At 34.1% G+C, this 58,307-nt stretch overlaps 1 protein-coding gene and 1 pseudogene across 1 annotated transcript; one reads left to right on the top strand and one right to left on the bottom strand.

The window, feature by feature from the left end:
- The first annotated feature begins 26,606 nt into the window (after nt 1-26,606).
- Nucleotides 26,607-35,113, top strand: LOC115991908 (glyoxylate/succinic semialdehyde reductase 1). The gene is made up of 8 exons (XM_031115892.1): nt 26,607-26,764; nt 26,839-26,949; nt 27,058-27,159; nt 27,273-27,374; nt 28,368-28,483; nt 31,152-31,230; nt 31,300-31,470; nt 34,776-35,113. Exons 1-8 carry the CDS (start codon nt 26,654-26,656, stop codon nt 34,863-34,865), a joined length of 882 nt encoding a protein of 293 aa, XP_030971752.1. The 5' UTR covers nt 26,607-26,653; the 3' UTR covers nt 34,866-35,113.
- A 13,305-nt stretch (nt 35,114-48,418) lies between these two features.
- On the bottom strand, nt 48,419-51,486 carry LOC115991902 (annotated as a pseudogene).
- Nucleotides 51,487-58,307: the final 6,821 nt, after the last annotated feature.

Raw genomic sequence — 58,307 nt, 5'->3', positions numbered from 1 at the left:
TTACTAATAACTACTCACCACAATATCAATTTGTAAAAAAATTTGTAACTCTTAACATTTTCCTCTTTTTAAAACTATCGCAGTTAAGAATCAAAATAATATACACACACACACATAGGAGTGTAAATATATATATATACCATGCCACGTACCTAGGATGCCACATGACCTAAACTATATATATATATAGGGTTGAGTTCAAGTTACACCTAGTGTAACTCTAAGCAATGTTACGCCACCCAATAATTTGTTATTGAATTAATACTTTGAAAATCCAACCATTGAATTATATGTTCTTTACATGCATGCCAATTTTCATATCAATCGGATGTTATTTACCATTTGATTCATAAATTCATCTTTTATGTATTATTTTAAATTACAAAAACTTGAATTTTAACAATTGATTGATGACATGGCAATTAATCTTTGATTACCTTGAAATTTTGCAAGCATGAAGAATATGCAAAGATAATATAATCTAACGGTGAATTTGTCAATATTCGTATCCAATTAAAAAATATTGAATGGTGTAACATTGCTTAAATTTACACCAGGTGTAACTTAAATCTAACCCATATAAATATATATATATATATATATATATATATATTAAAAATGCTTATTTAAATTTTCTCATTGTTGAGCTTCTCTCTTTCTCTCCCTTTGAGTATTGGTATCTCTCTCGCCCTCTTTGCATTTAAGATATTTTAAATATTGTAAGTTCCAAAATATAATCATTATCATCTTAGAGTTTGAGAAATTCTTAAGATTATTTATTTTTCTATAAAGAAATTAAAGGGTAAATGGGTTAGAATAAGTTTTAAACTTAGGGTTTCACTATTTACTCATTAAATTTACCACTAAATTCTTCTATATGAAACTCTTTTGCAATTTTATATCAACTCTAAAGAGTCCTTTTTAATAAAAGGATTACTAGATTAGTCTTAATGAAGTCATTTCTGTCCTGCACATGGCCTACTCAGATTTTTGACAATTACCCATAACATCTAAGAGGGAAAATTTGATTCAATAGTTGTATAGAGAATCTAAAATGGCTTAAAAGTTAGAGAAGAAAAGCAACAAGAATAAATTGCAAATACTTTTTTATTATTGAATAATGAATACATCCACAATGGAGGATATGGACAACTATATTAGCCCAAAGAAGGATATGAAGTTTATGAACAACTCAACTTTATAAGATATTTGAAAATTCCAGCCAAATACAGGGAAAAAGTAGAAAGGAATGTCTGAAAAAAAAAAACTACAGCCAAATACTTCAGCTGCCAGCTTTTACATATGTGTTGGTTTCTTCTGCAAGTGTCTCCCACACATTTGCCATCTTCTCTACATATCATGCCTATAAACAAGCATATATTATTATCAGAGCAAGAAATTGCTCTTATTAAGTGTATAATGTAGCATTATTATTGTTCAGGACCACATATTGCCAATGTCAAAAGAAGGAACTTGATTTACAACAAATCCTCTCAACATGATAAGCTCTCATTATTGCCAATTTATGTTTCCACAAGTTTAACAATCAAGTAATAATAAGCTCTCATTATATGTACTTAATACATAAACAGAAGAGGCATCAGGCCTCCTAGTGATGATTTTCCAACAACAATACAACCCTTAGTTTTTAGCTAGCAAATCCAAAAGGAGGCCAAATTACCTCTATCTAAGTGGAAGTTTAATTTTTTTTTTATAGGTAATCTAAGCGGAAGTTTTAGATTACCTTTAAGTGCTTACTCGTTTCTTGATATTGTTGATGGTTCTTATCCATGTCCAGAAAAATTTCTCAGAGATGATAAGGGATTGCCTATCACACAAGAAAATCCAGATTTTCTTCAATGTTGCATAAAAAGATCGAGCTTTAATGTCAATGATCAGTGCTACGTTGTCTCACTTAGCTCTTGCTCTTGTTGTTGGGCAAACTACAGCTAAAGGTGTATGGGATACTTTGGAAAGGCGCTATACTTCTATGTCTAGATCTAACAATAATCTTGGTTTGAAGAGAGAACTAAATAGCATTAGGAAGAACAATGATTCTATTGATGTGTACTTGGCCAAAATCAAAGATTGCAAAACCAAATTGGAGGCAGTAGGAGTTTCATGTTGAAGATGAAGAGCTTCTACACATTGTATTCGATGGATTGCCACAAGGGTACTATTCCTCTAGTTCTGCTCTAAGAACCAGGGATGATCCTATAGGATATGAACAAGTTCATGTTCTTCTCATCTCTGAAGAAAAATCACTAAAGCATGCCTCTGAGCTAATCAAAGACCCTATTCATATGGCTATGATTGGTCAAGGACCTAGGCCAAATTCGTCTCCTCCAACCTTTAATGGTCAGTACCAAGCAAATAGAGGAAGAGGTAGATCAACCAATAATTGAGGCAGTGGAGGAAGATTCTATAGAGGTAGTTATCATAATCAAAATCATAATTTTTATCAAGGTAGTTATCAAGAAAATCTCTCTCTCTCTCTCTCTCTCTCTCTCTCTCTCTATTTTCCCCAATTCTTGTTTTAGGTTAAACTCTGTTACTTTAAACTATGCATACATAACTGCATTTTCACAAGACAACCTAATTTGATGAACTATTGTATTTCCTTATTAAGAAACTGTTATTGTTTCTATAACCCCCTTTTCATTACAGTTCTAAAAGTATCAGCCCCTTCTAAGAAAATTAATCTTCTTGGGCTACCAAAAATCTTAACAGCCGAGGAAGATACAATAATGTGCACATGCAATTTAAAGAAAAAAATTAGCGCAGCATTAATTGAGGAAAGCTACTACCTTTTTGAACATAGGATATAATTCAAACTTATATCATCTACTCTATGATAATTGTTCTCTATCATCGGGCTAAGACACCAATTCTTTTTTTGTGTAGGCGGGATTTGAACCTCATGTCTCTTATTTGAAGACAAGATACTAGTTCCCAATTCAAAAACAAACCAAGATCCTATGAGAATATCAATTATTGTCCAATGAGTGAATGTCATTGCAGACTAACATATATATATATATATATATATATATATTATATGTTATATTCATGGGAACCAAGGACCACAAAATAAACGAACAAGATCATATAAGGTAAGCCACGAAAATTTACTAATACAAAAAAGAAAAGGGGAACAAAATTGATGTGTTAAAAAAAAAAAAAAATTTATTTCCAAGAAATCTATGCTAAAAAACTATTAGGATCGGAAACTTAGATTCTAATTTAAGAAGAGGAGTTATCATCTAGACTCTGTAGATTAAGAGACTAAAATACATTACAAAATCAGTGATGTAATGGGTTGCTACAAAAATTGACAGTTTTTAGACTCTTTAAACAATTGATTAACCCTAGTTAATTAGCCAAGTTGTTACTTAGTCAGATTAACAAATTTAGGTTATCACAATAATAAAGATCAAATCATGCAAAGCAGCGGAAAATAAATAACACACGATATGATCGACCAGGAAACCAAACCGGTAAAAACCTGGGGAGGATTTAACCTAGCTATCCTCAAGGTAAACTTGAATCCACTATCAGAAAGAATCGAAGTTCATACAAAAGGACTTACAAGCACCCCTGCTCGACTTCCTAATGCTACCAACCAGTAGAACTTACTGACACGACCACGTGCAAGCTCCGAATCCACGGACTCCTTCTTTCTTTGGATTCCACCAGCTACAAGCACCCCCGCTTGTGTATTCTTTTAGCTTTAATGGCAGCAACTGTTTTGATCATCAAGGTTTAGAGAATATCTCTTCCTTGAAAACCCTAAGTTTGTGTAAAGGAAAGCTCCTTTAGATGTCACAAGAGATTTACAAAAACCGCAATATGAGCAACACTAAAACGTGGCTAGGGTTTGCCTTTTATACTTAGGACAAATAAGAAACCCTAAAAACGTTTTAAACACATAGGGCTGAGTTGGACGAATCTGCAGAAAAGCAATCTGCCCGACGTTCGATCGGTCGAGCCTAAGCTTCGATCGATCGAGCCAGGCCGAAAGCCATACTGCTTTCTGCTTTCCACTCGATTCCAACTTTACATTGACATACAACTTTGAGCTAGCTTTAAACACTTCTAAACACATTGTTTTGATCATGGTTTGCCAACATTACACATTAGAGTTCTAAAATACATAAAGTCCTAAACTTTAGAACCTAACAAACTCCCCCTTTGGCAATCCGTGACAAAACACAACTTAGAAACTCAAAGTTTACAACATGAAAAAGCCCTTTACAAAATAATGCTCATAAACAAAAATTCAATCCTAACTACTATCCATCAGTTGCAAGTGTAGACAGCAGCTCAATTGAATCAACCTGTATATTTCCTGAAACACTAAACAAAATGCATAACCGCATGTGTGGAAATAATACAAGTAAACAAAATAACTTCTTGAATTCAAACAACACACAAATAAAGACATATATCAATGAATAACTCATGAATATAAATCAATAAGCAGTTTGAAACAAGAAACAAATAAAGTACTAACAAAAAAACATAAAACTCCCCCTAACATGAATATCTATCAAAAACAAGGAAAGAGCTAAAAATGTTAAGTACAAAGTGAAGCACCTAGATACAATCTAAAAACTCCACAAGCTCCAACCAAAAACAAAAATCTCCCCCTGAAAGCAAACTCTACAAGTACTCCCCCTTTTTGTGACGGAATGCCAAAGGGCACACAAGAAATCCATCATCAAAAGGGAGGTGGTCCAAACTGCGCCAACTCCGCACGCAAGGCACGGATCTCATCAAGCACGTCCACCAAAATCTGTCCTTGAGCCGCTTGAACGGTCAAGAGATGATCCAACGTGCGACGAATGTCTGAATCATCCGTAGCAGTTGGTGGAGGAACAGCAGCATCAGCAGTACCTGAAGGCTCAGCAGCATCTGTACCTGTAGAAGAGGGAGGAGGGGGAACACTACTAGACGACGCACCTCTAGGACGAGAAGGAGGACCCTTCAACTGAGCAGCCCTCTGACGAAGAAAGGTGGCACCTATAGGAGCTATCACATGAACAGGCTCACCTGAAGGAAAACCATCTAAACCCAAATAGAGCAGAATCCTATGAATGAAAATAGGATGAATCAGCGCATGCCCTACGGCAGAACTCCTATGAACCTCGTTCAAAGAACGAAGGAACAAGTGAGGAAAACTGATAGACGCTCCAGAAGCTAAGGCATACAAAAACACACATCGCTCTAAAGGAATGGTGTGGAAGTGAGAGATAGGCCACACAGAATGACACGCAATCCTAAAAAGGAGATAAGCAGTCTCGGTAAGCTCAGCGGACGTGATCCGAGGATCAGAACCCCACTGGATAGATGACCCAGTGATGTAAGACATGACTACATCTAAAGAGGGTGACTCCTCATAGGGATAGACAGCATCCCGAACTACCGGCACCCCTAGAGCATCAGCCACCACCCGAGGGGTAATGGTGAACTCTACACCTCGTATCCAACTCCTAACAAGGGTGTTGGAATCATAGATGTGGCAAGAGAGATTCGCATAGAACTCTCTAATCAGGGCGGTCGGAGGTGGATGATCTATCTGTACGAGAGGCAACCAACCCCTAGACTCAAAGTTAGCCCTAATGGCCGGATCAAGCGCATCTAACACAACAGCTCGCTCAGACCAGATCTTACGCCTACAGATCAAGGTGTCATAGGCTTCTCTACACTTATCATTCTTAAACAGCTCTACTCTAGGTGGAGACTCAGAGGAAGTGGAAGTGGTCCTATTAGCTCTAGTTTTCCTAGGCATGGTGCTAAGAGAAGGATCAAAACACAGAGCGAAAGAACAAAAACCACAAAACAGAAACCAAGGGCAGACTGCAAGTTAGCACAAAAACAAAACAAATCAAAACCTATATGATGCATGAACAAGTTAAAATGTCATGATGCATGTGCTAATGCAGTGAATTGAGTCAAAAAGATTCAAATTATAAAAATGGCTTGCACATAAAGGTTTTTAACACAAAAACCCCAAATTAAAGAAACCACTTGATCAATTTTTAAAAAAATTGACGAATTGATCATTGCACATGATAGAATAACAATAATAATGACCAATTACATCAATTGGAGAAGCCAATTTCATCAATTTAAACCTAATTTGACAAAATCCCCAATTCGGATCAAATTCAAAACCCTAGAATTTTCAATTTTTCAAAAACCACCAAATTGATCAAATTAAATCATAGGGAACATTAATATAACATCATGGCATAAAAACCCATTGATCAATTACACAAGAATTGGCTTGAATCATCAAAAACCCCAATAATTTTGAAAGTGCCGAAAATAGACATGAGAATGCATGAAAAATGCATGAAATCAAGAAATAAACTTGAAAAAGATGGGCAAAAAGGTCTTACCGGCTTCTAAAGACAAAAACCCAGCAAGAATCTTGAAGGAAAACGACAAAAATTGATGGTGGAGCCAAGTGCCAACGCGGAGAGAGAGAGGAACTTTGAAAAAAAATTGAATAGTGACTTTGAAAAAGTCCTATTCTGCCTTTTTTAAAAACCAGAAACACGAGTTTCGATCGGTCGAAAATCAGCATCGACCGGTCGAAACAGACAGAGGCTCCCTCTCTTAAAAAAATTAAAAATTTTAAAAATTTCGATCGGTCGAAAAACAGGATGGACCGATCGAGTCAGGCAGAGGCTCACCAAATTTTCTGGAAAAACACAATTTTTGAAAAACAAAAAGATTTGACTCAAAGCATTAAAATTTAAGACCAAAAATGCATGAGTATGAGATGATATGTTTTTCCAATCAAGAATTTTAAACCCAATATCCCCAAAAACAAAATTTTGCATTCTTCACAAATTTTTAAGCAACAAATTTAGTTTGCACATAATTCAAAGTGATTGCAAAAACTTGGTTGGTCAGACCATAAACACACACAATAACATGTACAATGTTTAGCAACGAGTAACTCGTGTAGTGTGTGCGACTAGCAAAGACATGAGATACATGTGAGGTGATATGTGAATAGCAATCAATCACAAAGTCTACAAAATTCATCACACAGAATTTTAAAAGAGACTATCACCTAAAGAGTTACATCATATAACTCCCACATCTCCTAGATCATAAGCTTGCAATCATGTAATTTTCTTGTATTTATGCCTCATAATATACATTCCAATTTTAAGTTTATGTGAGTTTGGCATCAAGCCTAATAGTACACACCAATTAGATTTCAAGAATTAAGCACTTTTACCGAGGCTTCACCTTATGTTCTTTTTGTGCATGTGCTACACTTTCTCGAGCACAAAATCTTATGATATGCACTAAGGTGTTCATGATTGGCTAGTGAACAGTGGTGAGATGGTTATTTATGCCTTTCTCTAAAAGTTCAAGTCCAACATTTTAAAAACATGTGACTTCAAGATTAAGACATAGTAATCAAAAAACCATACACATCTTTCCCACACAACATGCACTACAAATCTTCAACTAGTAGAGTGCAATAAATAAGCTCATCAAAGCTAAACAAGGTACAAACAACATGTTATGTGAAAATAAATTGACCAACCTTGTTCTCAAAAACCAAGAAGAATAGTGCAAAATCAAAATGTGCTTCCTTTTCCCTTTTTTTTATTTTTTTTTTATGATTATTATAAATAAAAACACCTAGAATGAAATGCATGAATGTTATGCAATGCAAATCCTAGAGACAAAAAAAAAAAACAAATAACAATGGTCACAAAGGGTATAGCAATGAAGCACAAGGACCATGTCAGAAAGACTCAGTTAGGTCGAGTCTTTTGCATCCAAAACTTTTTAGATGCACCACGAGCATTGGAGTTCTTATTCACTTGAGAATGATTTCCAACTCCAGATTAGAATAAAGGTTTAAAACCTTTACCAAATCACCAATAAGTACCATAGGATCAAGTGCTTGAGGCACAGGTACTTTTGGTTTGTTTGCTCTCTTTGCAGCTTGCAGCTTGTAGCAATTTGGACGTATGTGTCCAGTCTTTCCACAAAAATGACATATCCATGCAGGTTTATCATGTGTCTTGTCCTTAGATAGGGTAGGCTTCTTAGGCTTAGATTCTTTTAGATCAACCCTAATCTTCCTAGATGGTGAACCTTCTAAGGGTTTAGCAACCTCACTCAGGGGTTTAGTATCACTCACTAGGGGTTTGACAGTATCACTCACTATCTCACTCGCAGAAGGTTCAGAGGAAGAAGATGAAAGAACAAACTTAGTGGAATGAGGAGCAGACACACAGATGCTATCAACATAACCTAAACCAATTTTGTCAGAAGATGACTTTTGAACACTTAGCATTTGATCAAGTTTAGAACTAGCAGATCTAGCAACAAATAAATCAAGTTCTAAGGATTTAACTTTATCAAGCAAAAGCATGTTTTCAGTTTTCACATTGTTCAAAAGGTCATTAGCATCAAATAATTTAACAAGCAAATTTTTCTTTTCAAGCTCAAGAGATTCAATTTTCTTTAGGCCAAGTTCAACATTCATAGCATCCTTTGTAGCAACTTTGCAAAGTTTGTTATAGGCCTCTTGAAGGTCTGCATCTTCAGAGAGTTCCCCATCAGAAGGGTTCTCTTCAACAGATATGCTCTCATTAACTACAGCAGTAGCAGTGAAAGCAATGAAGTTTCCATCCTCATCACAATCAGAATCATGATCAGAAACTTCACCATCACTAAGGGTTACAGCCATAGCTTTACCCATAGACTTCAAATAGGTTAGACACTCAGATTTTAAGTGTCCATACCCTTGACATCCAAAACATTGAGAGCCCATAGAATTATTGGAAGTTTGACCTACTCTTTCTCTAGGTTTATCATTGTTGTTAACCTTAGTGGGATCATACTTCCTAAAATTTCTAGGTTCAGCAGTGTTTGTGTCTCTTGCCTTTCTATTGTTATTCCTGAGAAAATTTCTAAAATTCTTGGCAAGATAGACAATCTCTGTAGCAGAGAGCTCATCATCAAATCCACCACCATCAACATCATCAACTGACTTAAGAGCCATTGATTTGAATTTGGAAGTTTTAGGTAGATCCAACTCATAGGATTGAAGAGATCCTACAAGCTCATCAACAGGGATGGAGTCCACATCATTGCTTTCAGTAATGGCAGTCACTTTGGGTCTAAAGTCTTCAATCAAAGATCTAAGAATCTTCCTAACAATTTTAGGTTGATCATAGATTTCACCCAAGTTAAAAGCAGAATTAACAATATCATTCAGTTTAGCATAGAATTCATCAAACGATTCATCATCAGACATCCTAATGCTTTCAAATTTTGAAGTCAATTGCTGCAGTTTATTTATTTTGATAGCCTTTGTGCCTTCATGCACGGTCTGGAGGATATTCCAAGCAGTATGAGCGATCTTAACATTCGAGATTCTCTTAAATTCCTCCATAGAAACAGCATTAAAAATCGCATTCATAGTCTTGCTATTAAACGAAGCTGCTTCTTTCTGAGAAGTTTGCCACTCACTAACAGGAGTAGTGGGCTTCTCCCATCCGTATTCAACGGAATTCCACACCCTCTCGTCAATGGATTTCAGAAAGGTTTTCATCCTTACTTTCCAGTAAGCATAATTATTCCCATCAAAGTAAGGAGGAATAACTAGAGAGTGTTCGTGTTCCATGACAACAGGGGTCAAGGATCAGCTCAAAGATCAAAAGATCAACAACAAAAAAGCTACCTGCTCTGATACCACTTGACAGTTTTTAGACCCTTTAAACAATTGATTAACCCTAGTTAATTAGCCAAGTTGTTACTTAGTCAGATTAACAAATTTAGGTTATCACAATAATAAAGATCAAATCATGCAAAGCAACGGAAAATAAATAACACACGATATGATCACCCAGGAAACCAAACCGGTAAAAACCTGGGGAGGATTTAACCTAGCTATCCTCAAGGTAAACTTGAATCCACTATCAGAAAGAATCGAAGTTCATACAAAAGGACTTACAAGCACCCCCGCTTGACTTCCTAATGCTACCAACCAGTAGAACTTACTGACACGACCACGTGCAACCTCCGAATCCACGGACTCCTTTTTTCTTTGGATTCCACCAGCTACAAGCACCCCCGCTTGTGTATTCTTTTAGCTTTAATGGCAGCAACTGTTTTGATCATCAAGGTTTAGAGAATATCTCTTCCTTGAAAACCCTAAGTTTGTGTAAAGGAAAGCTCCTCTAGATCTCACAAGAGATTTACACAAACCGCAATATGAGCAACACTAAAACGTGGCTAGGGTTTGCCTTTTATATTTAGGACAAATAAGAAACCCTAAAAACGTTTTAAACACATAGGGCTGAGTTGGACGAATTTGCAGAAAAGCAATCTGCCCGACGTTCGATCGGTCGAGCCTAAGCTTCGATCGATCGAGCCAGGCCGAAAGCCATACTGCTTTCTGCTTTCCACTCGATTCCAACTTTACATTGACATACAACTTTGAGCTAGCTTTAAACACTTCTAAACACATTGTTTTGATCATGGTTTGCCAACATTACACATTAGAGTTCTAAAATACATAAAGTCCTAAACTTTAGAACCTAACAAAAATCCAACAACAAAAAAAAAAAAAAAAAAAAAGGGAACAAAACAAACGAGTTTTATTTTGATCCTTACCTTCTTCACATACGTACAGGGATTTACGGAGGTTTATGTATGTATAGAACTATTAATATCACAATCCAGTGGTTAGAATTTAGGATTTGAATTCATTGATATCCAAATAGAAAATAAAGCAAAACCCAATCATAACTCAAGGAAATTTGCGATTTCAACTTGCCTATATCCAGAAAATAAAAAACTAAAGCTACATAATGCTGAAATATTGTGCTTCAGTAATGAATCCAAAGGATCTAAAATCATTGATATCCAAACACCAAAACCATATATTAGGGAGTTTAGGGTTCCAAATTCATTCAAATACACAAAACAAAAAACCGCAAATGAAAAGAAAGAAAGAAGACAACAAAGTTTGAAATTTCAAATGAAAAACAAGTTAGAGTTCACGCCTTGCCAATCTTGAACATCATGGAAGCAGTCTCGCGCATCGTCTTCGTTGACATCGCCTCTGAATTGAAAGAACGAGTGAGAGAACGATGGGTGCTGTGGAATGACCCCTTATTTTAATATTTACATCTTATATGAAAAGGTCGGTAGATACTGAAATTTAATGGCAAAATGAAAAGGCACAACTTTTTTTTTTTTTTTTTTTAAGTAGACATGGCATAAATTTGTGTAGTCACACAACGCAATAAAGAATAGTCAACAAAAAGTTAAAATGTTTCGATTATTAGTTATTATTAGTTATTAGTTATTAGTTATATGTTTCGACTTTTAGTTATTAGTTTTGACTATTAGTTTTACAAATATACCTTTTGTAACCTCTTTGGTCACATATTAAGATTCCAATCTTAAAAATTTGATATGAAACATTAAATTACTAACTTTCTTTTTGTTTTAGCATTAACGTTTTCTTGGAAAATATCAATCAAACAAAAAATTAAAAATAAAAATTAGTATTCAATAATCCAATAAATGTTGCGATGTAAGTTTTTTTTTTTTTGAAAATACCAAGTATTTTAACACACATACGGGAAGAGAGGAAGATGTCTTAAAGCAACTTACAGTGGTATATTCAAAATGGCTTAACTCTTGGATACACAGCATAATAGTCATATATCCAAAAGTCATATATATTACTTATATATGACTATTATTTAGCCAAATGATATAGTTTAATGAATTTTATTTATTACAATATTTCAAAAAAGAAAATCATAATAAAGTGATCGGAATGGTTATTGAGGAAAAAATAATTCACATTTTGGGTTTTCTTGTAAATAAACAAATATATTAGTATATTTATAATTTTATAAACCATGAAACTTCTCCACTCCTAAGTCCAACAACTACCCACGTGATACCACATTCCAATGCTTTTGCCTTTTTATATTTCCAAGTCTCATTTAGTCATCTCACTATACCAGTTTGAAAACTCTATAGACTTACAAAGTACAGATGCAAGCCTTCAAGAACCAAGAGGAATGCTTCTTCGTCCATCCCAACCCATGGCTGAATTCTTTCTTCTAATTTTTTTTTTCCTCACAAATCATTTAGTAGCAAATCTTAAGTTTTATGTTTGATCATTGATGTGAGGAAAAATAAACAAGGAACGAAATTAAGAACATTGATTTGAAAATACGGAGTGTCTCACTATTGCCACTACGGCATCAAGGTAGAGTTAAGGAAGAAGGAGACGATAGAGTTTGTGGAGTAAAGGAGTTGGACTTTCTTTTTAAAACAAATTGGAGGAATCTGATGTAGAGAATCGCGTTTAAAGGAAGAGAAGGGTAGAGAAGAGAGAGTAGAGAAGATTTTCAGAATTGAGGAAAAAATTTCGGGTTTTAGCTTTTTTTTTTTTTACTGAAATTTTTGGGTTAGAAATAGTTTTTTTGTGTGGGTATGGTAGGTTTTGATTCTTGGAGATCTTTGTTGGTTTGTGGGTATGGTGGGTATGGTGGGTTTTGATTGAGGAATCTGTGGGTATGATGGGTATGGTGTCTTCGTCGTGGGTTTGAGGAAGGAGATCTGCCTTGGGTCTAAACATTGGGGGAGTTGGTAGAGGAGGAGTGTTGGGTTGGAGGAGCTGGTAAAAGGAGCTTAGGGTCTGCATTTTGGAGAAAGAGAAGGCAGAGCGTATATCGGGGTCAGGTTTATGTTTATGTTTTTTTTTTTTTTTTAATATTGTGCTGATGTGGAAAATTGTGAGAGTTTCAGAGGTTTCAGTTATATATATATATATATATATTGACTAGCTTGTAACCCTATGCATATGCATTAATACATTTAAAGATATATAATAAGATGCATAATATAATTCCTATATATATAATTTAAATACTATTGATAGTCATTTTTATATTTTTTTAATTCTTTAAAAAAATTTCTAAGGATTTTATTAAGTATAAAATGTAAATTGTCCATTTTTTTAATTTTATTGTGAAGCACTTTTTTTTTTTTTTTCGATTCATTTATTCTAGACTCTTTGGTTTTTGTACTTAGTAACTCATTTGGATAAATATTTATGATGTGGTCTCACATTTGATTCTAAAATTAAGAAATAAAACTTGTAAGGACACAATTCTCTGGCGGCCCAATAAGGATGTTGGGCTCGCGTACGAAAGATCCCTCACAATATGATTTGTAGAGAGTGGGCTTGAAAAGCTAGCCACTGGTCACGGGGCGATGTCCGATCCTGGCTTTATAGGAATTCAGGTAGAAAAAGGAGTTGGGCCTGAACATTTAAGCCCTAAGACGTCGCACCCTATGGGATGGGACTCCTCGGAGTTGATCCGAGGACCATTGAGGCCTTCCCCCGGTTATCCAACGACGGACTTTCTTCAGTGAAATCCGGTGTTGTTGAGATGTTCTCCCCCATGTGATCTTTCTTTCTTTTGGAGGTCAGATTGGATCTCCCTTAGATTTATTTACTTTCTTCTCTTATACTCGTCCGTGTTCATTGTCCTTCGTCCACGTGTAGGGTCAATCTTTACAAGACTGATATTTGTCCCATCAGTCTAATCCCAGAATTGTTGGGTATGGTTGATAAGGCTGCAGAGTACGGCTCTGTCATGTGTTGGATCTTATCTGGAAGGGTAGTAAGGGTAACTTCTCCAAGATATTTTGGATCTCCTTACGAATTCGTCCCTATACCAGTTTTACCCCTTAATTCTGATGGGGTTCTGGATCTGCCAAGGACTAAACAGTCCTCGGCTGCCTTCCAAAGTTGTTTTGTACTCGGTACTGTAGAGCTTGGGCCACAGCTCTCCTCGGACTGGGCCTTCGGATTTTCCAAGAGCAATTGGGCTTGGTCCTTAAATTATTGGGCCCCACAAAACTCTTTAAGAATAAATAATTTAAGACACATAGCACAAAATTGGAACTCTAATTTGGAATTCTAATTTGAGTTTCTCTCAGCTTAACTTATTATTATATATATAGATTAGTCACTAATCCGTGCGATACACAGGAAAGTTCTTAGAAATGCTAAATTTTATTTTATCAAATTAAATGCATTTTTTGTTGGACTAAGAGAAATTTAGTTAAGGTAAATGAACCTTTTCGGTTTGCATTTTACGGAATAAGTCACACAAATGGTTAACTACGACACTAATATTCAAAGGAATGTAGAAAATTCATTATAATTGAAGTTAAGCAACCAGACATAATAGAAACCAAAGCAAATTGTTGTCCATTTGAAGCAATTTATATGTTAATTATAGGTAGAGGCTTATAACATTGTTAATTGCCTTCATAAAAGAAAGGGACTTTCAAAACTACGACATGGATGCTGGTGATGATACAATATAGGATATCTTTGAAAGACTATCCTCAGATGCCTCAGCCAAATGTAAATCTTCTTATTCATAAAGGAAATAGACTTAGGATATGTTTGGTACACTGAATGTGGATTACAACAAGAATGGTAATCTTTATTACCGGGAATAAAATATGTTGTAATTAAATAACTAAACTTATTCATTAGTTTGGTTGTGAGTTATAATATTAGAATAAAACTTATGATTTATTTTAGGAAATATCTCATTCATACAATTATATTTCCTAGAAAATAATATATTTTAAATTTTAGAGAGATGAGTTATTTTTTTATGATCTTTTATTTCCATAATTGTTAGGTGGATATGGAAAGTTTATTTATTTGGAAATATATTAATGTTAGAAATTATTACATCTACTAAGGAATAGCTATTACAATCCTTTTAGAGAGGAATAGTTATTCCTCATTTTAAAGAATAGCTATTCATAAGGAATGATCATTCCCTTTAATAAAAACATAACCAAATTATTGAATATAGGAATAACTATTACATTACAGTGACTATTATAGTCTACCAAACATGCCCTTATTGAAGAAGAAATGTCATATGATATAGGAAGTTTATAAAGAGAACATGAGATCATGATATCTGGCCTCAACAATGAACAAAGAACAATCTATAATTCTCTAATTGATGTTGTTTCTTCTGAGAGTGGGGTAATGCTTTTCGTCTATGGTCATGGTGGAATGGGAAGAACATATCTTTATAGAACAATTTTGGCTACTGTAAGATCAAAAGGAAAAATTGACCTTCCAATTGCTTCTTTAGGTATTGCTGCTTATGGGTGTATTCAGCTGTCATGAACATGATTTTGTAAGTGCTTGAAAGGATGATCCCAGAGGATAGGGTTAACCTGCATGGTGGAGTCGTGCCATGGCTGCTAGAGTTTGTTCATAAGGTTGGACTCGAAATTGTCAAAAAGGGAATTTTGAGCTTTTTAGGTGCCAATATTTTAGAGCATCTTGCTAGCTCTTTGATTGAGGCACTATGTCATTTGCGACAATAGAGTAACTATTATGAGAATTTGATGAGAGAATTCTATATTTCATTGAAAGAAAATGAAAGTATATTAGGTATTTATACAAAATCTGAGAGTAAACACTGTCGTTTTTACAATCACAACTACATTTCTTCCATTGTTTTGTTCTGATACTTTGCTTCTTTGCCTGAGTCAACACCTATAATCCAAACTTGATCTTGTCCTTTTGATAACTATGAAACATCATTGGTTTCTGTATGTTGTCTTAATGTAATTGTCTAGGTTGGTGTAAAGATTGATAAAAACACAAAGGCTTAAGAGAAAAAACTAACCTCTTTACATAGATATGGAGAGTGCCACCTAATTGAAAAATAAAAAAGTAACAAAACCCAGAAACTAAAAATTCCTAATAACAATTTAGGTAGAATTTGATCTTCTAGGTGTATACTTCTTTGACCCACATGAACTGCACTTGCACATAACTCTAAGATGGGGGAAAAATAAAATAATAAACAAGCATCTTAATGAATCCTTCAACAAAACAAACAGAAAATTGCTGTAAGGAGTGCAGAAGAAGAAAATGAATGTGGTAGTGAGAAAGGGATGCATAAAGGTCCTACAAGAATATTAAAGAAAAATATGTCAACATACATGTAATATTCAGAAATGAGTTCAAGGCTTACATATGAAGGTTTGGAATATATGTTCCTTCCGCACACCACAGCTACCTTCTCAGGTAGAGCATTTTGTCCACTATTTTCTAAAGACCTGCTTCAAAAATTGTCACAAAATTAGGCTTAAAACCCGATGATAAACTCCTTAGTCTATAGAGTCAAATATAAAATTGTCCCAAAAATCAACTGGAGGGAAAAGAATTACACACACACACACATAAATAGGGCAAACATACTTCACATTTGGCTGGCATTTTTCTGAAGTTGATAACTCATAATTAGACTTTGCTTTACAATATGGGCAATAGTAATCTACGTTCTCCAAATCCTTTAAACCATACACAAGTAAGTGAGTAAACACATGTATGACAGGAATAGAAATTGACATCACAATTCATAAATCAAGTATATTAAGCACACCTTGAAAAGCCTACTGGAAATATTCTCACACTTGGCATACACCCAAACATTACAACCATCACAACACACCTTATCAACATCTCTGAATTTATCGAATTGTTTTTTAAAAGGAAAAAAAAAAAAGGAAAAATTATAAACCTAATTCAGATTTACAGGTAATCTCACCCAATTATCGAAAAAGAATAGTTTGATATTGAGGCCGAGAAGGAGAATCTAAAAATTAGAAGAAGAGAGGTAGAGATTGAAATTCCAGTGTGTTCCAGAAATTTTATGCTAAAAATTCCAGAAATTTTCAATCAATGCAAACAAATAAAGAGAGGAATAAACTACAAATTTTTTACTGATATATTGCTATGGCAAAGTTTCTGAGAAATAGTTTGGTGCTAATCAGTTGATGAACGAAACAAAATCACTCACTATCTCTAAAAAATCGGAATTTTTCAACCGACACAAACAAACCCACATTGTTCCTTTTATAGAACTTGACATATGAAATAGAAAATTGGTTTACAGAAGGTTATTTAAAAACAATGCAATAAGTTATTCAAAATAGTGTGCAGTGCAGATTTTTGAGACATTTTATATAGCATCTCAAGAGAAGGGAAAACACTTGAGGATGGGATACTTAAGGGTTTTATGGTTGAATTGAGAAGTTTGTTGAATAGTTTTATGAAGTTAGTTGCCTCAGAGTGGTATCTTGTTTAGTCCATTGAGATATTTGGTAGGGGAGGCCTTGCTCAAGGGATGGGTGTCAGTTGGGATGCCTTTAGTGGATGATTTTGGTCTGCAGTTGTTTTGTTGACACAAATACATGCAGGGTTTCTCATATACTTGCTTAAAACTTTTCAGTTTGTCTTCTATAGATACAATAGCTGTTGAAGAAATGACCTTTAGTATGCAAAGGATCAATTCTACCTTGCTTGTATGTTTGACTGCTGGCCCAAGGGATAGGGTTATTGTGGAAAAGGCAATAAATGTTTTATTCCATATCCCTGTTCTAAAGTTCATTGATCTCTGTACTTGAAGTTTTCTCCACCTTGATAAGAGATTTAAACCATTTATGTGGGAATATAAAGAAGAGGACTACCTGGTTTTCAGTGAAACGTTGACTTTTCACTTCAGGAATAGATGGTTGTCTAAAAAGAAAAAGTTAAAATATGTGGGCCACAACAGTTTTGGAAATAAACCATTTAAAAAGGGTAGTGTTGGTCTGGATGCCATATATGAGGACGTAGACACATCAAATAAGAATAGTCAAGATTGTTCTTCTTTAATAGTAGAGTGGGCTCACCAGAGACTGCCACTCCCAATGCAATGGTTTCTTAGTCCAATCTCAACCATCTGTGATAGTAAGCACACTGGCCTGCAAAAAGAGCAGGGATGTTTATGAAGCTTTGCAAGATATCTGTGGGCAACTTCTTGACCAAGTGAGGACCAGTATAAGCATTGACCACATTTTGGAGACATTTAAAAGTAACAGTAACAAAAAGTAAAAATATATGACATGAAAGAATATTGTTGTAGACTCTAAACTGTATCTCAAAGAGTCTCTCTTGGATTGCTTCATTCTCCTTTCTGCTCTACAACTAAAGTTTCCCTATCATAACCTTCCTGCCTTGCAAAACTTTGTAGTCAAAAGTAGAATTGCAGAATTTTCATTTCCTACTTTTGCAGCCCTCAACAGAGTCATCATATTATATATATCTTCCATGCCATTAGTATTAAAATTCTCAATATATATACCATTAACATAGATACAAATTGCTTCAAAAGCAGTCTTGTTTTAAAAACACCATAAAGCGGAAATATCACCAGCAAATCTATATCTATTTAAAAGCTGAGGTGTAGTATTTATTGTTACTACGCTTTAGTTGAGCCATATTAGTAGCCATGTCATTAATTTATTTTCATTAATAAAAAATTGTATTTTATTTCCATTCTTTTTCTATTAGTCTTTTAACGTTTTTGCAATTTTCACTTTGTAAAGTTGTGATTTACAACTATTTTGTGTTGGCTTTTATTCCGTATCAAATTTGATTGTAATTTTGTTCAATATTATGTACCCTGTATTTTATGTGGGATTTCTTTATAAGGGTTGTATGTGAAAGAGAGTGTGAAAACTCAAGGCAAAGTGAAGAGCGAGAAGTTTTCGTGGGTAGCTCGCAAGAAGCGTAGTATTTATTGTTACTACACTTTAGTTGAGCCACATCAGTAGCCATGTCATTAATTTATTTTCATTAATAAAAAATTGTATTTTATTTCCATTCTTTTTCTATTAGTCTTTTAATGTTTTTGCAATTTTCACTTTGTAAAGTTGTGATTTACAACTATTTTGTGTTGGCTTTTATTTCGTGTCAAATTTGATTGTAATTTTGTTCAATCTTATGTACCCTGTATTTTATGTGGATTTCTTTGTAAGGGTTGTGTGTGAGAGAGAGTGTGAAGACTCAAGGCAAAGTGAAGAGCAAAAAGTTTTCGTGGGTAGCTCGCGAGAAGCCTTCCCGCGAAGTGAAGCATGTGCCCTGTACATGACAAGAATGCGAAGAGTCATGACAGATGTGACAGTTGATTTTCGCGAGTGCTTTTGTCATATTTGATACACCAAGTATCTACACATACTATATATACCCACATTACCCACATACTGAGAGGAGTGCTTTTCAGAGAGAAAACCCTAGCCACTATCCTTGAAAGTGAGAGATTGTTATACCCACAATTCTCTACACAATCCATTGTGATTTTCCTCAACTCCTACCTCTCCATTTCCAAATCCTTGAGAGGTTGATAGTCCAAACACTTACCACAACCATTCTGAGTGTCAAGTGAGGTTTTGGTGTTGCTGGGAAGTATTGGAAGAAGCCAAGCTTTGGCGGATGCAATCAGGCGTATTGCGGGATCTAGAAAGCTAGACAAGACACGATTCCAAGAAACTTTGTTGGAGTAGGAGCTTGGAGGGCTTAGGTGCATTGGGTAGATTAGGCTTGGAGGGTCTCTTGCTATTCATGTATTCCAATTTATTGTCTAGTGGATCGATTTATCGCTTGGAGGGCAACGGAGAGGTTTTACGCCGAGTACTTTGGTTTCCTCTTCGATAACACATCGGCGTGTTATCTTGTATTTGTATTCTTCTTTCCTACTCTTTTAGCTTTCATTTTACTGCTGTGTTTTGATGAATATGGCTTAGAGTAGTTTTATTGTATGTTCACTCGCATTTACTCTATACCGCACTTAGTTTAAGTTAGAGTAAAATCAACCAAGCCATAACTTTTAATTTGGGGGTCTAAACAACTCTTGTGTTTTAACACATAATCGAGCTTTCACACTTCAACTTCCATAATGCTTTTATAGTTTTCACTTCAACTTCCATAACACCTATGGCTTTCTATCTCCACCATTTTAAACTTCCCATGTAAGCTCTTTAATGCCTCAAACTCTCCATCTCCTCCTTTATTGCCTCTTACTCTTCTCATTGAATCCAACCAGTTCATAATATTCAGTTGCCACTGCCCCTATAAAATTAGAGAGATAAATTGAATAGAAGATATATAAACCATTAGAAGTCATTTGTTTCTCTTAACCAAAAATGGAATGGTTTTGGATTTAACTCCTGCAAGTATAGAGCTCCTTTCAGAACTGCAAGCCTATATTCTTAAATGGGGATATCGTTTTGTTCCTTTAAACCATATGGAATGCCAAGTGTATTTTATATATTGCAGTGTTATGTGTGTGTGTGTGTGAGTGTTTTTATTTATTTTTTATTTTTTGTCTCTTTTACAATGAAATGCTGCCAAGAAAGTGGTTTGCTCTCTATTTCAATGCTAAAGGTAATCCAAATATTTGCAATTCTATATTTGATTAAAAAAAACAAAGATGGTCATGTTCATGTAGGGAAAAAAAAGAGGAAGAATGAATATTTAAGAATACGATTATGTTAGTAAACTTCATTCATAAATTGGTGTGTTTCATTGGATTTATTGTAGCAATGGCGATAGTAAAATGAAATTTAGGCAATGATAAGAGCCCAAATTCTTCACCGATCAGTTCCAATGAAAAGAAAGAAAAAAAAACCAATATTTAATAATAATAAAAATTCAAATGATCTAGCAATTGTGGGTTTTTTTTTTTTTTTTCATTACCACCTTGATTTTTGAAGTTGATATAAAGAACAATAATTTGCATAATGAATACTTCATATTAGGATGCATAGTACCATAAAATGACAAGATATAAAATATACTTATACTACAATTAATCTTTATTTTCATTACCATGTCATCTTTGCCAAAACAGAATAAACTATCTAAAAATTGTGACTCCAATAATAATAATAAATCAAATTCTTTTCTAAATGGGTTTACTAAATATAAAAGTCATCAAACACTATAAGAATGACTCTTTGTTTGCTTATAGGTAATACAAACGTCTCACTCTATTGTTTTATTTACTTTAAACGACAATAAATTAGGCTCCTCAATTTTATTAGGGAAAAAAATACGTTTTAGGTTTCTATAATTTTTTATTAATTATTATCAGCAAATCACAATAATCATTCAAATAATAATAATCTCTCTCTCTCTCTCTCTCTCTCTCTCTCTCTCTTTATATATATACATATTTATTTATTTATATACACATATGAACAAACCATAACAAATATTCAATTGCACAAAAATTTACACTAAGGTTTCTCTTCTTTTTTATTTTTCTACTTTTTATTATTATTATTCTTAATATGTCAATTTGAATTCTTTTTTTTTTTTTTGGTAAAAGCCATATTTACTCTACACTATATTTAATTATGAAATTTTTAGCGTATGTCGTATATATAATTGATAGCTGATTTAAATGATTTCTTCAAAAAATTTTGTTATGTTTACTTAATTGTAACATGTTTCTATCATTGTTTTATGTGTTTTACACACTTTGCTCCATGCATGTGCATGAGGGAATGAGCTTTCATTCCTGGGACCACCTTGTCTATGTACTCGGTGCTGGCTACTACTTTGCTTCTGTTACTTGATACTCAGTGATTGTTCATGTGTTGATCATGCTTTGCACACACACTTGATGCACACACCATATCACACTTGACATGTCATGCATTTTCTTATGCTTTTAGTCTAGTTAGACATCTAGTATCTATACCATGTCTTTGTGTTCTTGTTTATACTCTTTTAACCTTGTTTTTAGAGTTTTTTGTTTGTTTTTGTACTAACTCGCATTTAATCAAGTTTGTTGCCATTTTGTGTATGGTTTGTGCTTGTTTCCATCTTGTAGATGTCTCCTGGCAAGAAAACCATTGCCAAGAAATCTCTCAAGCATCAATGATATGAAGAGAACTGTTTTAGAAATAGAGATGCATTTGAGGCATTCATGGACTTCTATAGGGAGGCTGTGATTATTGTGGAAAGAGAAGTGGACCATGGGTCTCTTGAAAACACCTTCATACCTGATGTGTTTAGAGACTGCACTTAGGCTCCTCTTCTCACAGTAACAGTAGAGGTGCATGATATTTTAGTTCAGGAGTTCTTCTTGAATGCCTTTGAGGAAGGAGATCACCTCAACTGTTGGGTAAGAGGAAAGGAATTCTCTATTTCAACCCTGTCAATCCAGAACCTACTACAGATCCGATCAGTGATCCTTAAATCCTCTCTTCCCTATGATAACAGAAGAACACTGGTCTCAAAAGTAGCTTCGAATCTTGGGGTAACACAAAAGAGACAATCCTTGCATTCTATGAGCTTCTCTCCAGCTATGAGAGCTTTGGCCTACATTATGTTGTACAACCTCTATCTAGTGAGGAATTTGACAACTCTCTCTCAACCAAGAGCTCTATTCCTTCATGACTTTTACAGGAAGAAGGATATTGACATTTGTGCTCATATCTATCATCTTCTTGCAAAGTGTGTCAAGAAGAAGAAGACTTGGATGACCCTACAATTCCCAGGATTGATCATGTCTATCTTGCACTGAGAGAAAGTCAAGACTCCCTCAGGCTTGCTAGTCATGAAGAGGGAAAATCCTATCTCAGCTCTAACCATGACTAGGAGCAAAGCTTGTCTTCTAGGAAATGAAGAGGAAGAAGAAGCACAAGGCGAGAACATTGCTCATGAAGGTGGCAACACTGATGAAGAGATAGATAACTTCACCCTTGATCCAGAGGATATGGAAGCTTCACCCTTACAGGCTTAGCCTCAGGAGCAACCACAAGTTCAACCTCAGGCACTAGTTTATGCTCCCGATCACCTCGATTTGCTTCTTGACAAATTTGATCATTTCCAAAGATCTCAGGAAACTATGCAGAGAACTTTGGATGAGCACTATTCATTCACCACGAGTCAGTTGGCTTACCTCCAAGAGCAAATCATTGCTCTATCCACTCAAATTCAAGATTTGGCAAACTTGGACTAGCATCTTTGACCATTCCGGTCAAAAAAGGGGAGTAGTGTTGGCTTGAGGGGGAGTACAGTTTAAGGGGGAGTAGCTGTTTACTGATTTTGTAGTGTTTTATTTACATTGCTTTATATAAGCTTTTAGTACTTTAGTTAAAAAATATATTTTCTTTAGTACTTATGTTCCTTGGTTTTTATAACCGTTTATGATACTTTTAGTTACCTATTGCCTCTTGCTTTAGTTTCTTTTATGCATCATGTGTTTGTTGGACATGCAATTAGTTTTTGAAATGCACTTAATTGCTTGCGTGTTCGGATGTTCATTTACTAGTTCAATGTTCATTGTAGTCATTCTTTAATGACTGTTCATGTTTGATCAAGTTATGCTTTCTGTTCTTATCTCATTTGTTTTTACTTAATTGCATTTTACTTGCTCTATGTACATGCCTTGATTTCTACTTACCTCGAACTTAATGAAGTTATTTGTTATGTGCAAGTGTTTCAAGATACAGGTGTATATATGGTGCAAGTTCTTCACAAGTTTTAAATTTAGGTGTGAGTGAGTTTTGCCTCTGTTCCTAAACTCATGTTTTAATTCTAAAGTCTGTTTAGGGGTTTTGTCACGGAATAACCAAATGGGGAGATTGTAAAGTTGTGATTTACAACTATGTTTTATGTTGGCTTTAATACTGTGTCAAATTTGATTGTAATTTTGTTCAATCATTTCACTGTATTTTTTGTGGGATTTAATGTAAAGGTTGAGTGTGAGAGTTTGGTGAAGATCTATGAAGAAGGGGAATTCATGATAGGCTTGCGACTGACACCCCGCGAAAGGCCACATGAGAAGCACATGCTAGAATCTGAACAGTCTCATGCTAGGTTGGATTTCGCGAGTCACTTCGTGACCCAGGCAAAGTCGCGAGTGACCTGCTAAACTCACTGCTTGAACTTTTTAAGTGCGCTTTTTCTTATTCCTTTACCAACACTATATAAGCCCACATTACCCACGAAATTGTAAGGAGTTTTTCCAAGGAACTTTTGAGAGAGAAAATCCTAACTATACACTTGAGACTTAGAGATTGTAAACCCATAATCATCTACATCATATCTCTTAAGTTTTCCTCTATTTCTACCTCTCCATTTACTATTTCCTTGAAAGGTTCTTAGCCCAAACACTTAACTCACCCAATCTAAGTGTTGAGAGAAGTTTTGGTGCGTATAGGACGCATTGGAAGAAGCCATTGATTGGCAAATGCAATTTGGAGTTAATTGCGGGATTTGGATAACTAGTGAAGACATGGCTCCATGAAGCCCGTTGGTAGCTGGAACTTGGAGGGTTTAAGTACATTGGATAGATTAGGCTTGGAGGGTCTTTTTGATATTCGTGTATTCCAACTTTATTCACAAGTGGATTGGTTTCGGCTTGGAGGGCCGTGGAGAGGTTTTTCGCCGAGTACTTCGGTTTCCTCTTCAATAACACGTCTTAGTGTTATCTTGTGTTTGAATTTTTCCTATCTCACTCTTTAAGCTTTATATTTGTTATTGCTTACTTGTGGTTATGGCTTAGAGAGTATTTCCAGTTATTGCGTATCATTCATTCTTGTTCCACACTTAAATAAGTTAGAATAAAAGCAATTAAGCCGTAACTTAAAATTGGGAGTCTAAACAAGCTATAGTGTTTTACACTATTTGAGCTTTTCAATACATAATGATATATTGCAACAGATCGATTATAGGAAACATCAAAAAGAGGGACTAAGAATGGAAATGAAGTACCCAAAGAAACAATCTGTGCTAAAAAAAAAAAAAAAAAAAAAAAAAAAAAAAATTGTGAAGAAGTGAGTACAATTGCACAAATGAAAATTATTCGGTTCTTCTTAAAACTTCACACAATCTTTATTTTCCTTAACAAGAATATAACTTTCGTATTTTTTTTTTGGGTTTTGTAGAGAAATAAAAAAGAGAGAAGGTAGAAGCTCAAATAGAAATGTTAGACGATTAGAGAACATCTACAATATTTTCATTTACTTTTTGTTTCTCAAATAAATTATGTATTATATAAGTTTATGTATAAAACTGGCAAAAATCAGAACAGAGGTTTTTGTCTCCTAAAAGTGGCCAATTGTATGTTGCTTTGTGTAAAGATTTTAATAAAGAATAATGACAAGGAAGAACAAAGATACACTAAACACATAGTGTTTAAAGAAGTATTCAACAATTTTTCAAAGGTAAAAACTACTTCTAACATTTTTTTATTAATATAATTGTTAACAATACTACAAATAACTTATATTGCAAATCTATTAGATACAAAATTCATATGCAAATAGTTTGATACATATAACTACAAATGACGTTATAGCACAATTGGTATGTTAGAAGATAATTTTGTATTGATATTTTATCATTTTATATTTGAGGGTTGTTATACTAATGCAATTTATTCATTTCCTTATAATAATTACTTATTTGGTTATAATAACTATTTATACATATATTATAAGTTTTATCAGAGTCAAACTGATCAATATCCAAAGGTGAAGACTACAACGTGGAGAGTACAAATTGGTGCAAAAACAACTTCATAGTAGCATATGATATTGTAGCAGAGAAACAGAAAGAGGATTTCACAAAGTAATGGGAAGCCAATAATAAATTAAAAAGGTTTTTTTTTTGGAGAATAAACGGCAGAATAAAACCAAAAGGTTGAGAGTTCAGATCAAAGGAATGACGTGGAACACATCCACTTAACGACACAAGCATAGTCTCAACCAATCAGATAAGCTTTCATTCACTCAATCAAATAAGCATTTATTCAAAATTCAATAATATAATATTCTGATCAGCTTATTTTTAAATTCTAACACTTTATTTTTAATTATCTTTCTCAAGATGTTATTTGAGACCGTCAAATTGTACAACCTTCTAATTACCATCGTATACTCTTGGTGCGATGGTCACTGAACAAGTATAAGTGTTTATAGGGTGTGGGGTAAGGGTCGGGATTCAAATTTTCAGGAGGGAGTTTCACACACATATACACTTAGATTAAGTTAGAATATAATTTTTATCTTGTATTAAAAAAAAAAAAATTCTCTAATTAGAGACAAAAATAACAACAATAATTTATAGATAAATAAATAAAATGAAAGTTTAATTTGATTTCAAAAACATCATTATTATTTTATTATGACTGTTTGTTTCGATGAAAAACTTTGTGCAAAAAAAACTTTTTATATTTTTCAGGGTGTGGTAGTATTAAAAAAAAAAGAGTCAACCAAAAACTATTTTTGACCGACTGAAAAGGTATGTTTTATTTTTAGAGGTTGTTTTCTACTAATTTTTTTTTGGAAAACAATTTTATCTCACATCAAACTAAATAAGGAAAGTTTGAAAATTATTTTTCAACTCATTTAAGGTTTTTATCAAATATAGAAAAATAATATAGTTTTATAGAAAATACTTTTTGGAATATAACTCATTTTCTAGAATATATAATCACCAAAACAAATAGAGAGCGAAAATTAAGTTATTGGAAGTTATTTAGTGGTGGTGTTCATTAAAAAAAAAAAAAAATAGTGATGGTGATTTTATTATCTATCAATATATAAAAAAATAATAATATAAAGAGACACTATACGGAGAATATACTTTCTCCTAGAGTGGGAATGTATATATATTTATATGGACACCATAAAAACTTACAATAAAAAGAAAAAAGAAGAAGAAGAAGAAGAAGAAGAGATGGCTATGGAAGTAGGGTTCTTGGGTCTGGGTATAATGGGGAAGGCCATGGCCACCAATCTCTTACGAAAAGGCTTTAAGGTCACTGTTTGGAACAGAACCCTTTCTAAGGTAAAACTACTACCACTACTACTCTCTGTGTTTAATAACTCAGATTGCAATTTATGAATTTAGTTTTTTTGCAGTGTGATGAGCTGGTGGAGATTGGTGCTTCTGTTGGAGAAACCCCAGCAGCTGTAGTGAAGAAGTGCAAGTACACCATTGCAATGTTATCTGATCCATCAGCTGCTCTTTCGGTTGGTTTTTATTTTATGCTTCTTTCTTCTCTGCTGCTGCTGCCTACAGTTAATAAGGCCATTAACATAATAATATCACTGCTGCCTTTCTTTTTTTTTCTTTTTAAGGTGGTTTTTGACGCAGATGGGGTTCTTGAGCAAGTTGTCAGTGGAAAAGGTTACATTGACATGTCTACTGTTGACGTTGATACTTCTTCAAAGATCAGTGAGGTGAGACCTCCATTTTCCTTTTTATCATTCTTCCCTGAAATTGTGTTTTCACATCTGATCCATAAATAAATAATTACTGTATAGATTCCTGAATGCCTAATAATATTTTACAGGCAATTACATCAAGGGGTGGTCACTTCCTTGAAGCTCCTGTTTCAGGTAGCAAAAAGCCGGCCGAAGATGGTCAGTTGGTAATCCTTGCTGCTGGGGAGAAGGTAAAAATTCATATACTATCTATCTAACTATCTATCTTGTTTTTAAAGGTGTAATGTCTACATACTGGAGTCATCTTCTAATACTTTGTACTCTAGGGGAAGTATATGCAAGAGGATAGACAATCCACTAAAATTGAAATGAAACTTAAATGTTTAAAATAATGAAACTAGCTTCCTCATGTTACCTGTATACGCTACTTTGAAAGCTTATAAACAAAAACATTCAATTTTAATTTATAAGAAATTATACCAGAAATTATAAGTTTCCTTAATGGTTGTCATATCTAAAAATAATGCCTCTTTTGACAAAAACATTTGGCTTAAAGTTACTTAGTCCTGTGACCGCAATTGACTTTTTATTTTTATTTTTATTTTTTATTTTCAATTTTTCCACATGAATGTTCTTATGTGCGGGTATAAAAGGCAGGATGAGCATATTATGACTTTAGTTTAGTGTTGCTCCATTTAGGTTTATTCAGAACTATCACCTTTACCCTTTCTATTAAGAACTGCACTCTTAAAGCCAGTGATGTAGGACAAAGAACTTCCTAACCAAATTTAATGTGCAGGTTTTTCTCAGTTTCGAACATTAGAATTTTGGGGCTGATTTAGTAAAATCTAATACAATCTAATGTAGATATGCAAAAGGTTAGGTTTTAGCTTGCATTTTGGGGGAGTTGGTAAATTAGTGTGTGGCTGATATAATTTAAACAGAGGGCTGGGGCACAGAAATCAGATAGTAAATAGAGAATAAAGAGAGGAAAGGGTCACTTAAGGCGAAAGAAAATAGTTAAATCTAGCATTACACTAGGTTTTTTGGGCATTACAATTGAGAGCGATGCATCGCATCCCACCAATAAACAACAAAAAGGATGAAATATTTTTCTTTATTCATTGTCAAAATGATAAGAGACCACGTTTCCTTTATTGCTGTACACATGAATTTTTTCTATTTTACTGTTAATCTCATCATATCACTGTTTGTAAATGCAGGCATTGTATGAGGAAGCAATCCCATTTTTTGATGTCTTGGGAAAGAAATCTTTCTTCCTAGGGCAGGTTGGAAATGGAGCAAAGATGAAACTTGTTGTCAACATGATAATGGGCAGGTAGTGGTTGTTTTTTTTGCTCATCTGACCTAGAATAGAATAAGGAAAATGGATACTTCTTGCACAGACAATAGTCCAAATAATAAGTGTAGGTTTTGAGTCCAAATACTGACGAGGTTTTGAATCAGGAGGGGGTTAGACAAAGATGTTCAAGAATTAGCATATGACACCCAGTCACAGTTCAATTTGTTTGGCGAAAAGTAGTTTTGCACACTTAGATTTATTGTATGTATTTTTTATTTGTTTTTTGGAAATTTTTTTTTTTAAATTTTTTTAAACATGACTTGGCTGCAAAGCATACCAGCTTATAATATCCTATACATAATTAACTTCAGATGTTAGGGCCTAAAGAAAAAGAAAAGGGGGAAGCAAGCTTCTTGAAATGTAAAAGGGTACCCTTGAAACGTATCAGATTGTAGACACTGTTACCTTATTTTTACTACAGCAAGAACTTCATGCATTGCTTAAACTTATGCACGTTTTTAGATTTATTGTATGGTATAAGGACTCTGAAATGTTGTGTCCTAAGGAGAGTTTAACCCTTGTAAAGAAAAACAAAAACTAGAGAGGAATCCATCCACCTACTGTGAGTCGACATACTATAGTTAAGCACTTCCTCCTTAATGTTGAAGTCTAGATTGGACAGAAACAAAGTTAGAACTGTTAGGTTTAATTGGGGAAAGGCTAGACAATGAGATTGAAGCTTTAATGGTCTAAGGCTGCTGGGAAACAGAATTACAGGGTTTGAGGTTCAAGTTGGACTGGAAACAATGACTCTTGAAGGATTCTGGGAAGCACAGACACCACAAAATTGCTAGTACTGGTGTCAGACATGTATCTGACATGGACACAAATGTGTCAAGCACGCACTCAGGAAGAAAAAATCTTTTTTTAATTCAACTGTTCTATTTTGATGTTGAATGTTGTTCATACTTTAAACAATATTTTTTGTCTTTACATACTTTTTAAGTCCAAAATAAACATAACTTATTCCAAATATAAAATATATATACCTAAAAATAAATGTTAATTAATTAATTGCCGTATCCTCGACGTATCGTATCCTGGTTTTTCAAGAAATTCCATGTCACCGTACTATGTATCATGTCGTACTACGTATCATGTCCGTATCCGTGCTACATAGGAAGGGTTGTAGGAAACAGAAATTTTGTTGCAGGATTTTCTGGCCGCAAGAACTGTAGGGCTTTTGGGATGCTATAGTTAAAGTTTCAAGAATGAAAAGGTTAGGAAAATTAGAGGAAATCCAAGATTTCTAAAGTACAAAGAAACAGGTACTGGTAGGAGTTGAAGCAAGCAAGAAAACCCAAATTCTGGGTGGCTGCTATGGTGGGCTATAAAGGTACCTGAGAATAATAGTTGGAGTTCAAGTGTTTAGGCTGATAAAAGTGAGGCTCAAATACTAATCAAAGGAAAGAAAAAAAGGCGAAAGCTTTTGGATCGTGGAAGAAAGGTTTTTGTGATGTAAATCTAAATAGATGTCACCACATTATGATTTTGAAGCCTCAAAATTTATGTCCACATACAGAATGGGAGTCCTAATTAGAAGGTATGGAACAAACTAGGTTTTAAATCTACTAAAATGTAACTACCCAATAAAAAACCTTGACTGAAATATGAAATGGGCCACAAGTACAGCTCATGTCCATTGTCCAACAAATTCTGAAATTACAGATACCCATGACACCTAAGAAAGCATAAACAATAGGTGACCCTAATAATCATGGTGGATAGAAAATATTTATTATTATAATTATTTATTAATTAAATTTACGTAAGTCTTTCATATTAAAAGAAAGGGTCTCAAATATACCAGACTTCTGGGACAAAGGCTACATGGATATTCCCAAGTCTTGTTAAACTTTCAAATAAAGAAAATAACACAAATTATATAATACTAGTTCTGAAAACAACTTTTAGTATCCTTCTGCCATAGAGATGTTGAACTCTTGTTCATGCCTCAACTTCCCTTTTAACTTGCACAGGTAAACAATCAAGTGATCGTTCTGTATTTCTAACTTAAATATTAGAGTATGGATTGCAACTAATATAATTTTTGTAGTCACTTTTATGTGTAAATTATCAACATCTCTTTGTTCTCTATAGTATATCTTCTCCTAATGCAAGCAAGTCTTTATTTAATAGCATTTGGTGAATGATTTCTTTGCTTGTCAGTGTGGGTTTCAAAATAAATGTAATTATATCCATCAATTATATAATATCTTAGAAATAAATGTATTTTTTTATTCTTATAAATAATTTGGTAATTTATCAATCAAGAATGGATTGGGAAATAAATGTATTTTGTATTATCATAATTAGTTTATTCTTATTAATAGTCTTAAGGAAATTTTTGAAAGACTGTTTATTATGAATTATTAGACTTGTTATTTATAAAATATGAATTATTAGAAATGTTAAGTACAACATGGAACCAAGCTAGTCCTTGATGCCAAGAAACCTAAAAAGTAAGACGTAACACTAACTAGGGTAGCTTCTGGGGGGATCTCAATTAGGCCCTACGTGGAAGTTAAACCTAATGTCAAGATTCCACTTTGCATTTGAGCTTGCTTCTCCTTGAGTTTCTTGTGGTATGTGTGGGCCTTTATATGGTAGTTGACTACTTTTTATGATGTTTTCTCCTTTTCAGTATGATGAATGCATTTTCAGAGGGACTTGTACTGGCCGACAGAAGTGGACTGGACTCTAAGACTCTTCTCGATGTATTGGTATGACAAGAAATTTTTTTGTTGACATATGGTATTGGAATTGATTCTTCATAAGTTATTTTCTGGCAGGATCTGGGTGCAATTGCTAACCCAATGTTCAAGTTGAAAGGACCCACTATGATCCAGAACAATTACTCCCCTGCTTTTCCATTGAAACATCAGCAAAAGGATATGAGGTTGGCTCTTGCCCAAGGTGATGCAATTGCAGTTTCAATGCCAGTTGCAGCTGCAGCCAATGAGGTTATACTCTTCTATTGTCTTTCTTTCCTTTGTGCAAACATATGCAGAAGCAGTTTTGTTAATGTAAGATATCAGTTGGTATGATGCTCTAAGTTGTGTCATACGTCATTTATTTGTGCAGAGTGGATGCCCTCTCCATTTTTATTTAAATTTTTGTTTTTTTCCCCTTTATGCGATGTGGACAGTTTTTTTTGCCCATTATTTTACATAAAACTTTTAATCCTGACTAACAAAAGTGTAAAATTTAAAATTGTGTAGCTAATTCTACTTTAGGTGAAACCCTATTACCAAAGTTCCAAGAAGTTTAAATTACTATTTCAGTTAAAATCCTACTACTAAAAGTTTGAAAAAAAATTAAAAAGAGGTTTAATTATCTACCATAATTTTTAGTTTTGACAAAAAACTAGGTCCTACATGATATGCTTCCCTCATATAACTTCACTATTTTATTGTTCATTTTAAATGACTTTTGTGAAAATATTTCTTTATTTTACATGTGAATTTTACTTAGCATGTGCATCGTACGTTCATTCACCCAGTTTTAATTACAAGATGAAATAAAGTTTGTAATAGAGTACAAATACTTTATGAACACTCAGAACCTGTTTAATTACACTGAATGAAAATCCTGGCAATTAATTTTGGTTCAGAATTAATATTCTATTTGTGTCTTCTAACTCACAATTTTCTTTTATGATTCTTTACCTTCTGCATTTCTATAGATTTTCTTCTTTATAACTCTCTGAGTTTTGCACCCAAAAATAAATAAAAAATGTCCGAGCTAGGTAATACATTGTGTAGTTCCAAACTTTAGTCTAAGTTATCCATAAAAAGGAACTCTAGTCTGTTAAGTCTGCTGCAGGTTAGTGGCAGGATCTAAAGTGGTCTGAGGATATATTGAAAATGGTGGTGGATTTGGTTTTGATCTGGATGAACAAAATGACGCAATGCAAAACAATGATAATCAAAATATAGAGATCTGGGTTTGTTTGGTGTGACTCAGAGCACTTCAGGATACATGATTCTTCTGGTTGCAGTTCTATTGGATATGCAGAGATTAGTGTTAGTTCTGGCATATAATTAAGAGATATATATATATATTTATATATATATATATATATATTATTTTATAAGTAATAAAATTTTTATTGAAATCAAAACAGACCCAAGTGCACAGGGAATGTACTATGGGTGCAATACAATCTAGATCCCAAATTACAATGGTCAATCAAATTTGGAAGAGTAGAACATGAATATGTTTGTAAAGCTAACTCCACTCAAGCAAAGAGGAAAGAAAGAAAAAGACTTAATCTCAAGTATAGTCAAAATTTATAGCATTCCATTCTCGCCAAATACACCACATTATGCAATGCGGCACAAATCTTGAAATAGCCATTTTGTGATGCTAGCTGAACCCTGCCATGAAGCTAACAACTAAATGACCCTTTGCGGCATAACCAATGGATTCCAAACAAGCTAAACACCATTGTCCATAGCTCATATGCTATAGGGCAATGAAGAAGATGATCCACCAATTCCCACTCCGTTTTCACATACGACACCAGTCTATCCCAATAATTCTCTGCTTTCAAAGATTATCAAATCTCACTGAAAGCAGCAAACTATGAAAATAACGCCAACCTAGGAGGGACCTTTCTACACCATCAAGAAATTTAATTAAGAAATATTAAAATTTTTATCTTTTAAAAACTGAATTTCCTTCAAACACCAAAATAAAAATTATGGAGTTTATTTCTTTTGAATTGCTAGTAATAGTATGCAGTTAGAAATCAAGAGATAAAAAAGATGAAAACATTTAGGGAATATGATGTAGAAGGGATGGGAGAATTAGAAGAGAATAGACGGAGGTTATGTGTTTTGTATGTTCTTGGTAGATGATGTCCCTGGTTCTCGTGAATTAGTTCCATTTCCATCTTTACCACATTTACCCTATTACACAGAAGCTACTAATAAGGTGTGCTGCTAGGGAATTGTGGTCCCTGGTTTTCTGTTTATTCAGGGTTCAGTGGGTTAGGCCTTCTCACATCATTGAGGTCTTAGCTTGCTGGAAGGGGAGTTTTGTTAGACGAGGTGTGGCACTGTTTGGTGTGCAGTTCCCTTGTCCCTGATGTGGATTGTTTGGAGGGAGCATAATTGTAGAGCATTTGAGGGTTTTGAGAGGCCTTCAATGGAGTTGAAATTGTTCCTTCTGCGTTCTTCGTATGACAATACAAAAAACTGATGCTATGGTATCTCCAAGGATTGATATCAAGCAAAGAGATTGAAGCCTAAGCATGGCTTTCCTTGTTAAAATTCCTACATTCAGTAGGATGAAAAGTAATATACTATCAGGATTTATCCAAAAAAGAAGAAGAAATTAATATTTATTAGGATTCTCATCCCCTTATACTATTATGCTTTTACTATTGATGACCATGGTTCTTGCTACTAATTGATATGTCTCTTGACCTTAGATTTCTCTCCCTTTTTCCTTACTGTTTCATATTGCTTCCATTTATTTAAGAATTGGTCAGTATCTATATTTATGTTGTGAAATTGATTTTGGTTGTTAACAGATTATAACTAAGACAACCTTCATTTGATATGTGTGTGTGTATGGATGTGTGTTTGTTGATGATTAGCGAATGAGGTTTGTTTTATCAGGTTGGATAAGTTGATTCTTGGGTTTTCAGGTATGTAGGAAGGGTGTGAGGGGTTTGATCATAGGAGTAAGAAGTCCTTACTTTGAGGTGTCTGACCTTTCTCTCCCTGAGTCCTTTTTCTGATATATTGATGAGTGACAATTAGGTTTATTTATTCGGTTAAGATGCTTGGGTTTCAGGTTTGTTAGTATCAATAGGGTGAGTTTTGGTTCATTTCTTAAATTTGACATGAATTTAGGATAGAGTTTTGGAATCAACATCTAAAACAGGTTTTGGTTTGGGATGGCGTTTCCTCCCAAACCAACTCATTTCATTTTCTAGGTTACATGGTCTTATTCTCTTTGCTTATTTTAGTTAGAGAAAAAATGATTTAAATATTGGAGTTGGCCTGATAATTTTGTGGAAGTCACAATACTTGATGTATCAGTTGTGGAATGCAGAACTTGTTAAGATCTCTCCTGTTTATATCAATGTTGATGATTCTTGTATTATGAACAGAAAAGCTCTGGCATTTTGCGATTATGTAAAAAGTATGACATATTTAAGTACTTCAGATGTTTGATATGGGGATCCAGGTTTTAGGTATAACTGGAACCTAATTGATTATTAGAACTAAAAACTTGATGTTTATTTCTTCTGTAGGCTTTCAAGAAGGCCAAAAGCATGGGGTTGGGGGACCTTGATTTTTCAGCTGTTTATGAGACTGTGAAGCATCTTCAACATTCATCATAATATAAACAGATGCTTATCAACTTGAACTCAAATTGCAGTGGTAACTATAGCCTGTGTGGTCAAAGTTTTAATATGAGGAAATAAATTTCTAGTGACCACTTCTTTATGCGTGTCCGAAGTTTGTTTCCTACAATGTGATGTTGCATGGTGTGTTTGTACAATTAATTATCAGCACAAGAACTCTTTTTGAAGTGAAAGCAAAGAACACCATATTTGGATCGAAATGTTGTAATAGTTTTTTTGTCCTTCATCTGACTCTAAAGAAATCATCTTTGTTTTGACTGATAACAGGTGCGGTGAGACCTACCCTAACTAATGCGGTATAAGTCATCTAGAGATTCTAGAAATAGCCAGCATGACTATCCATGTGAACTTGTTGGTGCTTGAGTTTTTTGTCTTGTTTTGTTTTAATTTTTTAGGAGGGTTTAAACCTTCAACATGGGATTGAAATGTTAAAGGGGCGGGAGAAGGTACCATTCGGGTAAGACTATAAATAAAAACAAGTTTTTGAGTAACTTGGGCTTGACTTGAAAAAAAGTTTGTTAATGTTTGTTTGTTTAACAAACAAGTTAAGCTTAAGCCCAAGTTTAGGCTGGACTATCAAAGGACAACACTGGGAACATTGCTTAATCATTGTACAAGTTCAACTATCACTAGCCCATTATTTTCCCCACAATCATGTTTGTCAAAATTGCGATCTGGATCATAGAATTGCACAATTTTATGATCTTACCTCACCAAAAAGTTTAGAATCAAAGTAGGATTGTAAAAATAGTAGGATTGTATGAGATTCTACTGATTCTACCAAAATGCATGTTTTTGGTTTGAAGTTTAAACCAAAAAACCCTAAATATTTAGAAACATTCAACAGGTCGAAGCTGTCCCTCTGCCTCTAAAAAAACAAATCTAATATTATATGACACAAATTTTTGTTTTTTATGGATAAATTCACAATTTAAAGTTACTATCAATCCGTTTTTTGCTTAAAATCTAAAAATTGGTAGAATTTTATAATCCATGATCCTACATAGGATCTTGATTTTGACAACCTTGCCCACAACTATTCTCCCGAGTCCATATTTGTGATCAATGGCCTACAAAATTTGACAACCTGCTCTTGCAATGTGTTTTTAGATATTTTCTCTTGTGGCTCCCTTTTCTTTCTTTTTCTTTTATTTACTATAAGGTAGAATTACCTTTCAGCAGGCCATATGTTATGGCTGCATCTGGAAAGCCAAGTGGAAACAGTAAGGAAAAAAAATTAGCATGGGTGTTCTGTAGTAGTGCATTATGAGCCACTTGGAATTAGAAAAAATTGGAGAGGAAATTACAATATTATTTCACTTCATTTTGTTTTTTAAATAAACAATTAATGGGACGGTGGAGGTGACTAGGGAGTGGGAGCGAAAGGACACAGAAAAACTCAATAAAAATAAAGAATTAAAAATGATTTTATACAAAAAAAAAAAAAAGAATTAAATTTTTTTTTCTGACATTGAGATGGGAAGCATGTTTTATTGTTGGTGATGGAAGAAATATAGATGTGTGAAAAAAAATACTTGGATCCTATGCCTCAAAATATGAGATTGAATGAATAGATACTACATGGTCATTTGATGAAGAATCATGTGAATCAATTGAAAAATTCTATTTAGGCATAATCCAGGTTCGATTAATTGGTTTGGATTGGCTTAGAGAAAGGGAACTTTACTATATATTTAAGGTCTGTTTGGATACTGTTTATTTTGCTGAAAACTGAAAATTAAAAATATTTTAGCAAATAAAGAGTTAAAACTAAAAACTTAAAACGCACCGTATGGCAAATAATCTACTTAATACATGAACAGTGCCGGGTCTCACGCTTAAAACGCAAAATGCAGCACACAAACGCACACTTAGTTGTCATTTTTGGCTTTCCTAAAACAGTTCAGGGCCATTCACATTGTGTACTCCCTAGTTTAGAAGAATCAGTATTTGTCTCGAAGGTGTATATGGATTTTGAATTGATAGCATCCATGTTGCCCTTGTCAAAATTTTGATGGATCTGCCTGCTGATGGGCTACAGCCTACAAGACCAAGTCACCGAAGAGAACATGGCATTAATAAAGGATACAATTGAAAAGGTAAGGAGCTTACAAGCTTGTTTGTTAGGCTGTTTTCCAACAGAGCGGCCATGAATTAGCAAAATGGGCTTTGAAGTCTAATTTTTATGGGTTCTTTGTTCCTCGTAACTCGCTCTTGCAATTCAACTTGGCCATAAAGGGGGATGCTTGTAATTAATTAATAAAATTGTCATGCTAGAAAAGCCACCTGTTTATTGTTCAACCAAGTTCTAATCTTAATGGGGCAACTGGCATCTCCATGCTAACTCGATCATTTAATCCATTGTTTTGTAGCTGCCTATATCTATAATTCCATCCACTCCATAAACCATTTTGCCACTTCAAATATATAAGGAGAGAATACATAAACTTAAGGAGCCACCCATCAAGATACATAATCATTTATTGAAGTGATGTAATAGCACATTGATGTTCTCTTTTTTGTCACCTTGAAAAGGTTGAAATGTATATAATTATGCCTAATAATTTTATTATTTCTTGCTATACTTTTGGCACATAGACAACATTTAAAAATCCAACTTATAAGAACAAATCTACAGACACAAAAATAGACTGTATACTAAACAAGTTGAATTATAGACAATAGAATTACAAACTCCACAACTACAACCAACAACTAATCTAAAATATTCAATTAATTAATCATATCATGTGAAATCCTCCAAAGTCATCAGTTGATAATTTAGGTTCTGACTCTTTTTGCAGAATATGCCTGGGAACCAGTCTGTGCACAAAACAAAGAACACTCCAAAATATATATGATAGAATAATGATTAGCTCAAACGAAAACTAATGCACATGACAACAAAGAATAATAAAAGTCCTAGTACACATAATTATGAGAAAAAGTGTTCTTAGCAGGATGTTAACTAAAAAGATTTCAACCCCAACTTACACAACCTTATTACCAAAAAAGGTTGTGAGAGTTGGGTAAAGTACCCTTGGTCAACATCCTTGCAACTGTCATGCATTTTTGTACATACTCTTGTTTGTGAGCTCTCTTTTTTTTTTTTTTTTTTGGTTGTATGGTTTAAGTGAGCTCTTGGCTTGATTTCAGAGACCATTTGGGATTAATTTGCTGGTTTATGGTTGGGTTTTTAGTGAGTATTTGAGTGCCTTTTATAATAAGTGAAATCCTAGAAAACAAATTCTGAAATTCTTAGAATTTTATGTTAAATTGTGGTTTTTTGTGAGAACAATATTTATTGGGATTTGCTATTATAAATTTGTAGATTTCAATTGTTTTGTTTTTATTATGTTACTCATTGCTTGTATTTTTTTTTATTTTTTGTTTTTACTTCTTTAGAAAAATGCAAAAGCGAGTGCTTATAAAAACAAAGTTATTGAAAATTTGAAGCACATTTAGATCTTGTGTGGGAGAGATAGAGCTACTGGCATTAGAGTAGAACATATGAACAATGCAGTAGAAATTATGGATGAGGAAGGAGATTTTCCCATTGCACAACAACGATGTCAGCATTTGGTATCAATAAGTTTTGTGGTTGAGCCTCACCAAAGAAAAAGGAGTAGGATATTAGTTGAAGTTGTTACAAATATTGGTTCCTCTCTTAAAAAGTACTTCACAGCAAAGAAAAATCAAGAGCATCCACAACCTTCTGGTGAAGAGATGCATATAGTGGTTTCAAAGGTGTAAGGACTCACGCGGCTTGAAATATTCAAAATAGTTGAGAAGTTAATGCATAGAGGTGCAAGGGACTTTTTAAGTATTTGAAAATTCTTTCAAATGATGATGATAAGAAGGATTGGATTCAACTTCTACTTAGTCCCCATTATATTGTTCTTTTGGAAGTTGTGTAAAAGACACATTTCGGGTTTTTAATCTGTCTCTCTTGATATATATATTTATATATATATAGCTTTTTAGTTGTTAAGAGCTTTAGAATAATTTTTTAGTTTGAGATTTTGAATGTTGTAAAAAAAAAAAAAAAAACCCTGCATTTAGATGTCCTCTCTAGCTAATATAAAACATTTTAGTTGTTAATAGTTTGCAAGATATTTTTTTAGTTGGCTATGACTAAAGATATTTAGTCATCATTTTGTCAATTGGATTATCAGTATTACCTCATATATTTAAAATTAAAATGTAGAAAGATTAAGAAAAAATATATATTTTATTAATCTTAAATCAAAATTTATGTATCCAAACAATAGAATTTCAAATCCTTCATTGTTTAAAAAGACTCAAACAATGAATTTTAAAATCAAGAGATTTCAAATCAAGGCATTTGAAATCAATGGTTTTTAAATTCAAATCCAAATGTTGTCATTCAAACACAACCTACGTGTAATTTCCCAACGTAATGAGGTTTTTGTCAAAATAAATTTCACTCCTAATATATCAAAGAAAACAACATTTCGTATTCACATTCACAATTCCCTCAAAATTGAGAATTTATGTAAATGAAAATCATGAGATTTAATATTCCAATTATAGCTATAAATAATTTCCACACGGTCCAATTCAATGTATCTTATACACTTAATACATTAAAATATCAATTAGAAGTCTCCATTTCTATGATCAAGACAAACCATCTTAATTGACATATTATAGTCTTCGCATATAAAATGCCAAATTTAATAACTAGCCACGAAATCAAAATATTGAATTTACAAGAAAGTTGTGATATATATATTCTATAACTAAGTCATATAAAATTACCTACAATGCATCTCAAAGACTTCATGATAATATCAAAACATTTATGTTGCCATTATTCTAGATAATAAAATAACTTTTATTAATTTAATACATAATGTTGTACATAATTTCATACAAACATAATATCACACATAATGTTGTACATAATGTCATATATAGGAGTGTTCACCAAACCGCATAAACCACAAAAATCGCACCAAAATCGCCCGCAAAATGGCATAACTGCACCGCACCGTAAGTAATAGTGCACCGCACCGCATCACATCGCATGGTGCAGTGCGGTTTGTGATTTTATAATAAGAAAACCACATAAACCGCACCGCACCGCACCCTTTCTATATATTAATATATTTATTTATTTTTAATATCAAATATATTATTAATAGTTTAATAATTAACCCTAGTTTTCAAAAAAAAAAAAAAAGTTTGATAGTCCTGGCAAGTGTTGACTAGAAAAGTCAACCCAAAATAAAGAAAAACTAGCTCAATAATTTAAAACTTGGCCCAAAAAAAGAGAAAAATTAGTTTTGAACTGGGTAGGAAAAGCCAAAAATTTGAAAAATATACTAATTTCAATTCGCATCTTTTACATATTACCGCACATGTGACCGCAAAAATGAGATGCAGTGCAGTTATGGTTTTAGCTAAACTTTAAACCGCACCACACCGCACTGCACCACACATGTGACCGCAAAAATTGTTGGAGTATGTATGTTTCAAATTCTTAAACTATGCTTGTGTCCCACATTGGTTAGAGATGAGTTTGCATATATGTTTATAAACCTTCGCACCTCTTAAGTGATAGCTTGAAAGACAATAGGCTAAGGGTTGAAGTTGGGCTTGAGTTGGACTTAAGCTTGTCTCTCTTGGGCCTCATTCCATTTCCTTATCTTTTGCTTTCAGCCCATCTTAGTTCTACTTGTTGGGCATTAATTGAGCAGCCCGTTGGGGCATTAAATGTGCCGCCCGTTGGCTTGCACAATGACTGTTGCTTGCACAGTGACTGTTACATGCAGCCCGTTGACTTGCACAGTGACTATTACACATGTAGCCCTTCAGCCCTCACATTAGTTAGTATATAAAACCCTATATTCCCCTCTTTAGCTCTTAAGTTTTTCAGCTACAGCAGCCACCTCTTCCCTCTGTTTTTGCTCTGTTTTTTTGCTCATCTCCACTAAAAATTTCATCATCAATTTTTAGTTTTAAGGAAGGCAAATTAGGTTGTTTCTAGTTCTTCTTGCTTGAGTTTGTGATCAACGTGAAGAAATTACTATAGTCTAATCTTGGGGGGTTATTCGGCTAAGAGAGTCATTCACACCGAGTTCTACTCCGGGTGGCATGAATCAACCTTTAAAGACAACGCATTTGTGTGATTCTATAGTTTGTGAGATCTTTCTAACTTTATCTATTTATTTTTGTCATTGCTAATTTTTTAAGGTTTGTATTGTTGAATCAAAACTTGTTTATTTAGCCATATTTTCCAACAATTTTAAAGGTTGATTTTTGTGTTTTAAAAATGAAAAAACAAGTTGTTGATTCTCTTAAGGTCATTTCGGAAATTACAAAGCTTGAGACTTTTGATGGAAATAATTTTAAACGTTGGAAAGAAAGGGTTTTGCCCATCTTGGAATTTACCGAACTTGACCGGGTTTTTTATGAGCCTAAACCCAAAGAAGATCCTAAAAATATAGCAAAGTGGGAAAAAACAAATAAATTATGTGTTTGTTGAGGGCCATTTGTGAGAATCCAGGTGGAAAGAAAGAAAACCCAATAATAAGGGTAGCAAAGAATTGGCAAAGCAGACAGCAAAACCATTAGGCCCAAGCAACAGGAATAATGGACCACAGGCCCAAGAAATGAACAAATGGGCCTTGAAGAGGCAAGTGGGCTTAAAGAAGCCCGGAAAGAGAGAAATAGCATCCCATGGGCAGTGTATGAGGTAGAAAAGCGAGAAAAGGCCGCCGCAGGCCCAAAGTAATGCAAACTAAGAAAGTAAGGGGTTTATGGCAGGCCCATAAACCCCAAGGATGAGAATAAGGTTATTGGGTCAGGGAAGCCCAATGAAGTTGGTAAAAGCCCATGGGAATGCAGAATTAGCAAAAGAGCCGAGGAAGCCCAAACGGACCAAGGATGTCCAAGGGAAAGACAAAAGGGACATAGGAGCCCATAAATAAGAGCAAACCAGTGGCCATGCCAAGCCACTGGGAGAAGGAATAAACGGCTGGCCTAAAAGAGACCCAGCAGGATTAAATCATTACTGTAGGAATAACAGAACAATATGACAAGAAATGAGGGAAACCAAGGAGTGGGCCAAAGAAATGTAAGGCCCATCATCAAATAAAGCCCAGCTCCTAAGAGGAGCGAGAAAACAAAAAGCAGCCCACATAAAAGGTCAAAAAATACGGACGGCGAGCCTCTAGACCACGGCAGACGAATGGGCAGCAGGCAGGTTTTGGACACATACGGAATGAAGGCATGCGCAAGGTCCAGGCACCACCAGTCTGTACCCAGCCAATACAGAGCATGGTGAGGTCGGGGGGTCAAAGATTCAGAGGGCATGGTTTGATGGTGGGGAGAGGGGAAAAATGGGGAGAGGGGAAAAATCTATTTTGAAGGTTCCGGCTTAGGCTCTTTCGGGGAGGTATCCTGTTGGGATGGCTTACTACCTAAAAGAGGCAAGCTAAGTTGGAACCATTAGGTGCATGCCATGAGGGATAGGGAGAGAGAAGTAACCCAGACCGTAGCAGGAAAGGGTGCCACGACAGACTAGCAAACAAAATACTCTTCCTTGTCAGGTGATGGAAGGACGACACACAGACGGAACAGTGATGGTCGGCCAGTACACCCAGACCAGACAAAGGAAGTTAAGGGCTAAAACAGTAAAATCTGGTCATGGAAAGCACTATAAAATGAGGGTCTTACTGTGAACAGAAGGGAGAGGAACGAGGGGAACTTTGACTAAGAGATAGAAAACTTAAAAGAAATAGCAAAAAAAACGAGTGGGAAAAGAAAGAAAGAAAACCACAAGAAAGAAAGAAAAAGTGAGAATTAGAACGGTGAGCATGTACCAGTAGATTGATCCCTTCTCTCCCTCATGAAATCTGGCTCTCTGTGAAAACCTCAAGAACATCTATGTAGAAAAACCACTCAGGATCATTTCCCTCAGGGCAGTTAATCTCCACGACAAGACATTTTCCTAAGAGATTGACTGCGTTGAGAAGGAATGTTTTTTCCTTTGTGGCCCTACTCCCGCGGATTGGATTTTGAGTTGATTTCCCTAATATTCTAACTAACCCATGCGTATCAATATTTGATGTTCTCTGTTATGTTCTTTCCCTTCCGCAAAGAAAACGATTAATATTGCTGTTGTAATTGAGTTCAAGGGCTATTCGGTCATTTCCCCACTAAGTGGTTAGATATTTTTTGCTTATTTTATTATTATTATGTATGTCTGCCACAATTTGCCTGAAATATGTTCCTGGCAGACCTGGCCTAGTTTGCGTACAAGCCAGACCAACTTGAGCTGAAGCTGGACCGGTCCCAACTCTCTTCTCCAGAAAACTTGAGCTTTGTGCAGCAGGAGGCAGCCCAACACCACTAGCACAGCCTACTACCTTACAGTGTTCATACTATTAAATGTGGTTTATCTAACAAGTTGTTTGATAATTATTGTCATTTTACTTGTGCTAAAGATTTATGGGATGAACTTAATGGTCGTTATGGGTTTGAGAATGAGGGTGCTAAAAAATTTGCTACGGCTAAATTTATGTCTTTTCAAATGGTTGAGGAAAAAAGTGTTTCTAGTCAAATTGAAGATTTTCAAAAATTAGTATCTGACCTAGCTAAAGAGGGTGATGTTTTACCCGAAAAGTTTGTGGCTCATAGCCTAGTGCTTAAGTTGTCGGACTCTTGGAAAGAGTATAAACACCGGTATAGCCACCATAGAACCTATTTAAATCTTCAACAAACTATCGTTGATATTCAAATTGAAGAAACGAATAGGATGTCAGAAAAAGTTTCTAGAGCTAAGGAATTTATTTCCAAGGCTAATGTTGTAGAGGGAGGATCCTCTAGACCTCCACAACATAATAAGAAATATGATTTCAAGGGAAAAGGAAAATTTCATAATAAAAATGGCCCAAATCCTCAAATCCAAAAGAAAAAGGGTAATTGTTTTATTTGTGGTAAGGTAGGTCATTATGCAGTAACATGTAGGGCGAAGGGCAACTTCAACAACAATAAGAATAACAACAAAGGCTCTACATCAAATAAGGCAAAGTGGTGTAAACCGAAGAGATCATTGCGAGGGTGGTGTGTGAGGCACACTTGGTGACAAAAGTGAAGGGATGGGTAGTTGACTCGGCTTGCACAAGACACATTGATACATTCAAAGAAGAGTTTAGTTCCTACACTCCTATGGCGGAAGGCACCGAATGTGTCTATGTTGGAGACAATAGGTCTATGCTGGTGAGTGGTAACGGGAAGATACTCTTGAAGCTAACTTCTGGTAAAACTCTTTTACTGAATAATGTCTTTCATGTACCTCACTTTTGACACAATCTCATTTCAGTACATTTGCTTTGTAAGGCCGGTATTAAAGTTTTATTTGATGGTGGCATAGTTACTTTAACTAAGAATGAAGTCTTTGTTGGTAAGGGCTATGATGATGAAGGTCTCTTTGTACTTAATGTTGATCAAGTTATTAATGAAAAAGGTTCATCTTCTTGTGCTTATTTAGTTGATTCCATTGATATTTGGCATGGTAGACTTGGACGTGTTAATCTTGGCTATATTAAGAAACTGAAAGAATGTGGAATTATTAACTCACTAAGTGAAGCTAATATGGAAAAATGTGAAATTTGTGCCGAAACTAAAATCACCAAGAAACCTTGTATATCCATAACAAGAGAAACCGAGCTTCTTGGATTGGTACATAGTGACTTGGGTGATTTAACACACACTATGACTAGAGGTGGTAAAAGATTTTATGTGATCTTTGTTGATGACCACTCTAGATTCACTAAACTTTATTTATTAAGAACCAAAGATGAAGTTTTAGAGATGTTTATAAAGTATAAAAGTGAAGTTGAGAACCAAAAGAATAAAAGGATTAAAAGACTTAGAACCGATAGAGGTGGTAAATATGAGTCTAATCCTTTTAAGGAATTTTGTGAACAAAATGGTATAATACATGAGATAACTCCACCTTATTCACTGGAATCTAATGGAATAGCCGAAAGGAAAAATAGAACTCTTAAAGAGATGATGAATGCTATGCTTGTTAGTTCCGGGCTATCTTCCAACATGTGGGGGGAGGCCATTCTTTCGGCTTGCCATATTCAAAATAAGGTATCTCATAAGAAAACTGGTAAAACTCCTTATGAACTTTGGGAAGGGTGTAAGCCTAACTTGGAATATCTCAAAGTGTGGGGGTGTTTGGCCAAGGTCATGCTACCCGAGCCTAAAAGGAGAAAGCTTGGTTCTAGAACGTGTGATTGTGTGTTTATTGGCTATGCTTGTAATAGTTCATGCTATAGATTTCTTGTCATCAGAATCATACACTATTATTGAATCCGAAAATGCCATATTCTTTGAGCATGTGTTTCCTTTGAAAAATAAGGAAAAAAAATTACATGATTCTATTGAAATTTCTAATGACTTTGTTGATGATGTGCAAGAAATAAGAAGGAGCAAGCGAGCTAGGAAGGAAAAGGATTACGGTAACGATTTCCTTGCCTATGTTGTTGAAAATGAAACTGTAAGTTACTATGATGCAATTAAATCCATAGATGCACCTTTTTGGTTGGAAGCAATTAATAATGAATTAGAATCTATTATGTCTAATTATACTTGGGAATTAGTTGAGCTTCCACCTAAGGTTAAACCTATTGGTTGCAAATGGGTGTTTAAAAGGAAATTAAAACTGAATGGTACAATTGATAAGTTTAAAACTCGTTTAGTAGCCAAGGGCTATAAGCAAAAACATAATGTGGATTATTTTGATACTTATTCTCCGGTTACTAGAAATGCATCTATTAAAATTTTATTTGTCATTACTTCTATTTACAAACTTATAGTATATCAAATGGATGTTAAAACTGCTTTTCTAAATGGTGATTTAGAAGAAGAGATTTATATGGAGTAACCTGAGGGTTATGTAGTTCTTGGACAAGAACATAAAGTTTGTAAGTTAGTTAAATCTTTATATGGTTTAAAACAAGCACCTAAACAATGGCATAAAAAATTTGATAATGTTATACTTACACATGAATATGTGATCAATGGTGCTGATAAATGCATATATAGCAAGTTTATTAATAATGAAGGTGTTATTATATGTTTATATGTTGATAACTTACTTATATTTGGAACTAGCCTTGATATTGTGCATGATGCTAAACACTTTCTTACCTCTAATTTTAATATGAAATATTTGGGTAAGGCAAATATAATCTTGGGCATCAAGATCCTTAGGGATAATGATTGCATTACACTATCACATTCTCACTATGTAGAGAAAATTCTTAAAAAGTTTGAACACTTTGATATGTCACCTATGTCTACTCCTTTTGACTCAAATGTGCACTTGTTTAAAAATCATGGTGATAGTGTTTCACAAGATAAATATGCACAAATCATTGGTAGTTTGATGTTTTTGACAAACTGTACTCACCCTGATATTGCATATGCTGTTGGTAGATTGAGTAGATATACTCATAATCCTAGTATTGAACATTGGGATGCAATATCTAGATTGTTGAGATATTTAAAGGGTACTTTTGATTATGGTTTGTCATATTGTGGTTATCCTGCTATATTAGAAGGATATTGTGATGCTAATTGGATCTCTGATACAGATGAGGTAAAGCCCACTAGTGGATATGTGTTCACACTAGTTGGAGGGGCTGTCTCTTGGAAATCATCCAAGCAGACTTGCATAGCGAGATCCACCATGGAATCAGAGTTAGTAGCCTTAAAAAAGGCTGGATCCAAAGCTGAATGGCTTAGGAGTTTGTTAATTGATATACCATTGTATACTAACTCTATTACCTCTATTTGTATGCATTGTGATTGCCAAGTTGCCATAGCACGTGCTAAGAACAAAATTTATAATGGGAAAAGTCGACATATCCGATGGAGACACAATATTGTGAGGCAACTCATTGATAATGGTGTAATGTCCTTGGACTTTGTGAGGTCAGAAAAGAATTTGACTAAGCCACTAGCAAGAAGGTTGGTGAGTGAGATATCGAGGGGGATATGACTGATACCCAAATTGTGACACTATGGCCAATACCCAACCTCTATGATGGGTGATTCCACGCAAGGGGTTAAATGGGTAGAGGTCATCTGTGGTCCATATGGGCACTGTCAGTTATTATGTATTCCGCTATCTCATTGAGGAGATTAGTAATGAGTCCATCCCTATGGTGTGAGACAGTGCTAAGTTGCAGATTGTTGGAGATTGAGCTCTAGCTCTTAATGGATCCATAGTCCCTACTTGTTAGGATGGAGTGTACTGCATACACTCTTGATGGATGCCACCTATGTGGGAGTGGGAGTGGAAGTTGTGCCGCTTCCTATGAGACTTGGGTAGGTTTCTAGAGCTCTCATGAAACCCAATGGCGCATGGCCTGTATAAGGCACCAACCCGCTTATGGAACAACCTTGGTAAAGAAAGGTATGTGGATGGTAAGTTTGGTTATCTAATAGCTTGGTTAAAAGAGTCTAACTCTACCATTGTCTTGTGGTTCCTACTTATTTACCCTAAGTATGGTTAAAACCTTAGGGTACCATATTGATGCATGCCTTCTTGAGTTTATTGCCTTTCCTAGTTTAGTGTTTGTAACATGTGGGGGATTGTTGGAGTATGTGTGTTTCAAACTCTTAAACTATGCTTGTGTCCCACATTGGTTAGAGATGAGTTTGCATATATGTTTATAAACCTTTGCAACTCTTAAGTGATAGCTTGAAAGACAATAGGCTAAGGGTTGAAGTTGGGCTTAGGTTGGACTTAAGCTTGTCTCTCTTAGGCCTCATTCCATTTCCTTATATTTTGCTTTCAGCCCATCTTAGTTTTGCCCGTTGGGCATTAATTGAGCAGCCCGTTGGGGCATTAAATGTGTAGCCCGTTGGCTTGCATAGTGACTGTTACATGTAGCCCGTTGGCTTGCACAGTGATTGTTACACATGCAGCCCTTCAGCCCTCACATTAGTTAGTATATAAAACCCTATATTCCTCTCTTTAGCTCTTAAGTTTTTCAGCTACAATAGCCACCTCTTCCCTCTGTTTTTGCTCTGTTTTTTTTGCTCATCTCCACTAAAAATTTCAGCATCAATTTTTAGTTTTAAGGAAGGCAAATTAAGGTTGTTCCTAGTTCTTCTTGCTTGAGTGTGTGATCAACTTGAAGAAATTACTATAGTCTAATCTTAGGGGGTTGTTCGGCCAAGAGAGTCATTCACACTGAGTTCTACTCCGGGTGGCACAAATCAACCTTTAAAGACAACGCATTTGCGTGATTCTATAGTTTGTGAGATCTTTCTAACTCTATCTATTTATTTTTGTTATTGCTAATTTTTTAGGGTTTGTATTGTTGAATCAAAACTTGTTTATTTAGCCATATTTTCCAATAAAAATAAGGTGCAGTGTAGTTATGGTTTTAGCTAAACTGCACTGTAAAGTGCGGTGCTAAATATGGCCCAAAACCACACCATACCACACCGCACCGCAAACATCCTTAGTCATACATGTAAGAATTAAAGGCAAGTGAAGATATTCAGCTGTTACAGGAAGTACACAAGTAGCCTGCGCGCACACCTATACATAAACACAATAGAGTAAACGAACACATTTTCCTCAAATGAAATTTTTTTTAGTCGCAACATTTTCCTCAGATGGAAATTGTTTAGTTACACCCATGGCCTCGATGAATTTAAGCTCCAGATATTGCGGTGTAAGCTTCAACTTGTTTGCTTCAGCTTCCTTCAATTCACTAGAAACGTAGAGAGAGCAATAACATTAGTCATTTCTTATGAAGTTTAAACTATTCATATCTTCCCAAAAAAAAATCATATCTTTTAAACTGAAAAGTGAATGGAACTTTTACCGGTAGAGATTTGCATCGACTTTAATTTTTTGCCGTTCCATGTATATCTGGTTCTCAATTTCTTGCTGCTTCCTGGCACTATCCTTTTCCATCAACTTTTGTTCCATAAGGATTTTTCCCACATTTGCACTATTCTCAGCTTCACTGATAGCCTTTTTTTTATTCGTCTCTGCCTCTTTCTCAACCACTCTCTGTTTCTCAATTGCAATTTGGACCTAACAAAGTAACAACATAAAACACAGAATGATGCACTCTATTAACTTCGGAGGCTTATTATATAATAAATTATCCAATATGTTTGCCACAGACCGGTTGTGGGTGCAAACACATGCATGTACAACAATTGGGTATAAGCAAAAAAAGCTTGTGATGTTAATGCTCATTGGACCAAGGCTAATTGGCTTAAAGGGCATTAAAAACACATTTAATTTGTAAAGAATCCGCATATCAAGAATCATATTGTGTGTGTGTCTGTCTATTTGCTTTGCTTACCTAACAGGGGAAAATAAAAGTAAAAGGACCTTCTCTCATATTCAGGAAAAAGAAACTGAACCTTAATGCGTTCCTCTTCCAAGTGATCAAAATTGCGTCTTATGCTTTCTGGGATGGTTGGCTTTGTAACGTGAACACTGATGATTTCAATACCTGGAGCATTACATCTGCAATCACCCTAGAGAGCATCTTTCATCTTTTCTTCAATCTGTGAGAGTCAAATGCTTTGTTAGTATAACATGAAATAAATAAATAGAAAAGGATTTTATAAACACTACACTAGCTCATGGTGATGGTACCATAATGTTACACAACTATATGAAGTATAGTTATAATGCTGGCAACTTCACACCAACTTAGAGATGACAAAATCCGACACGACCTATGAACCCAACATGACTATCCTGTTTATAAACAAATCATAGGTTGAGGCTAAATGGCTAAATGGGTTAGATTCCCAAAGAGAGATAATCCCATTAGAATTTTACTTAAAAATTAATTCAAGAGACACATATAATATATCTATCAATTAACAATAATATCATGTGCATATGTAATAAAAATCAATAATAAGATCTGAAAATTTTCTTCCTAGATTATATTATTCAAGGACCTCACAAGCAATCAGAATGCTTGGTTCAGGGAATGTGTAAGCTAAACTGTTTTGGGTTTATTTAGCAATGAGAGTTGCTTAGAACATTTATTAGGTGGTTACGCACCTCTACAAGAACACTAAATTCCAATGAAAAGCACACAGGCTTAAAATCACTAATTTTCAAAAAAATTAGTTACAAAATGAGTACAAGAGTACTTATATAATCTGTCCTACAACTAACAACCATTAGTATCTTGCCAAGTGTCAAACTAACACTACTTACATCTAATACATGTAACTAATTCATTAACAAGACTAACTAATTCAAATATGAATGATTGCCATATAAGCTAACTGCCTTAAGGCTCTTGTTTGGACACAAAGAGAGCTGTAACTAACTGTTCTCAACAGCTAAGGCTGCTAGCTTGAGCTCAAATAAAAACATCTTAAAACAGCTTAGAAGATGCTCCTGCATCATTGCTCTCCTCAGTTGGTCAGGATTAACAAGAGCTTTCTTTTCTCTTCTCACATTCCTTGCAAGTATGGCCTAGATAATATTTATAACATTCAAAATGGACATGACCAAGCATAAAATCCTTCCTATCGTAATAAAAATTCTTGTAATAGATATGTTGCATTCGTTAATAAACAACTTCTTTAATAAGATTCATTAATAAAGAAGTTCATTAACGGGTCATTACTTTTGTAAGTTCATACTAACGCATGGATTCATCTATCGTTCATATCTAGAATCAAACTTCTAATAGGAGGCCAAGATACTGACAATGATATGATAGATTTATTACAGTCAATTGCTCAACATGCATGAATCTCATCATGAAAGGACTGCTAAGATTATTATGTATTAACCATCAAAAGACTAGCCCTTATTATCTTTCATCGTCTGAGCAATTTTAACTTGCACATCATTTCCATCATGGTCCAAAAATATATCTATAAGAATAGACTACATCAGGATGGATATGGTCAAGTCAAGGACTATAATGAATGCATTCATAATCTTAATCTACCAAATCAAGTAGACATATTTTAATATACCAATATTTTATATCATAAAAATATTGCATAATTTCACAATAAATTTTGAATAATTATTTATTGATAATAGAGACATCATAAAATATCATGTTGGGCCACATTATTCTAACAAATCCTTGGAAGTGAACATGGCACAACTTGCAGGGACTTTATTTTGGGGAGGGATCAAATTGTTCAACTTTAAGTTTAAGATTTCACTATGCTAAACAATCTATCATATTAAACTGCTAAAGCAAAAGAAGAAAAGTACACTACTTTAATAGCAAGCAAAATTAGAAGCTCCCAAAATATTTTCCAAAGGGTATGTTTTCTTTAGTATCCATACTTGATCGAAAACATCAATGTAGACTTGCTGAAGAGAATGAGAGTTGCAGAACTGATTGATCTCAGGATGAATTTTGTCATATATCCATATCTTGTCATACTGCACCCCATATTTCAGCAAAGTGTCATGCACATAGTCCTTGTGAAGCCGGTTAACAACCTGAAAAGGCATATATAAGCTGAGCATTTCAAACCCTAGCGAAACCATAATGTGAATAAAGAGCAACATCTTGTAACTTTATCTTCTCAAAGTTGATCATTACACCTCCTTTTGTACCACAAGGAATATCACTCACCTGCAATTACATTCACAGGAAGGATTTGAGCATTAGATTGACAAGATGAAATTCTTCAATTTTCAATTTCAAATTCATCGAATTTTACCTGATTGGTCTAAAGGGTTACTTGAACAGGCTCATAACGGGTTATAAAAGGCAGCTTCAGATGAAAACCTGAAAATTAAGTACAAGCAGACATTTCATAAGTGCTAGGAAAGCAACTACTGAATGAAAATCATAAAGAAAGGATCGTACTGAAACCTGGATCATTAATTGTCTTTAGAAGGGCACCTCCTCTCCAGTAAACCCCAACATGGCCTTCTGGGACTTGGTGCAGAATGGAAAAACCATTCATAATAGTTGATGATGATGGAATCACTATATATAGAATTTATATTTATGTCAGAGATTTTCGAATTCAAACCCTAAACCCTAAACACTTATTCCAGTGGTTGAGATTCAAGACAATTCTAAATTTCAACCGAACTAGCATTTAATAACCAAATTATGTAGTCACTCCATAAAGAAAACACTAATCCAATGTTTTCTTTTTTCATGTATGCCACCCTGGCAGCAGCAATTATCAAGAAGTAAAGGAGTGTAGCAAATCAAAAGACCAGGCTAGCCAAGAACAACATTATACTAGTAACTTATTCAAAGTGGGAACAAAATACATTATTCCCATATCTTCAAAGTCAAAGTGGTTCTTTCAAATGCATGCCCTCCAAAGTCAAAATTTTAAATCTTAGTGTCTTCACATGCATGCCACCGCTAGTTTTTTTGCGCCTAGTCCAACGCTTGACTCAACTGGAAAATTTTCAGACCCGCCGACGACCGGATTTGGGTCCGACTTGTCTGGTCCTTGTTGGATGGCGGTCGGACAGTGACACACACCACTTTTGACTTTTCTTGGGTGTAAGCTAGCACTTAAATTTAGTATAATAATAATAATAATAATAATAATAATCACTGTATTTTTGTGTTTTTTTTTATAAATTTTTTTATTGCACTTCAATTGATAGCCTTATATTTTACACTTTTTTTTTTCAATTTCTGGTCATTTTAGTTTCAAACTGATTTTTTTTCAATTTTAAATACTTTGAAAAATAGATAAAAAGTTGAATTTAACTTATATTTTTAAAAGCAATCAACACAACAAGACATGTAGACAACTTTACAAGTAAATTTTTATACTCCTAATATTTTCAAATTGATCTATTTTTTCAATTTATTTTAGAGTTAACTTAGACGTCTAACAATAGTTTACATTTATTATAGTTTTTGTATGACATTCATAGTTATTTACAAGTGATCATTTATTTTGTTGTTAATATAAATTAATTATTTTTTGTTATTATTTTTAATATTATCTTTTAATTTTGTCACCTCTAGACCGAGATCCTAACTCTGTTGTTGTATGGGGCTGTCATGGCTTTGGCTGCATACCCATACGATTTCCCTGGCATTGGCAACATACATATACACATATAATGCATAAGACAAATACATATCTTCATTCTTAATTATAGTTGTGTGGTTATTCTCCTCACAATGTGTGGGAACTGTATGATTGTAAATTTTTAGACACTATAAGAGTAAGATTTGCAAATATTTAATAGATGAGAATTTTTTTTTTCTTTTAATGTTGATATCCAAAGAACTTTCAGTAACTACTTATTTTTTTGATGGTTCAATAGCAATGTTACAACGGAAGAAAACGAATAAGTTACCTTCTTCTTTGGAGCTTGAGAAAATATTATGAACTTATCTACTACTTTCAAAAAGATAATCCTATAAAAATACTTGTAGTTATTTATGTTTAATTCAATTGCTAACAAGTCATATTTAACATCAAATCAAGTAAAACATAGACCAATGAGGCTAAACTAATTAAAGCAGACTAAAAGCACAAAGTCCTCCACTAATTTGATTCATTATATATATATATATATATATATTATTGTTAAAAGTACTATGAATTGAATTTTAAAAACACTGCCGAATGTAATTACCGGAGAAAACGAATCGATAATGCAGAAAATGTGAGGGATCAGATGCTAAAGCAAACGCAAGCTATTGAAATCAATGAGAAAGAACGTGATGATGATAATGAAGATGGCGATAAAGAACAAAGCAGTGGCGGTAGAGTATTTATATATTGTGTTAAGAGTTGATATATATAGTTTGATATATAATACCATGGCGAAGATTGCGATGAAGGATAGGAAGACTGTGAGAATCGCAGAGAAACCGCCACCGCCGCTGCCTTGAGGAGGCTGTGGAGTTACTGGTCTCGGTTGATGTGTATCCATAATGGCGGTCGGTTACCACAGTGTCAGTCACTCAGTATGAAAGGCCTCACGCAACTTCCGTTCTTCAATCTACTGACGAGGGAGTGCCAAAGGAATTTGGTGCTTTGTAGCTTCGGGGAGGCTCGCGTGATGTAATAGGTTGGCAGATTTCCTTTCAGCGTGGTGAAGTTTTTTTTTTTTTTTTTTGAGATAGACTCGATAGTAAACACACACACACAACTGGGAATGGGGATGAAGGTCTAATATCACACAACTAATCCACTACAAAAGCCGGTAACTCTTGAAGTATGTTAGAAGGCTTTAAACTTTGACTCAAACTCACTCTTAATCGATGTGGGACTTACCCACTTGTTTTTCTTTTGAGATAGACTCGATAGTAAACAGCGTGGTGAAGACTGTGAAGTTTTGAATTATGCTGTACATATCACTTTTGATATAATTTTGTGTCACAACTTGTCAGAAGGTAAATTTTGATTAATGAGAGTATGTTAGTGGACCATATGGGAACATACTTTTATCCATCATAACTTATTATATAACAAATTATAGTATAAAATTATGTCAAAATTTATGTCCTAATATGAAAGTTTCAGGAGTCAACCTTTTTGTGACTGATACTATGCTTACCTATACGGGATTATTGGTCATGGGCTTATTGGTTAAACGGTTAGACCTAACGTGTACTTTACTTTTTTTTTTTTTTTTTTGAGAAACAAGCTAACGTGTACTTTTTTTTTTTTTTGCTGAATAACCTAACGTGTACTTGGAGGTTCTACAATTGACTAGATACATAACATGTGAGGGGATTGAATAGACACGTAGGTTTAAGATTGAAGACAAATAGACAATTTGTCTATTAACTGTATAAAAAGCAACTATGCCGTTAAAGTAATTTGGTTTCGTGAGTCATTTTTCTTTCCTACTTTCTTTCCCTTTTTTTTTTTCCTTCGGTTTGTTTTGTGCTTTTTGTTTTTTCTTTCTTCTTTATATACAGTATTTTTGGTTTAGTTAATCGGCACTGGAGCTATAGTCCCTAAAGTTTTTTTTTTTTTTTTTAAATATTTATATAAGTTGGTATATATATTATTATACTGACGCAACAAATTTCACAATATTTTCACAATTATTGACCAGCACTATAACTACAGTGCCTAAAGTTTTTTTTTTTTTTTCAATAATCAGTTTGTGTTTTTTTTTTCTTTTAAATATTTATGTAAGCTGGTATATATATTATTATACTGACACAACAAATTTCACAATATTTTTATAATTATTAACGTGTCAATTTCTTACAAGCCAAAATAAAATAATAAAATATGAGACTGTGACCAACCACAATTAAAAATAAATGTTTTGAGAAAATGTTACAACACTTATTGTGTAGTGTTTTTGGTTTATTCAATTGGCACGGTAGCTACAATGCCTAAAGCGTTGTTCTTTTTTCTTTTCTTTTCTTTTTTCAGTAATCGGTTTGTGTTTTTTTTTTTTTCTTTTAAATATTTATGTAAGCTGATATATATATTGTTATACTAACATAACAAATTTCATAATATTTTCACAATTATTGACATGTCAATTTCTTACACGTCAAAATAAAATAATAAAATATGAGGCTGTAACCAACTACAGTTAAAATAAATGTTTTGAGAAAATGTTACAACACTTATTGTTATCATAATATTTTCATAATTGTTGAGTTCTCAATTTCTTATAGATCAAATAAAAAAATGCTAAGTCCACAACATTTTAACATTAATTTCTACAGTGCCTAAAGTTTTTTTTTTTTTCCAGTTATCAGTTTGTGTTTTTTTTTCTTTTAAATATTTATGTAAGCTGACATATTTATTAACTATATAAAAAGAGTCAAAGGCTCATGAATAGTATTTTTTTGGTTTATTCAATTAGTGCGGTGCACTTTTTTTTTCCCCTTCAAGTATGCCAGTTGGTTTGAGCTTTGTTTTTGTTTTTTATTTTTATTTTTTAAGATCTTTATATGTTTACTTTGTACTTGCAATGCAAGTTTACATTGTAAATACACAAAAGTGGTTAATATTATACACATTTGCACAAAAAATGTTAAATATTGTACAAATTTTGTAAATGTATACAAAATTTGCTAATTTTTTTGTGTCTACAATATAAATTTACATTGTAATTAAGTACAATGTATACATAGAGATATTATGAAAATGTTGTGACGCATGTGTCAATTCCTTATGGGTCAAAATAAAATAATAAAATATTATACCGAGATCTAGCACAACTAAAAATGTCGTGACATTTTGTTGTTATTACAATATATTCACAACTATTGAGGTGTAAGTTATAGGTCAAAATAAAATAATAAAATATTGGACTGGGATCTATCACGGTCTTATACGAATGAGATTAACTTTTTATGACATAATTATCAAAATTCTTAAAATTAATGTCTCTTTTGATTAATGTAAATCTCTATGTATTTTAAAATTCAAATTATTTATATCTTTATTTTGTGATACAAATAAAATCTAAAATTATTCCTAATCACTACTTTTTTTTCCCATGGCTAGCACGTGCTGCCCTGACTAGTATTGATATATATTATATATTTTGAGAAGTTATATACTTTAAAAGAGCATTAGCATTGGAGAATGCTAATGCTATATCTAAGGGAAATTTAGCATTTGTAGTCTTAAAATCATCTACATCAGAAAATTGTAAAAGCAAGTATTGTAAATTTTTTGCAATACTTGCTACAGTGCAATTCTAAAGATAGAATTGCACTGTAGCAGTATTCTAAAAAAAAAGTTAATATTTTATCTCTACTCTCTCTCCTCTGTCTCTCATCTTTCTCATTTTTTCCTGATCTCTTCTCTCTCTTCCGTCTCTGCTTCTCCATATGCTCTCTCAGCTCTGCTCTCCATCTGCTCTCTCATCTCTCTCATTTTTTTGACTGGGTTTGCTCCAGTGGCTCCAATGATGATTTTTCTTGAATGGGTTTGCTCCAGAGGCTTCGGTATCTCTACTCTCTCTCCTCTGTCTCTCATCTCTCTCATTTTTTCTGTTCTTTTCTCTCTCTTCTGTTCCTGCTTCTCCATCTGCTCTCTCATCTCTCTCATTTTTTTGAATGGGTTTGCTCCGGTGGCTCCGGTGATATTTTTTTTGAATGGGTTTGCTCTGGTGATGATTTTTTTTTTAATGGGTTTGAATGGGTTTGCTCTGGAGATGATTTTTTTTGAATGGGTTTGCTCTGGTGATGATTTTTTTGATCGGTGGCCTGGGTTTCAAATCGGCGGCGTGGGTTTCAGATCGGTGGCTTGGGTTTGCTGATCGGTGGACTGGTTTGATGGTTTGTGTGTGTGGCTCTGTTGATGGTTTGTGTTTGTGTGTGTGGCTTTGTTGCTGTTTTGTGTTTGTGTGTGGCTCTTTGTTGCTGGTTTGATGTTTGTGTTTGTGTTTGTGTGTGTGTGTGTGGTGATGGGTTTGGGTAGGATGATCGGTGTATCATGGGTGTGTGTGTGTTGTGTGTTGAACCGATGCTAGAGGTTGAGAGAGAGGAATAAAAATTGCTGTTGAAAAGCCCAGGAAAACGGTTGGAAACAAAATAATAAAGAAAGGTAAAAAAATAATATTTTAATAAAAATAGAGTTTTGGGATGTGGAGGAATTGTAAAATGGTATGGTATATTAATAAAGTGGTGTTTTAGAATGGTAAAATAGAATAGCATTGGAATTTTCCAATGCTGATGCTCTAAAATGAAATTTTCGTTGATTCAAAAATATCTCTACACCCCTGACTCCTTCTAATTAAAATATCTCATATGTATTATCCTGCTAAAATCTCTTATATGTATTATTCCTCTGACTCCTTCTAATTAAAATATCTCATATGTATTATCCTGCTAAAATATCTTATATGTATTATTGTTAGGAATAATGTTAAAGATACAAAATTTTTTACAAACTGCTGATGTGATGAGTGATTATTGGTAAATAAAAAAGTGATATTAATAATGGGTTTAAATGAAAACCAATAAAAAGTTGGTCACATTAACATTTTATAATAGTGTTGTAAAATAGTTTGTGACTAGTAATTATTGGTAAATAAAAAAGTGATATTAATGATGGGTTTAAATGAAAACCAATAAAAAGTTGGTCACATTAACATTCTATAATAGTGTTGTAAAATAGTTTGTGGCTGTAGTATTGCTCTTATAGTTAGTAATGTCTTAAATGCTAAGCAGAAAATAAACAAAACAGGAAACAAAAGTTCCTGCCCCTGCTTAAGGCTGTGTTTGAATCCACTTCAAAGTAATTCCGGAAATGATTTTCCGGAAAATAGGTGTGTTTGGTTGGTCCGGAAAATTCTATTTTCCGGAAATTGAAATCCGTTGACTGAAAAAAACGGCCTTTGACCACGGAAATCAATTACCGTCTCTATTTTCACTTCAAACGATTTCCAGAAAAAGAGAGAGAGAGAGAGAGAGA

The sequence above is a fragment of the Quercus lobata genome, chromosome 1 (genome assembly GCF_001633185.2).
Source record: "Quercus lobata isolate SW786 chromosome 1, ValleyOak3.0 Primary Assembly, whole genome shotgun sequence".
In the NCBI taxonomy this organism is placed as follows: Eukaryota; Viridiplantae; Streptophyta; class Magnoliopsida; order Fagales; family Fagaceae; genus Quercus; species Quercus lobata.
This window is presented reverse-complemented; position numbering and strand designations above follow the sequence as displayed.

Excerpts from the sequence above, each read along its gene's own strand:
- LOC115991908 (XM_031115892.1), top strand. The coding sequence starts at position 26,654 with ATGGCTATGGAAGTAGGGTTCTTGGGTCTGGGTATAATGGGGAAGGCC. Across the intron at positions 27,160-27,272 it reads CTTCTTCAAAGATCAGTGAG|GCAATTACATCAAGGGGTGG; the intron begins GTGAGACCTCCA and ends AATATTTTACAG. Across the intron at positions 27,375-28,367 it reads TCCTTGCTGCTGGGGAGAAG|GCATTGTATGAGGAAGCAAT; the intron begins GTAAAAATTCAT and ends TTGTAAATGCAG.